Source organism: Pipistrellus kuhlii, unplaced genomic scaffold, assembly GCF_014108245.1.
Source record: "Pipistrellus kuhlii isolate mPipKuh1 unplaced genomic scaffold, mPipKuh1.p scaffold_m20_p_3, whole genome shotgun sequence".
Classification (NCBI taxonomy): domain Eukaryota; kingdom Metazoa; phylum Chordata; class Mammalia; order Chiroptera; family Vespertilionidae; genus Pipistrellus; species Pipistrellus kuhlii.
The window spans coordinates 40,356,349-40,428,437 of record NW_023425529.1 but is presented as its reverse complement, the minus strand read 5'-3'; the positions used below and the strand labels follow the sequence as shown (position 1 = coordinate 40,428,437).

General features: G+C 41.9%; 1 protein-coding gene and 1 long non-coding RNA gene across 2 annotated transcripts; both read left to right on the top strand.

Annotated features, from left to right (window-relative positions):
• Positions 1–30,680: 30,680 nt before the first annotated feature.
• LOC123653066 lies at positions 30,681–45,938 on the top strand. Its single transcript, XR_006742700.1, has 3 exons — positions 30,681–30,695; positions 35,964–35,969; positions 45,819–45,938. It is a non-coding gene; the product is annotated as an uncharacterized LOC123653066 (long non-coding RNA).
• A 16,606-nt stretch (positions 45,939–62,544) lies between these two features.
• AMIGO2 (adhesion molecule with Ig like domain 2) lies at positions 62,545–65,080 on the top strand. Its single transcript, XM_036457818.2, has one exon. The coding sequence runs from the start codon at positions 62,631–62,633 to the stop codon at positions 64,191–64,193; it is 1,563 nt and encodes a 520-aa protein (XP_036313711.1). The 5' UTR covers positions 62,545–62,630; the 3' UTR covers positions 64,194–65,080.
• Positions 65,081–72,089: the final 7,009 nt, after the last annotated feature.

Here is a 72,089-nt window from a genome sequence, read left to right as displayed (position 1 = left end):
CCTTTGCCAGTGATTGGCTTAGGAAGAAGCCGTTTTGGCCCATCAGGACGTGAAGGGCGGCTGGCAGGGAAAGGTTCATAGCTCTGTGAAAAGGCACACAAGGAAAAGTCCCACTTTTGTGTCTATATAATGGAGTGTGAGGATGTGATTGATGCCTGGACCTGCTGCGGCTGTTTTTTAACCTTGAGGAAAGCTCTCCAATTCATTCAGGATGAAAGAGCAGAAGAAAGAACATGAGTTCTTGATGTTGTCAAGGTGCTTAAGTGAACAACCCTGGGACCATACAACCTCGGGGCTTCTTGTCATGCATAATAATAAGCCCATTAGCTGTGTAAGTGGAGTTTTCTGTTCCCCGAGTCCTACCTATTTCATGTTCTTACTCTTGAAATGAAATTTTGAATGTGCTAACTGTTAGGTTGAGGCAGGGGGGAAGCCCAGAGTGGATGCAAGCATCTGCAAGGTGGATGGTGACAAAGATAGCTGGCTAGCTGGTGCCTTCCTAGGGCCTTCCTAGACCCCTGGCCCTAGGCAGGAATTCCACACCTCTCATGCCCTCCGCCCTCCCCTCCCTAAACAGCTGTATAAAAGAAGTACCTATGCCGCCTATGCCGCCTTTTGGCTCGAACTTCCCTGGCCCACCCTCGGACCAGGGAGCCTCACTGGGGAGCGCAGATTAAAACCTTCCCTCTTTTTAATGGCCTGAATTCCGGGTCTTGCTTCTGCGTCGCAAACCTCTCCGCTGGAACCTTATACTAACAATAAAATCCTTACTTCAGAGTGGATGATTGAGTGATAGTAAAGCCTCTCTCCCTTTCACTCAGTGGAAAGTCTCCCAAAGTGGAGTGTGTGACACTCCCAGAATGCTAAAGGACCCAGAGTAGGGACATGGGGCTCCCAGCATAGCTAGAATCAAAGGCAAACTTCCTGCGTTCTAGTAACCCACTGCAATGGCTGAACATGCCCATTGGCTCAGAGGACTGACAGGTGGGTCAAGTTTAGAAATTGGTTCTTAGGCTCACATTTGGGCTGGGTCTGCCTCTGTGTGATCTCTTGCTGAGCTCTGATAGTCTCAGGCTGATCAGACTTCACCTCTGCTGCACGGGAAAGGACTAGCTCAGCTGGCTGGCTGGAGGCCCTCGAGCCTTACACACTGCAAAGGAAGTCCTGCCTTTAAGGCTCCTGGGCTTATTCTAAGTCAAATTAGAAGTCCTTCCACGGCTAAACCCTAATGGCCTCACCTAGTTATGCCTTGGGACATCCTTACTAATGATTGTCTTTGTGTAACTGAGACCTTGGGCTATGGCACCAGGGCAGATAATTCATGCTAGCCATGTGATTTATGGTGAATGCATGTTTTGTTTGCCTGGGGCCCTAGGCGACACACTGTATCAGTTTGACCCCTGGAGTCCTGGAGACTGAGTCCTTAAGGTCAGTTACTGGGTGCTCCACGCCTACATGACAAAACAACCCTGGCCACCAAGGCTCAGGGGAGCGCCTCGCTTGGCAATAACTCTTTGTAGGAGTTATCACACATCACTCACTGTTGCTGGAAGAATTAAGCACTGGCTGTATAAGACTGGGAGGGGATAACTGGGAGCCTGTGCCCTACGACTCTTTGCCTTTACTGATTTTAACCTACATCCTTTCACTGGAATAAGCCATCACCACGTGTATAACAGCTTTTCTGAGTTCTGTAAATCCTTCTGTTAGGGGCAAAAATAAAATATTGGGAGCCGAAACCGGTTTTGCTCAGTGGATAGAGGATTGGTGTGCGGACTGAAAGGTCCCAGGTTCTATTCCGGTCAAGGGCATGTACATTGGTTGCAGGCTCGTCCCCGGTGGGGGATGTGCAGGAGGTAGCTTGTCGATGTTTCTCTCTCATCGATGTTTCTAGTTCTCTATCCCTCTTCCTTCCTCTCGGTGAAAAATCAATAAAATATGTTTTAAAAAATCAATAAAATATTTAAAAAATATTGGGGACTAGCTGTGGTTATGGGAAATATTAATCATGCTCTATTAACCATGATTGCCTGTGTTGGTTAAAGAAAGGACATTCTAAAGTGGCTGGAAGTTGTTTGCCCTCAGGACCTGTGAGTCAACCTTGAAATGTGGTCATTTCAAGACAGGCCTATTATCATGGAAAGATTAACAACCTTGTTGCTCAAACATTGGAGTCCTACTCCAGCCGGCATAGACTACTTCTCCATGCCAGTAATTCCTACTTCCTCATGTAACCCTTGTCCTACCCTATATAAGCAACTGGTTGCAGAGCAGATTTTTGTGGATGTCCTGCTGCTGGCAGTATTGGAATAAACACTCATATAGTATTCAACCCTGTCTTTGCTTAATTGCTTAATTGGCTCAAGTAGTACAGGCAACGCCCATTGATACTTCCAGTTGTGGAATTCTTAAGGTAGCATGAGATAAGAATATCCAGAAGCCCCCACAGGAGGATGGGATTTTGTGGATGTAAAATTAAGGGGGTCCTCATCTCTGTTTGTCTCACCATGGAAGGGATCTAATCTTGTCTTCAGGAGGGCAAGAATGAAGGACCCTGCCCAGAATTTCTGTTCCATATTAAAGTTCAGTTCCAGTCGAAACCGGTTTGGCTCAGAGGATAGAGCATCAGTCTACAGACTGAAAGGTCCCAGGTTCGATTCCAGTCAAGGGCATGTACATTGGTTACAGGCACATCCCCGGTAGGGGGTATGCAGGAGGCAGCTGATCGATGTCTCTCTCATCGATGTTTCTAACTCTCTGTCCCTCTCCCTTCCTCTCTGTAAAAGATCAACAAAATATATTTAAAAAAATAAAATAAAATAAAGTTCAGTTCCAACCAGCATCTGGCTAGCCTATCTTTAAAATATATATATATATATATATATATATATATATATATATATATATATATATATATATTTTATTGATTTTTCACAAAGAGGAAGAGAGAGGGATAGAGAGTTAGAAACATTGATGAGAGAGAAACACCGATCAGCTGCCTCCTGCACACACCTTACTGGGGATGTGCCCACAACCAAGGTACATGCCCTTGACCGGAATGAACCTGGGACCTTTTAGTCCGCAGGCGGACGCCCTATCCACTGAGCCAAACCAGTTAGTCTATCTTGTGTTACCAGCTGCAATCCATTGCGTGTGAAGTCTGCTCGGCCAGGAGCCATGTGGCTGCTTAAGGTCATGTGGCTATAGAGAGAACAGGAGCGTGCGGGCCATGGAGCGAGAGAAGCAGGAGAAAACAAGCCTGAACAAGAGCAAGGACAAGGAATTCTTTGTCTGGTGATTTTAACCAGGAGCCAACCAGTCAACCTTCCAAGATTTTGGGTGCTTCTGAGGGGGCCCATCCCCTAGTTAACCCATTTTCCCCAGGCTACTGACAGACAAGCACCTTCTCTATGTAACCCATTACCCAGACTTCACTGTCTCCCTCTCCTCCCTGCAATAATCCCGTCCTGGGTAGGGGGAGGGAGAGGTGCTAGTTCCGGTGGAGGAACAGTGCCCTGTGAAGCTGTAGCTTTCTGGTGAAGCTTCCCAGATGACCACGCTTACAAAGTCTGACTTTCCTTTGCTTTCTTTCCTTTATTACTATTAAGTAGTTAATTACGACAGTGCATCATTGAACCCGAGGGTGACCCGAGAGACCCCCAGCACTCCCATTACACAGAAACATGAAACTTCGTTGGAATCTCTTTCATTCCTTCTATAGTCACATACTAGTTCAATCTTATACTGGGTCCCGTCTGCCCAATGGGAAGAGGGCTGGGACTCAGAAAATTTGGATTCGCATCGTGGTTCTATGACATGAGAGTGGTGGGGGCTGCGGGAAATCATAGATGTCTGATCTGTCTTCTTCTGTCAAGTGGGACAATATCTGCTCTAGGACAACGGGTTATGTGAAGCACATCAGAAAATGTATGTGAAAACACTTTGAAAATTGTATGGACTTTTAAAGATTAGGCGTTCTGTACTTTTAAAACTTGACACAAAAGGTAAGTTAGGTAAGAGCTAACACCGGGTGCTGAGTTTATAGCAGTTATTTACAGGTACTGGCTCATCTAATTTCCACTCTCTCATCAGCCTCATGCTGTATCTTATGTGGCGTTTTTGTGAGGAAGGAATGAAACAACCTTCCCAAGGCTCTATACCTGGTAGAGAGCAGTATCCGGACTCAGGCCACAGGCTTCTCACTGCAGCATCAGGCAATCAGCCAGCGCAGGATGCAATTCAATCTGTTTAGGCAGATCAGGCAATTTAGTCTCTTAAGTATGAAACACCTTCAAGACCTGTAGTCCGTCATCTTAAAGGGCCAAGAAGGTCTTAGAAACTATCCCTAGATCAAGGCCATGCTAGGAAATGTGCTAGTTTTATCCGAGAAGGCTTTGGTTTGGGTCAGGATGTTCAGCGAGTAAAGAGATCTTGGCATGCTTAGGGACACACCATCATTAAGATACAAGAGGAGGGGGATTCGCTGCCCTTGCCCCTTCTCCTTGCTTATTCTGTGTATTGGGGGCAGATTTTCTTCTTGCATTCAACCCTCACAATCATGACTAGGGGAATAGGGGGAATCTTTTATGTTATCAGTCAAATATGTGAAGCATTTTTCACAATCTTCTGAGACAAGTGATCTCTGGGTTGTGTTTTCTATTTTCTATGTGGGTCATCATGGAGACAGTATATCATTTCATTTCACTGATTAGATGAAGAGAGAGGTTTTGGGTACAGATATTAATGCCTGAAACAGAGTTGAAAGTGACAACATATTTCATTGCCCTTGACACTTTGATACACATTTCTTGTCAGCCTAAGATGCCAGGGGCATCAGACACTCAAAAATATAGATCAAGAAAACTTGGGCTTCCAAACCCACATTTTTGGGGGGTTTTGTTTTCAATTTTATCATTTATTTATTTTTAAAACTTTATTTATTGAATTTATTGGGCTGTATTGTTTATTCACCAACACAGTTACTTCACAGGCACTGGCTCATTTAATTTCCACTCACTCATCAGCCTCAAGTCTCCTTCCATCACCATTTATCCCTTGACCTTCTTCTTCCTCCCTCCTCCCCCTTTCCCTCTGGTATTTTTTTTTTTTTTTTTTTACCAGAATTATAAACAAATGAATCTTAAAACTCTGTACTTTATTTAAAGTGTAGTATGGATTTGTTTTGAAATCAATGCTTTGTTGCATTGTGTACCTACAGTGTTGTAAGGTATTATATTTCAAAGGTCATGATGGTTAGGTCTGACCAAATAATGGAATCAATACCCCCTTCCCTGGCACAATGAACATTAGGCCCTTTCACAATGAATGTTCTCTTTTGCTTAGACCACATTCCACTTGCTAAGACCATTCTCTCTCCCCTCCAGATTTTCCCAGATCTGGACCTGCCCAGAGAATTTTCCTTCCAGAAAAAGCCTGCCTAGAGCCCTTTAAAACCTCTGACACCCCACCTCTGGGTGCTGGCACCATTTTGGGACTCAGCCCATCTGGTCCCCAGATGACCTAATACATTTATAATCCCTTATTACGTTGGCCTTCAGTGAGCCTAGCAATGATGGGATAGCAGAAGCAAAACAGTGTTCTTTCTTAGAAAACATAAATGCATTATCTTAATTTTGGATCATTTTGATTAGCAAAATTCCTTACTAGTGTGCACTGACATATGCAAGGTGGTCTTTTAATCCTGTGAGCTTGTTCAGAAGGAAACAATCAGAAGTGGAATGTGTTTTTTTCTTTTCAAGCTGAGGTTTCCAAACATCTTAGCAGGATGAATTTGGACAGCTTTTTTTGTAAGAAGAGTTGTAATTTTAATACACATGTACAAACACAAACACATATGCACGCATGCATATCATCTGAGGGCATATGCCACCACAAAATATACTCTTTTTTTGGGGGGAGGGGGGCGGATAGTGATAATTTAGGCTGATTATTTTTAAGAAACTGCAAAGGTTCAAAATGAGGCTCCCCAAAGTGTGCCATCATGGCACACAGATTATTTTGAACTAAAGACAGTTAAAGCCCAACAAACTCAAGAAGTGCCTTTTACTGCCTCCTTACCTGCCTAAAAAGATTCAGATAGAAAAACCCATTCCAGACAGGAGCTACCTTATCCCCTGAGCATGATGTGAAATAATGATAGCCTGGCCGGCAGGGAGGAGCCTAGTGAAGTCTGTTAGACTCCTGAGTCCCATTGCTTCCGGTGGCCCAGCAAGAATGTGCTCACCAAGCATTTGCTTTCTCATCTACCTGCGAATTGCCTTCCTCCCCTTTGAAATCCAAGCTCTACCTTCCTTTCTCCGTTATATGTTCAAGGTGGCACACAAACCTCAACTGTCTTCCTATGGGACCCATATTCTTATGGAACTGACACATGTACATATGTAATTAAATTGTGTTATTTTCTCCTGTTAACCTGCCTCATGTCAATTTAATGATTAGAACAACCAGAAAAACTAGGAGAGAAAAGGAGAAATTTCTGTCCCCTACTCCACATTTACGCCTCACCCACACCAAACACATGTGCACCAAACACACCATACACATATACACATACCACAAAGCATATCACATACTCACGACACACACTATACCACACAGATACACTCCCTTATCCACCAAGCACAGATAAATATACTACATACATACACCATACCATTGTACACACACATATAGCTCTCTCCCACATCAAACACACACATCACACCACACGCACACCAGACATACCATACCACATGTATATTCACTCTCACACCAAGCACACTCTCTCTTCCTCACTCCCCACAAACATAAGCTGGACACTGGCTACCTTCCAACCTCATTTCCAACATTTTCTCCCTTGTTTACTATTTCCTTCTATTTTTGAACATGCCAAGCACATGCCTTCCTGTCTTTGCATCTGTAGTTCCCTATGCAAAAGCTCTCTCCCTGGGTATGTGCATGGCCTACCCAGCTCTCCCTCCAGGGTAGCATGCAGATCACTCACTCTCTGTGTGATCTGTCTGCCCCCTTTGCTCTCCAGACTAGACTGAGTTACCTGTACTCTAAATCCCAAGCACAAGATGTGAATGGTGCTTAGAAATCATCTACCGTAGTCAAAGTCTGATGCTCTTATTTTGCAGACAACACAATGGGAACCATTCAGCCAATATTTAGTCAGCTCCTTTCTGCCAGACACATTCTAGATACTAGGTAATAGAAGGGTAAAGACTGGGTAAGGAAAGGGTACATTCTATTTAGGAGACAGGTAATAAACAAATAAATACATAGTGTAATGCTTGGTAGTGATTAATGCTTAAAAAACAAACAAACAAACAAAAAAACAGGAAGAAAAAAGGAGCCAGGAGTAAGAAAAGGCCAGGAATAGTTGGGACAGATGATCCTAAGGGCAGGCACATGAAGGTATAGTCTATTGGAAATTATCCAGATGTTAAAACATCTGTTCATTCAAGGTGTCAGGCTAACTTGTGAATGCAGAAGGTTTAGCAAGGGGTTTCTTTGGATTTGAAAAGGAGGCACAGCTTCTGGACATTGGCCAAGGCAAGAAGAGTATAAAAGACCTGAGGTGGTATACTTTACTGCAGTTAATGTACATGGTGAAATCTGGACTGAATCCATTCAAAACATCTTAGAGTTCTGATAGTATCAGTCACTGGTAGTGGCCAGAGATAACTTGGAATCCAGGAACACATAGATTCTTCTGAGCAAATAACAGTCTAAAAGTGGAAGTCAGGCTACTGGAATTTGGGAAGTCAAACAAGGCAAGACCAAACTCATGCAGAAAGGTCCCATCTACCCTTACTCTAAGACAAAAGTCCGCTGGTACCATGAGGAGATGAGACCAAGTCACTTAAAAGCTAAGAAAGGCAGACCAGATCTGCAAAAAGAGACGAAGAAGCAACAACTCCTGAGAAAATAACCTACCAGGAGTTCAGGGACTCCTCTTATCTCCTCGTGCTTGAGGTGGAAACATCAGAATGTGCAGGTACATGCCTGTGTGTGTGTGTGTGTGTGTGTAAAAGAGATGAAAGAATAGACATATTTTGGGGTAGCATCTACATGTTTAATTATATGTCCTGTCTGTAACATCTGGTGCATCTAACTCAACTCTTCATCTTTTTATTTTATTTTTTATTTTATTTTATTGATGTTTTTTACGGAGAGGAAGGGAGAGGGATGATGAGTTAGAAACATCGATGAGAGAGAAACACCGATCAGCTGCCTCTGGCACACTTCCTACTGGGGATGTGCCCACAACCAAGGTACATGCCCTTGACTGAAATCGAACCTGAGACCCTTGAGTCCGCAGGTCGACGCTCTATCCACTGACCAAAACCAGTCAAGGCATCAACTCTTCATCTTTTAAAGAATATTCTCTTAGGAATGATAGCCTGGGTTTTTCTGCTACGTGAGTCTCCAGAATAAGATTATTTCTCTGGCTGTACACTGGCCATCTCAACAAAATAGACCATTTGCAGTTAAATAAAACTTTCTTCAGTGACAAGGTTAAGTGTTTCTGAATAGTTTTAAATCTTTAGGGACTATACAATCCTTATCATTTTAAGCATTTAAAAAATTCCCTTTTTTTCGCTGAAACCGGTTTGGCTCAGTGAATAGAGCATCAGCCTGTGGACTGAAGGGTCCCAGGTTCGATTCTGGTCAAGGGCATGTACCTTGGTTGTGGGCACATCCCTAGTGGGGGGTGTGCAAGAGGCAGCTGATCGATGTTTCTAACTCTCTATCCCTCTTCCTTCCTCTCTGTAAAAAAATCAATAAAATAGATTTAAAAAAAATTCCCTTTTTGAAAGGCCAAAAAAGTTTTCCCTAAACGTTTGCAGATTAGAATAGGAATATTTTAGAAATACTTCTTATATAGAAATCTATGTATTATCATTCTTGTTGGTCTTACTTTTTATAACTTGAATACTTTATTTCCTATAACATATAAATTATTTTTGCAAAAGACTGCTTCAGACTTGTTGATGATTTCAATTCTAATCATTCCTATATTTAAGTCATGTACTGATCAATATAAAAGAAGCTAAAATGTACACATGTAATAAAAATATGCTATTGTTCAAATATGAATGAAATTAAGGCTATGTTTATACTCACTTCATGGGAAAATTTTATATTAGGTCTGGTAAGTAGTATTACAATCTCTCCCAATTTAGAGATCAACCAGGAAGCCAATGAGACTTTGCTAAGCATATTAGATAGATGTTACTTTCCAAGGATCAATGTAATTGAGAGTGCTATATGCTTTACCTTGAGTCCTTTTAATTCACAAATAACCTATTTGATAGGAAATGTCATCATTTTCATTTTATAAATGAGAACATGGAGACACAGAGGACCTGAGGAAGTTACCCAAAGATTCCATGGCAGGAAAATGATAGAGATAAGTCTAGAATCCAAGTCTATCCACCCCAATCATGATGACCTTTCTACAGTATGCTTCTCTTGCTGTACTATGCTTTGTCTTCTAGGATAAGTTGATATTTTAACTTAGAATGAAACAAAAAATTTGTCAGCAGAATCACTTATAATTTAGAAGATTCAGGATTCTGAAAGATATTGAAAAGATACACGATAAAGTACAGCTTAGGAAATAAAGTACAATCCTATATAATAAAGAGGTAATGTGCAAATTGACCATCACACCCTCACAAGATGGCTGCCTATGACCATGTTGGCAGGGGGATTAGTGAAGGACAACTAAATGACTGAACAGCAGGCTGTGTGGGGCGACCAGGCCAGCAGAGGGGCCATGTGGGGTGACCAGGCCGGCAGGGGGGGCAGTTGGGAGAGACCAGGCTGTCAGAGGGAACAGTTAGGGGCGACAAGGCCGACAGATGGGGACAATTGGGGGAAACCAGCCTGGCAGGGGTGGGAGGACAGTAAGAGGTGACTAGGCCGAGGGGGGGGGTTGTTGGGGGTGACCAGGGACAACCAAATGTTGTTGTTCCCTTCCATAATTAACCCTAAGCCTTTATTATTAAAATGAAAATTACATAACTGCTTTTGGTCCAATCATCTACCCATTTTGTTTCTGATGTTTCAGGGCATCCAGCAAAGTATCTTTTTAGGACAGGGACAGCCTCTTTCACCTCTTAGTGCTAAGAAATCCTGCACCTGAGGGACTTGAGAATGTGTTTGCTAATGTCATGTTGCCTTATCTAGGTTAGCTTATCAAGGACTGAATTCCACAACTATTGCAAATATATAAACTGTGAAAATGGCAAGTAATATTTGTGTCTCAATGATTTAAATTAACATTATTATTTAACTGAATGTCATGTATAAAAAATATTCTCTAGATCCTCCTTTATAAGAAAGGGGGTGGGAGGAGGCGCCCAGCAGGCATGGCTCAGTGGTTGAGCGTGGACCTATGAACCAGGAGGTCACAGTACTGGTCAGGGCACATGCCAGGTTGTGGGTTGCAGACTCAGTGAGCTGGTACAGGAGGCAGCTGATCAATGATTCTCTCCCATCATTGATATTTTTATCTCTCTCCCTCTCCCTTCCTCTCTGAAATCAATAAAAATATATTTTAAAAAGAACGAGGGGGAAATTACTTTTTAAACTGTGTTTTTAAGCTTTAAATATGAAAACTCTTTCTTACACATATATAAAAGTAGAATAGTATATTGAACTGTTATCTACCCACAATTACCATATTTCTTTCATCTTCTCTCCATGAATGTACTATATCTCCCCTCCCCGCCCCCGAATACTACTATATTTTTAATGATTGTTAAAAAGAACTTGTAATTTAAATTGTTCAGATGCTGACTGGGCACCAGCTGGGTGTTAGTTCTCCTTTGGTAGTGATGCTGTTATTCGACTTTAAGAGGCTATTTCTCGCCAGCCTCAGAAGGTCATGATTTGGATATTACTCCACTAACAGTGATTCATTGGGGCTGTGTCATGTGCAGTGTCCTATCCAGACTCCCTTCTGACTTGCAGCGCAGTTTCTGAGATAGTTGGGTAGGGCTGAGTGTAGGTAAGGCCATTGACTTACAACATTGTTCAATGGCTAAAATGAGTCTACTGTCAGATTTCACTGTCACCTTCCCTTAGCTTAATGACCTCATGCAAACCATTTACTCTAACAAGTTTCTAGGAAATAAGACTAGCTGAATCATTTTCTGCTTACTCCAGAGACACACTAAGATTCTGAGAAGAGAAAAAGGAAGGCTATTGCCTAGCATTGGTTAGAAAGGGCATTTAGGGTGGCATTCTAAGAAGAAGGATCTGGGGATATATTTGCTCAGCCCATGGAGTGGAAGGCTTAGGAGAGAGTTTCAGATAGTTTTATTCATCAATAGTTTTAGTCAACAAGTAGCAGTAGCTTGATGTTTTTATTGGATGAGTCATCTTTTAAGGAAGTGAGGGGTATTGGGATGTCCCAAATCATTGAATAAGGACATGGCTCTTCAATTAAAAAAGTATTTCGTCTTTATAAATACCATCAAGATGCCTTCAGTAAAAAAAAAAAAAAAAAAAAGTCCTTGGCAGCCCTAACCGATTTGGTTCAGTGGATAGAGCATCGGCCTGCAGACTGAAAGGTCCCAGGTTAGATTCGGGTCAAGGGCATGTATCGGGTCTAGTAATAATTAATGTCGTTTTTAAACATTCGTTTAAAATCTTGCTTGGCGTTGACTTGTATTGACATAACCTTCAAACACGTGGTATCTACAGAACGTGTGAAGAGCAATTAACAAGTTTTGCTTGAAAAAGTTTGTGTTTGGTTTGGTTTTTGTTGCAAAACTAGGGCTAAGAAGATGGCGGATGAAGAGCATATTCGGCACTGCATGCTTTACAAGTTCCAATTAGGAAGAAAAGCAAGTGAGGCTGCAAAAAACATCTGTAGTGCTCTTGGTCAAGATGCAGCTAGTGCCAGAAAATGCCAGCGTTGGTTTGAGAAATTTCGCGAGGGAAATTTTTCGTTAGATGACAAGAGTGGTCGAGGCCGTGTGTCCAATTTTGATCAAGAAGCTCTTCAAGCTCTTTTGGTGCAAAATCCTCAAATTACCCAACAAGAGCTTGCGACAACTTTAAATTGTTCACAAAAAACAATTTCCAGTCAATTGCGTGCACTTGGCAAAGTCCAAAAGTTTGGAAAATGGGTTCCTCATGAGTTGACCGACAACAACCGTAATCAAAGAGTCACAATTTGCAGTTCGCTCCTCTCTCGTCAAAACCGTTTGCCGTTTTTAGAGCAAATTGTTACCGGAGATGAAGAATGGGTGCTGTATGTTAATTTGAAAAGGCAGCCTCAATGGTTGGACAAAAATGAGGCTCCGCAGCCCACGCCAAAACCTGACTTGCATGCGAAAAAAGTGATGTTGTGTGTTTGGTGGAATTTTAAAGGAATTCTTCATTATGAACTTTTACCATCTAACCAAACCATTACAAGTGCAGTGTATAGTGCCCAATTGGAAAGGTTAGCCCAAGCTTTAAGAGAAAAAGAACCCACGCTGATTAATCGGAAGGGCGTAATTCTTCACCACGATAACGTACGACCACATACTGCAAGAATCACTGCTGAAAAACTGCGCCAGTTGGAATGGGAAGTTCTCCCTCAACCTGCATATTCTCCTGATATTGCCCCTTCCGATTACCATTTGTTTCGTTCTTTGCAAAACTTTCTTCTTGGAAAAAAATTTAATAATGAAGAATGCCTCAAAAATGCATTGACCGAATTTTTTGCATCAAAATCAAAAGAATTTTACAACAGAGGGATTAAAATGCTTCCTGAGCGTTGGCACAAGTAGTAGAAAACAACGGCAACTATATTGTTGATTAAATTTTGTTGTTTAAATAAATTCGATTTAAAAAAGTATTAGAAAACGACATTAATTATTACTAGACCTAATAAATTGGTTATGGGCACATTCCCAGTGCGGGGTGTGCAGGAGGCAGCTGATCGATGTTTCTCTCTCATGGATGTTTGTAACTCTCTATCCCTCTACCTTCCTCTTTGTAAAAAATCAATAATATATATTAAAATATTTTTTAAAAAGTTCTTGGCAGATGACCATTTAATGCGAAAGACAGAGCATAACAGACAGGATTGTTATAATAAAATATAATTCATGCATTGATCTAAAATACAATTTATGTGTGTGATTGTTGTGATGTATCCTAATTCACCATGAATGGTTAACTTACAATGTAACTAGCAATTAATATAAACTTTTACCCTGATGTGGCAGTTCTGTATCTGTAAACAAATAAAACAAGACAGCTGTAATATGTTATTTTAACATTTTGAATTACAAATCTGTTCACTGGTATCAAAATTTTTATCCTACTTATCAATTATACTGACAGCCATAATTAAACAATTTCTCATAACATCCAAGACATAAAAGCAATTAAGATAAAGAATATGATGCTTTGAAATAATCTTATTCTATTTTCCTGTTTACCCTTCCCAGAAGCTTTTGAAAGAAAACCTGGGTAAAAATTAGCAAGTTTTCTGTTAAAAAGTGACATCTTTCATTTATATCTTATCAACTCTTACTCTTTAAAAATGAAAGTCTCGCCGAAACCGGTTTGGCTCAGTGGTAGAGCGTCAGTCTGTGGACTGAAAGGTCCCAGTTTCAATTCCGGTCAAGGGCATGTACATTGGTTGCGGGCACATCCCTGATAGGGGGTGTGCAAGAGGCAGCTGGTCGATGTTTCTCTCTCATCGACGTTTCTAGCTCTCTATCTCTCTCCCGTCCTCCTCTCTGTAAAATATCAATAAAAATATATTAAAAAAAAAAAAGAAAGTCTCACTACTCAGAAACTATTATCCAAACAAAAGTGTTGGTCCTGCTAAAGCTCACGGCTCTCCGTTCACTGTTTGTGAAGAGCGGAATCCTATCTTCAAGTGAAATTGTAGTTGAAAATCCAACATGTAAAAATGAACAATATGAAATTGCTCAGGTTATGAAAGGGCATAGGGAACTTAGAGCCCTGCCTACCAAGTTTCTCCTCAGGAGGGAAATGTAAGACTTTCTGCCAACCATAGTCTGAAAACCACTGCTTTAGTCCACCATGAGAAAATGTGTTCTTCATTCGACACCAAGCAAGTCCAATCAGTGCCTGCTCTCCTGTTGAAGATGGCTGTAATGGGCAGGCCATGTTCCATCCCTGGGAGGTGCACTGCTGGGTTCTTCAGAGACCCAGCCAGACACATGGTCCCTTCTTTATCCTTTGTGCCTTGTGATCCTCCCACTTAGACACAGGGGACTAGACGAGGGATCAGCACCTGCCCTAAAGACAGCTAAGTGACATTTAAGTAACCTGGCATGAGAACACTGTCCAAGGTGGCACTCCATTCCGGAAGGCACTCTTTTACCTAGCACCCCCTGTGGGGATTTTGAACTTGAGATGCACTGAGAGAAGTGTAGCAAGGAGATATACGAAACGAAAGCAGAAAGCAAATGCTTTGAGGCAAAGAGAATTAGAGTTATCTTGTTATGGCAGGAGCAGTGCAAGAAAAGAAGAGGGCAGCTAAGTTATAATGATGGCAGAACCCCGGAGAAGGGAATGGTGAATGCCTGTCTCAGAGTTCCCCTGCCAACCCTGGGACCACTCACAGGCCCCAAAGGAAATGCTGAGATGGCTCCTGCACTTCATCACTCTCCCATTTGTCCTTATAAAAATCTCCATTCTACAAGGTCACTTAAGCATTCTCTAACTGGCTAGTTTGCAAAGCCTAACTAACCCCAGTGCAAAATTTTCCCGCTTTATCAAACATATAATTCAACGCAGGAGGTAATCATGTGAAACCAGGTTTAGACACTGGATTTGTCAATATCTCAAGACCAAAAATATCAAGCGCATGGCATGTGCTCTTGTCGTTCCCATACCTGCACCCAGCAGACACCAGCAATTGAACATGAACCTTTATGTTACTGCAGAGACAGGCATCAACTGTAGCAATGTGTCAAATAGCTCACTGGACAGCGTATTGATTTATATTGTTGATGCAAACACTGAAATCTATTTACCACTCCAATTTAGTATTTTGAATGGTATGTGTTCTTGGTGAGCACAGTATTTGGGTAGGTCCATGGTTTTCAATATTTCCCATCAGGGACTGCCTCTGCAGGCAGGAGAGTGAAGCTGAATTACTGCAGTCCAGATAAACGTGAAATACCTCCACCTTTATCTGCTACCTGTATTGAAGTTCCTAGTAACATTTTAATTGAGAAAAGATCTCTACAACTAAGAAAGAAAAAGAAATCACTAAGTCATTATATTGTCAGCACTTGGGTCAGAGTGTTCACAGCAAAGAAATATTTCATAGATGAATCTGACCAAAACTGTCAACCACCATAATCAGCCAGCTATTTAGACTTCTAGTTTCAAGATCTAAATCTGCAGAACATTTATAAGTCATATTATAAAAAGGCAGTAATCAAAACATCATAGAATTGTTATCAAGATAGACAAATAGAAAAATGGAACAGAATAGCAAGTCCAGAAAATCCATACTGTCACATATATGGTTAATTGATTTTTCACGAAGGTACAAAAGCAATTTACTACAGAAAAAATAGTCTTTCAACAAATAGTACTGGAATAGTTTGTAATCCACTTGCAAAGAAAAAGAATAGCAATAAAAAACTTCATTCCATACCTTATGCAGTGTTAAAAAACTAACAACAACAAAAAAAATGGATCATTGACCTGTCAAACTTAAAATATAAAACTTCTAAAAGACAACATAGTGACCCTGATTTAGGCAAACTTGAGTTTTTCAAGAACAACACCAACAATGTGACCCATACAATAAAACTTGATGATTTGAACTTCATCAAAATCAAGAATATTTGCTAGTGAAAATTATGTTTTGAGAACATAATAAACAGCACCAACAAAGAAAAAAAAAGATACTGTCATATTTGACTGAAAAGACAAACCAAAGACTGAGGGTAAATATTTGTAAATTATCTATCTAAGGAAAAAAATCTGTATCTAGAATATATACTAGTAAAGAACTTCAAAAATTCAACAATAAGAAAACAAACATCGCAATAAAAGAAAGGGGATGGGGGAGACTTAGACAAGCATATCACCAAAAATGATAGGTAGATGGGCAAATAAGAACATAAAACATCGTTTAACATCTTTAGCAAAATAGAAATTAAAATTTCACTGCAATATTATTATACCTTATAAGAATATCCTGATGGACTTATTACAGAGCTTTAGTGCATTGTTTTGTTGATTTTTAATAAAAATGCCTGTAGTTTAATCATAGTTCAAATAGGACCTTTAAGGGCAGTGTTTTTGCAATCTCTGTTCTCTATAGGTAATTGGTGTCATAAAAAGTAAGAACATAGATAAATCCAACTCTGCCTGGGCAGACTTGGATATATAGGAAGCTGTGTTTACACACCATTTAGGAGAGACATTCTAAAGCTCAAATAATACTGTTACATCTTTACTATTCAGAAACATGAAAACTTTTTTTTTTCCTAAAAAAAGTAGGAAAGTCGAAACTGGTTTGGCTCAGTGGACAGAGTGTCGATCTGCAGACTGAAAGGTCTCAGATTCAATTCCAGTCAAGGGCATGTACATTGGTTATGGGCACATCCCTGGTCAGGGGTGTGCAGGAGGCAGCTGGTCGATGTATCTCTCATTGATGTTTCTAGCTCTCTATCCCTCTCCCTTCCTCTCTGTGAAAAATCAGTAAAATATATTAGAAAAAAAAAGTTGTGGAAAAGTTTGTTGACCATTAATTATAATCCTATCTAATAAAAGAGTAATATGAAAATTAAGCATCACTCTGCTACACCCACAAACCATGCCCACCAGCCAATCAGGAGCAAATATGCAAATAAACCAAACCAAGATGGCTACAGCCTCAGAGAGCAGGAGGGAGGCTTGGGTTTCCCCGGCAATGGAGGAAGCCAAGCTTTCCACCTGCCCTTGCCGGCCTAGGCCTCCACTCAAGGCTACAAAGTTTCAATGACAGAAAATACATGAATCCAAACAGAAATGGCAGAAGTCACAGAACTGGAAAAGTGGGAGGCTAGGGTTTCCCCTGGCAATGAAGGAAGCCAAGCTTTCTGCATACCCTGGCCTGCCCAGGCCTCAGCTTAAGGCTACAAAGTTTCAATTATAGAAGATACATAAATTCCAACAGAAATGGCTGCCACCATGGAGCAAGCAGAAGGCTTGGCTCCTCTCCAGGCTACAAAGTTTCAATTGTAGAAGGTAAATAAATTCCAGATACCAGGGACTCTGCTTGGGTCGCCAGGGGGCATGGCTGGTCTGCAAACCACCACATGCCCCTCGCCCAGGCCGCCACATGCTCCAAGGGAACCCCCACTCTTCAGGGCAAATCAGCTGGCCCCCACCCATGCACCAGGCCTCTATCCTATCTAATAAAAGAGTTATATGCAAATTGACCATCACCCCAACACACAATATGGCTGCCCCCATGTGGTCAAAGATCCTGCCCCGATGTGGACACAATATGTCCACCACAAGATGGCCAGCAGGGAAGGGCAGGTGGGAGGGACCAGGTCTGCAAGGGAGGGCAGTTAGGGGAGATCAAGCCTACAGGGGAGGTCAGTTAGGAGTGATCAAGCTGGCAGAGGAGGGATGTTGGGGGTGACCAGGCCTGCAGGAAAGGGCATTTGGGAGGGACCCAGGCCTGCAGGGGAGAGCAGTTGGGGGGGAATAGGCCTGCAGGGGAGGAAAGTTAGGGGTGACCAGGCCTGAAGGTGAGGGCAGTTAGGGGCAAACAGGCTGGCAGGGGAGCAGTTAGGCATTGATCAGGCTGGCAGGGGAATGGTTAGGGGGGTGATCAGGCTGGCAGGCAGAAGCGGTTAGGGGCAATCAGGAAGCCAGGCAGGCGAGCAGTTGGGAGCCAGGAGTCCTGGATTGTGAGAGGGATGTCCGACTGCCTGTTTAGGCCCAATCCCAGTGGGTCCCAATCACATCCCTCGAAGGGTCCCAAATTGGAGAGGGTGCAGGCTGGGCGGAGGGACACCCTCCCCCCATGCACCAATATAGTGCACCGGGCCTCTAGTTGAATGTAAAGCTATCTGATGTGTGTATATATCAAAGGTAGTAGCATCTGGTTTTGCAGAAAACTGATGAGTTCCATATTTGGTAAAATAATCTAGGCATGATGTAACTGTGTAATTATCCTGAAAGCAGGATTTTCTAATCAACAAATGTTAAATTCTTCATTCTATTCTAATAACTTTATTTTCTGCTTCCCATACTATGTTATGCTTCGCTTGAAACTCAGCTGTTCCTCATTCTGAGGAAAATAATGAAAGAAAATGGGCATATGGTACTTGTTTTTTATTTAGGAAGTTATAATATCCAGGAAGGCAGTAACTAATTCTTTTATGATTTCTCAAAAATGGACAGGACATTGCAGAGCTCTTAATAAATATTAAATTGGTGAACATATTTTTGATAAGAATTGCATTGTATCACCAAGTTCTCTAAGTGGGAGTAAGATAAATTTGTAAATCACTCATCATCCAAATACCCAGGATCATTCCTGCCTCCAGCTTCTCATTTTCCAGATCTGAGGGACTTAACTGCAGCCTCCAGAGAAGCTGCTTCAATGCCTTGGAGAAATGTTGCTTTTCTGAATAAGAATGGTAGTTGTCGAGAGGAGATTGTAGGAAGAGAGAGGCTCCATCAATCTATCTTCCATACTATATCTCTTAAAAAAAAAATATATATATATAAAATTGATTTCAGAGAGGAAGGAAGAGACAGAAACCTCCGTGATGAGAGAAAATCATCGATAGGCTGCCTTCTACACACCCCACACTGAGGATGGAGCCCACAACCCAGGTATGTGTCCTGACTGGGAATCGAACCAAGAACTCCTGGTTCATAAGTTGATGCTCAGCCATTGAGCCATAAAAGACAGGCATATACTATAAAACTTGACTAAAAGATTAAGCAAAATATTTAGTGACTTTCTATTAATATGAATATAAGGAAAGCACTTGTTTATTTGCTTAACCCTCATCCCAGGATGTTTTTATTGATTTTTTAGAGAGAGAGAAGTAGAGAGAGAGAGAAACATCAATGTGAGAGACAAACATCGATCAATTGCCTTCTGTATGTTCCCTGACCAGGGATCAAACCCACAACCTAGGTATGTGCTCTGACTGGGAATCGAACTCACAGCCTTCTGATGTATGGCATGTCAATCGAACCAACTGAGCAACCCAGCCAGGGAGGAAGCATTTTTTTACACTTAACAAAATACAGTTTGAGAACTTACGTATGTCACCCCTTGACAAAGTGAAATACCAAGTTCTAGACCCAACTGTGCTTGCCTAGTTTTCTGCCCAACTTCAGGGAAACATTAGCTCTCATTACGAGGGAAGCAAATTGTAAACACTGAAGCCAGTGGCAAAGCTGCCATGGAGCTTAAAAATAAAAATAAGGAAGGCCAGAGTGAATCACTAGATTGTATATTTTTCTCCAACAGCATGTATCAGGCCAAGTGATGAATGCCTAATTAAAAATAATAATGATGAAAAGCATTTAAAGGGTTTACTATATACAAAATGTGTCTATTTTATTATTCTGAATCATGTTTTTATAACTTCAGGAGAATGGAATTATAATTATACCCATTTAACAGATGAGGAAAGGAAAGTTGAGAACATCATATTACAACTTATTTTGACAGAGTCAGGACAGACACCTAAATCCATGGATCTCTTAATCATTTCTCTACTGCCCCCTATCAGCAGGATAGTCTACTTAACATCTAAAAATTTTCTTTGGATGTTTAATTAGGTTAAATTTTTGATTCATTAGAAAATGTATTAGAACAAGTTAAACGTGCATTCTTATTCTTGAACATTGAGAAAAATGACCAAAAAAAGGTTGGTCATTTAAAAAAAACTTCATTATTTTAAATTAATTTAAAAACTCATTTTACTTTGGGTTTCATTTGATTTATAACTTTTATAAGATCCGGAAATAGTTTGAAAAGAGTCAGTGATTTTTACAGCAGGTCCCATCTTACAGGACAATACACAACCACTAATATATAACTTTGCAGCCAGGAAAAGGACCTTGGGAAACCATGGTAGAGTCCTGCCTTTTGCCAAAGCTTCATCTGTAAACCTCCCCCATCGTGTACCACGATGGTTTCCTTCCCAGTGTTTAAAGAATAAGATTTTTCATTTTTTCATTAAGGTATTATATATGTAAGAATAAGATTTTTTTAAACTAATTTTTCAAAGATCTACTGAGATATAATTCACATAGCATACAATTTATCTATTTAAACTATACAATACAGTGGATTTTAATACAGTCACAATATAGGGTGAAACTATCACCACAATTTTAGAATATTTTCATTGGTTAAAGAGGAAACCTGTACCCTTTAACAATCTCCACTCCTTTTTTTCTGCCCCAAGTCTCTACTAATCTACTTCCTGTCTTTATAGAGTTGCCTATTCTGGATATTTCATATACATGGAATCATATAATATGTGGTCTTTGTGACTGGCTTTCTGACTCAGCATAATTTTTCAGAGTACATCTGTGTTGTAGTACAGATGACTACTTCATTCCTTTTTATGGCCACATGATAGTTCACTGAATAGATATACTGCATCTAGTTTAACCATTCATCAGTTGGTGGACATTTGGGTTGTTTGCACCTTTTATTATGAAAAATGCTGCCATAAACATTCACGTGTAAGCTGTTGTGTGGGCACACATTTTAGTTTTCCGTGGGCATATACCTGGGACTAGAACTACCGGGTCATATAGCAACTTTATGCTTAAACATTTGAGGAACTGCCAGATTGTTTTCCCAAGTGGCTGCACAATTTTACATCTCGTCAGAAGTATAAAGAGTTCTAATTTCTCCACATTCAATTTCTCTACATTGTCAACTTGTTTTTATGTGACAATTTTATTCTAGCCCTCCTAGTGAGTGTGAAGTAGTACTTTATCAGAGTTTTTTTTTTTAAAAAAAAACATGTTTTTATTGATTTCAGAGAAAAGAAGGGAGAAAGAGAGAAATAGAAACATCAATAAGAGAGAAACATCAATTGGCTGCCTCTTGTACACCCCCTGCTGGGGATCAAGCCCCCAACCTGGGCATGTGCCCTGACTGAGAATTGAACTGGAGACCTTCTGGTGCATGGTACCAACTGAGCCACATGGGCTAGGCCTTCATTATAGTTTTGACTTGAATTTCTCTTATGACTGACTATTAATGTTAAACATCTTTTTGTGTGCTTATTGGCCACTGTATATCTCCCTTAGAGAAATGTCTATTTAAATTATTTGTTTATTCTGTAACTGGGTTATTGTTTGTTTGTTTGTTTGTTTGTTTTTGTTTTTGTTTTAAATATATTTTATTGATTTTGTACAGAGAAGAAGGGAGAGAGATAGAGAGCTAGAAACATCGATGAGAGAGAGTCATCGATCAGCTGCCTCTTGCACACCCCCTACTGGGGATATGCCCGCAACCAAGGTACATGTCCTTGACCGGAATCGAACCCAGGACCCTTCAGTCCCCAAGCTGATGCTCTATCCATTGAGCCAACCCGGTCTCGGCTGGGTTATTGTGTTTTTTTTTTAATTATTGAGTCATTAGTTTTTATGTATTATGGACACAAGTCCTTTATCAGATATACTAGAGGCCTAGTGCATGGATTTGTGCACATTGAAAGGAAATTAATTAGAAGATGGCTAGCAGGGCAGGACTTGGGGAGATAGGCCAGATATGCCTTGGAGCCAACCTCCCACAGTCCCTCCCAGGCTGGCCGCACCAGGGGTGGCACTTGGGCTCGAAGGGCATCTATGGAGCGAGTGGGATCCTTCTGGCCTGTGGGAGTCCCTCGGCCTGGGCTATGGGGATCAGGCTGAAACCAGCAACCTGACATCCTTTGAGAGGTCTCCGAGTACGAGAGGGCACGGGTGCAAGAGGGCACTCTGCAAAGTTGCTGTCGTTCAGCAGCTCCTGCATTAAGCACCTGCCCCCTGGTGGTCATTGCACAACATGGCTACCGGCTGGTGGCTTAGGCTTTTAGATATATAGATGATATGAAAATATTTCTCCCATTCTGTGAATTGTCTTTTTGCTTTCTTTCTTTTTTTTTTTTTTTAATATATTTTATTGATTTTTATACAGAGAGGAAGGGAGAGAGATAGAGAGTTAGAAACATCGATGAGAGAGAGTCATTGATCAGCTGCCTCTTGCACACCCCCTACTGGGGATATGCCTGCAACCAAGGTACATGCCCTTGACCGGAATCGAACCCGGGACCCTTCAATCCCCAAGCCGACGCTCTATCCATTGAGCCAAACCGGTCCCGGCTCTTTTGCTTTCGTGATCGTGTCCTTTGATGGAAGAAAGTTTTTAGTTTTGATGAAGTCCAATTTATTTATTTTTTCTTTTATTCTTTGAGTACTATATCTAAGAATCCATTGTCAAATAGGAGAACATAAAATTTAACCCTATGTTTTCTTCTAAGAGTTTTATAGTTTTAGCTTTTTAGTTTAGCTCTTTGATCTTTTCTGAATTAATTTTTATATATGGTATGAGGTGAGGACCAATTTCATTCTTTTTCACGTGGCTCTCCAGTTGTCCCAAAACATTTGTTAAAAAGATTATTCTTTCTTCTTGAGTGATCTTGGTACCCCTTATCAACAATAAATTGATCATAGACACATTGATTTATATCTAAACTCTAAGTTCTTTCCCATTGATCTTTATGACTATCCTTATACCAGTGCTACAAACATTCATGATTGACATAGTCCAGGACCTCACAACTCCAACATTTTCAACAAATGATTAACTAGCATTTAGATTGGCAAATAATTTGGCTCAAGGTATCCAACTACCTATTAAAATCTTATACTGTGTCAGTATTAGTTATAAAGTTGCCTGCTATCTCCTATATTTAGGATAACGTTTATATGACAGAAATCAAATTTTCTTATCTAATTGTGCTTTTTGAAAATAAAATCCTCCAAGTAAATTTATAGTTTTGAAACTTATACATTATCTAGGCCAATTTGTTTTCAGTCTTGTTTTTACAGATTAAAAAACAGACCTCCACACTTCTCATAATAAAAATACCATATTTTCCCAAACTGTGACCTTCAAAGTATTTCTTCCATTAAATTTATTTGCACGCTAGAACTAATCCAGGCTTTTTGACAAACTGTGTACCCTTCTAAAGGGAACAAACAATTATTGGTGTGTAGAGAAGCTTATCAACATCTTTTTTTTTTTTTTTTTTTTTTTTTGTAGTTAAGATCCATCACATTGGGATGTGATGGCAAATATTTAGACAATAAAATTCTGTATTTGTCTTCCAGATATTTGATACCATGTAGACCCACAAAAAAAAAAAATCTTATTAGTAGAGGTAATTTTAAAATAGAAACATATTGAGAATATGTTATATTCTGAAATAAAACACTAAAGAAATAAACTAATAGAAATCATGAAGTGATGGACTCAGGAATATGTTCTTCTTCTGTATACTTTGTATATTAAAATTTTTCATTAGTCTTTTTAATATAGATTTCTAGTATGTTAACTTAAGGGTACATAGTTTTACTGATGTTGAACAAAAGCTTAAGTGTTCTGCTATGGACTGAATTGTGCATCCCCCAAATTCTTAGGTTGAAGCATTAACCCCCATTATGACTGTATTTGGAGATGGGATCTACGAAGAGGTGATGAAAGTTAAATGAGGTCATTAAGGTGAAGTTCTCATCTGATAGGGCTGGTACCCTTGTAAGAATAAACACCAAAGCTCTCATTTTGTCAACTGGGGACACAGCAAGAAGGCAGCCATTAGCAAGCCGGGAAGAGATTCCTCACCAGCAACAAGATGTGCACTTTCCATCCTCCAGAACTACAAAAAACAGATTTCTGTTGTTTAAGCCAGCCACTCTCCGGTATTTTGTTACGGCAGCCTAAGCTGACTAATACATGCTCTCAGATGCAACCCCTCCTCCCCAACAATGTATACAGTTTCTCCAGGTCAAAACACAGCACAGCAGTTCAATTGTCTTTCATTGTAGTTGCACATAAAAGGGATTATCTAAATATGTAAGCGGTATAAATCAGAAAGGGTGTCTTCAGTCTGCCATTGATAACCATCACATCACTTAGAGAATAAATGGTACCGCAATGGGATAAATATACAACTTGATCTCTAAGATGGGTAAGGAGATTCAATCCGTACCACATTTTTTTTTTAACATCAATAAAACAGATTATTTTCTTACTGAAATATTTCTAGAAGAAGGAGGGGAAGAGGAAGAAGAATAGGAGAAGAAGGTGAAGATCAAGAAGAAAAAGGGAGAAAATAAATAACTTCCTTTCTTATTTGTTTGTAGGCATCAGATGGCTCTGCCTCTGAAAATTTTAAAAAATATGTTATAGTATTTAAATATCAGCATGGAAAACCTGACTCAGTAATATCAGTGCTATGTATAAACTCATGCTAAGAACTTAAATTTTCCACATGAGCTCATGGGTGGTTGAAACAAAAGAGCTCCAAAATTATTGAACATTTTAAAGGAAATTTAATCAACACTAAGAAAAAGAATTTTAATCTTAAAAAAACAAAGGAAGCTATTTTTGGAACTACAACAATACTTGACTTAATAAAATTCAAGGAAGAATCTTAATAATCAAAACTCTGGGAGCTAAAAAGCCATTGAAAAAAATCTTTAAAATGTTAAAGCTTTTAAAATTCCTCGTCATGATGTGTCAAAGGAAGCGGAAGACTGCAGGCCAGTTGAATAAAACCTTCCTAAATACCTTACTTAACTGCTTAATTCATTCATCTGTTAATCCATTCATTTATCTATTTTTCTGGGAGACTCTTGGTCAAATTGCCTTTTAACAGGCTGGACTCCCCTAACACATATGATCCAACGAGTGATTATCTTTCCCCTTGTGAAAAACAAGTGGTATTAACCAGCAGGACCACTGTAACTGCCTTAAAGACTCACTAACACATCTCCAGAGGACATTAACAGTTATTACAACACACAGAACTTGTGAGGCCTTTTAAATTCCTGTGAAAACTTCCTTGGTGTCCAAGAGAGGGACCTGCTCACTAAACATACCTCCAATGAGGTAAAAGAATTCTGCCCAAGAGGAGGTAATCCAATATTCACAACACCATCTTTTAATTAATTAATATATATTTATTTATATATATATTTTATTATTGATTTTTTACAGAGAGGAAGGGAGAGAGATAGAAAGCTAGAAACATCGATGAGAGAGAAACATCGATCAGCTGCCTCCTGCACACCCCCTACTGGGGATGTGCCCACAGCCAAGGTACATGCCCTTGACCGGAATCAAACCTAGGACCTTTCTGTCCACAGACTGACGTTCTATCCACTGAGCCAAACCAGTTTTGGCTACACCATCTTTTTAAAAAGCAGTTTGCAGCTGTACCTCGTGAGCATGGCTATGGCTTTAAGACAAAAGCTTTTGTGTTTGCCCCCTGAAAAGTACAAAATGGAAGGTGCAGATAGTGGCAGGCATTGCAGGAGGAGCAGGGAGTGAGGGGGGAAGAAACTACACCAGCAAAGGCCAGAATGGATTGCAGATACCATGGGAAGATGATTTAATATTTGTGTTGGCAGAGAATAAAGAGGTTTTAACTGCACTCTGATTCTTGTGCTTGAAATTTCCTCCAGCATTACTATAGAGATTCCAAATTAGGCCTAATCCAGAAAGCACTGTCACCCTTAGTTTTGGCAAAGTCCTATTTTAGTATATGTGCTTCCAAAGAGAGCACAGCAAAGTCCTGAAAGTACTATCCATTTATTCATTTGTACAAACACTAGAGGCCCAGTGCACAAAATTCATGCACAGGTAGAGTCCCAAGGCCTGAATGTGCATATGATCTATGACCCCAAGCACAGATCTGTTCTCAGGGACAATGTTCTCTGTCTCTTGCTAAGGCAAAAAATCAGAGAGTAGAGAAAGCTGTATTATCAGCTTTGAAGGGCCAGATTGTATTAAGCTGAAAAGCCTCTGAACTAGATCTCAAACATGCCTGCTTTTCAGGCATAAACAACACTGAGTTTGAATCCAAGTTCCATCACTTACTATCTATTAGGGCCTCGGTTTCCTCAGTTGTCAATGTGTGTGGGGGAGTGGGGGTGTATGAGGGGGGGTTGGCATCTAGCTGCCAGATTTGCGATGAAAAAAAAATAGTAAAAGATAAGCCTCAATACAGTGGTGCTGAATCAGAAATTTGATCACTGCTTTCTCTGCATAAGTGTGCTTCTTCGTTTATTATGGCTTTTTATCTCTTCCTATTCCCAGGAAATCTTTAGTAAATTATCCAGAGTCCCAAACTTAGTTTTTCCCCCTTCTAAACAGGAATAACAGGAAGAAGAAATAGTTGTATACACACAAAGGGTTTCATCAATGTGCTTCTCTAAACAAAATATGCGACTCGCAAAACCACATTCTTTATAAAAAGTCACATTTTGGCTACCTGCTTTTTTGCACATATATTTCTCTGCAGACATGTCCCAAAAATTTCTGATGCAAACTAGAAGGCAGTTTAGAGTTGATTGCCTGAAACCTTTCAATCTTTCTCCATTTATTTATTTATTTATTTATTTATTTATTTTTCTTTTTTTTTCTTTTGGTAAAGGCTGGTATTGGAGTCAATGACAGACCATGAAGCAGGAAGTGCTACCGGCATGGAATAGTACAGTAAAAGGCAGAAAAACTGAGCACTCACACCTGGACAAGCCTCGGTGTCTTTATTTCTAAATTGGGGGTAAAAATGTTTAATGGTTGTGAGAATCAAACTAGATAATATATGTAAGCTGTCTCACACAGTTCCTGACTCATAGTAAATGTTCAAGAAAAGTTGGTTATTTTCACTCCTCATCTGTGAATCTTGAATTCAGAGATCTGCTCATCTTTTGAATCCCCATAGCCTACTCTTATAATACATATTATACCCTGACTTGTGTTATAGTAAGGAAATATAAACCCTTTCCCTACTCCTTTAGGACGAGGACTCCATCTGACCCACTTTAGTATATTCTAGAGACCTAACTCAGTACTCAGCATTCACTTGTGGGATGAACAAGACATCCTGTTTAATTGGAAGGAGACTGTGTGTGATAGTAAGGAAAGCTAGTTCTATTAGCCAGTTTTTGGTAATAGACTATAAAGACAAACTTACCAAGAGTGGGGAAATATTAGTTAACAGAAAGGGAAAGTCTTGAGATGCAAAGTCAAGATGGCAGAGCAAGTAGACCTTGAACTCACCTCCTTCCACAAACCCATCAAAAGTACAACTAAATATAAAACAACCACCCCTGACCACCTGAAAACTAGCTGAACAGAACTCCTATAACTAAAGATATAAAAGAAGAAGCCACACTGAGGGTGGGAGGGGCAGAGACATAGCCTGGTCAGATGTAGCAATTCATAGATGGAAAGGATAACGTAACTGTGGAGGTTCCCCTAAGGAATGAGTGGGTCCCACCCTTACACCAGGATCCCCAGCCTAGGGCATCTGTGCTGGGAAGAGGAGTCTCCATAACATCTAGCTTTGAAAACCAAACAGGGATCATATCAGAGAGAGACAAAGGGCGGGGGAGACCGAGGCACTGCTCTTAAAGGATTGGTGCACACACTCACCCGCTCCAAGCTCCAGCGTGGAAGCAGCAGTTCCAGGAGTGCCTGGGACCTGTGGGGAGGAATTAGATTGACTAACATTAGGGGGAGGGCTGGAGGGACAGGGATTGGTGGAAACTCTCCCTGAGGTGGAAAAGCTGGCAGGTGCCATTGTTCCTTTGTTTCTTTTGCTGTGGTCTCCTTCCACCTGGCTGACCTGGAGCAGGCAGGTGCCAAACCTGTCACTCTCCATTAACCTGGCTACCACTGTTCACCCCATCCCAGCATTCCAGAGATCCTGCCCCACCTAACCTGCTAGCCCTGGCCAAAGCCTTTCCCAAGTGTGCTCCTGACCTTCCACACAAGCAGCACTGGCCTCAGGTCAAATCATAGCAACTACCAAGTGGTCACAAGTCCAGCACAAGCAGTGGCCAGCCTAGGCCAGCACCAAGCCCCACCCAGTGGCTGCACAACAGACACACCCAACAGGCAGCTGGGGCCAGCACTGGAGCCCCTCCAAAGCAATTTCCACTCTGTGGGGTCAGCCTTGGCACACCAGATCATCCATTAGTCTTGGCTGGCCCTTGCAGCCAGTCACCTGAGTCAGCCCCACCCACAAGCAAGCCTGCAGCAACTGGAGCCCAACTCCAACAGAAGGGCACACACAGTATTCTAATAACTATGTATGCTGACAAACAGGTATGAGATTTTTAAAGGTGGTCACTTAGTAAGTTTTAAAACGTCTGATCACTATGATGTACACCTGAAACTAATATAACATTGTACATCCACTGTAAATGAAAAATAAAAAATGATTTTAAAAATTAAAGCAGCAAGAGAAAAGCATGTAGTAGTACAAGGGATCCCGTAAGACTACCAGCTGCAGGGGTCCTCAAACTTTTTAAAGTGGGGGCCAGATCACGGTCCCTCAGAGAGCTGGAGGGCCGGACTATATGAACTACTAATTCCTACTGTAACACCTCGGCTGCGCTCACTGCCCAAAAAACCTGGCGGGCCGGATCAGACTCCTCTGCGGGACGCATGTGGCCCACGGGCCGTAGTTTGAAGACGCCTGCTAAGACTACCAGCTGATTTTGCAGCAGGAATTTGCAGGCCAGAAGAAACAGCACAATACATTCACAGTGATGAAAGGGAAACCTATTACCAAGATTACTCTATTCAGCACTTATCACTAGATTGGAAAACAGATAAAGAATTCCTTAGACAAGCAAAAGCTAAAGGAATTTCTTACCACTAAACAACACTACAAGAAATGTTAAAGGGTCTTCTTTAAGCGGAAAAGAAAAGGCTAAAATTAAAAATAAAGAAATATAAGGGAAAAAATCTCACTGATAAAGGCAAACATTTAGTAAAAGTAGTGGATCAACCAATTATAAAGCTAATATGAAGGTTAAAAAGCAAAATTAATAAGATCATGTGTAACTACAATAAATAATTAAGAGATATGCACATATACAATACTCATACACATACTTCTGAGTATTTATCCAAAGAACTTGAAAAGATATATGTGCCCCTATGTTCACTGCAGCATTACTTATATTAGTCAATATATGGAAGCGACCTAAGTGTCCATTGATAAATGAATGGATACAGAATATATAGTACACACACACACACACACACACAATCCATTGATAAATGAACGGATAAAGAATATGTAGTGTACACACACACACACACACACACACACACACACACAATGGAATATTACCCATAAAAAGGAAAGAAATCTTGCCATTTGTGACAACATAGATAGATCTAGAGGGTTTTATGCTAAGGGAAGTAAAACAGGAAAAGACAAATACCATATAACTTCACTGACATGTGACGTTATGTGGTATTTACTAAAAAACAAAACGAACAAAATAAAACAGAAGTAAACTCATACAAAGAACTGATGGTTGCCAGCCAGCGGGGTGGGAGGTGGAGGAATGGGCAAAAAAGGTGAAAGGAATTAAGAAGTACAAACTACCAGTTATAAAATAAGTCATGGGGCATAAAGTACAGTAAAGAGGATCTAGTCAGTAATATCATAATAACTGTGTATGATGACAGATGGGTTCTAGACTTATCATGACAATCACTGCATAAAGTATAGAAATGTGTAATCGCTATGTTGTATACCTGAACTAATATAATTTTGGATGTCAACCATAATTGTAAAATAACTTAAAAGTAAAAAGAGAAAGAAAAAGAAATTTTTATTTGGTTTTGCACCCAGAAGGGCAGTTAGGATGTGCCAGGGGCAGATCAAAGACTATCTGTTATGTAACCACGAAGTTTGCTGCACACTGAGACCCTTTACTGTAGAAATGGAACTTCCGTCTCTCACTGAAGGGAGAAGCCCTTGAAAATCTCAATACTCCCTGGAGCCCAGGGGAGAACGGGGGACTCTGAAAGAGCATAAGAGAAAGGCAAGTAATAGGTCTGTTATGAATGTTTGCAAATAATGTGACTTTACAAACTTTTGTTAAAGGATTACAACATTGGAAGGCATTATGGTAAAACTAGAGGCCCCAGCCATGAAATTCATGCAACGTTAGGCCTTCCTTCTCCTGGCTGCTGGCTTTGCAGCCTCACCCCCTACCCACACTCACCTTGGCCTGATGCTGCCCGAGTCCACCGCCACACATCCTGCCAGTTCTCCTGTTCTGCAGAGCCCCCTGATCGATCACCCCACAGAGGGTACCCTGGGCATCCCTCTGCTGGGTGATCATGGGGTGATGGCATGGCCCCCAGGACCAATGGCATCACATCCACCTTGGTTGGTGTGGTGCCAGTGAGTGTCATAGTGTGGTCATCGTTCTGCTGTTGGGTCGTTGGGTCAATTTGTATATTACACTTTTATTATTTTAGACTAGAGGCCCGGAGCACGAAATTCATTCATGGGGAAGGGGCTTGTCCCAGAGTCCATCCTGCAACAATGCTAGCATCCTGCACCCTGGCCAGCCTTTGGCCAGAGGCCTGCCCTCCCTCCCTCTGCAGACTGGAGGGTGTGGGACACTGGGGCTCATTGCCTGAGCAGCGTCCAGCAACCCGGCTGCTATAGGCGCTGCCATTTTTGTGACGAAGTGATGGTTAATTTGCATATTACACTTTTATTAGATAAGATAATGTACCTTGAACGTGGCTTTCCTATGAAGAAAAAGCAATGTTCTGTTTACTAAAGTCCAATACATAGATTGAGATGAAAATCACAACTCTTTAGCTGAAACCACTGATTTGCTCAATAGAAACAGCAAATGATATATTGAGTAGAAATGGTACCTTCATTTCCTGCACTAACACCAATGGAATATGGAGGGATATATTTTCCTCCAGGACAGAAATCTAATGAAGTATAGTGAAATTTGCCTGGAGACTCTTTACTAAAATAGCACTTATTAAAAAAAATTTTTTTTTAATATTACTATTGTTAGAGTTTCAACAATCAAGACTCTGTATTTGAAAGGCATTAGGAAATGGGCTCCAGTCCCCTGAAGCACATTTGGCCCAAGTGTCTCTTGTACCAGAGACAGAGACTGCATTGAAGAATTCCAGGTTTATGCTGTGCTTGGGGCGGTGTTGGCCACCACATAACAAGTGTTAAATAAAATATAGCAACATGTGACATGGAGAGCCTGAGCCTCCCATTCTTACTGCTAAGCCCACAGACCAGATGGTTGTACACACCCGTAATCAAGTGCAGAGCCGTGAGGAGCTGTGTGGGCCGGGGGCTGGTGAGGCAGCTCTGAGTCAGGCCGCTGCCTTCTCTCCCTCCTGTGAAACTGCTTCATGGCCTCCGAAGCCAGAGGAGCGGTGCTGGTGTTTTTGAGAGCTCACAGAGCTTTGGATGTGTCTAGACTAGGGGTGTCGAACTCAATCAGAGAAGGGGCCAAAATCTAAAATCCAGCCTAAATCGCAGGCCGAATGGTTTACTGAACAGTCATAAACTGTCATTGTGATGGAAACGCAGCAGAGTGCAGTGATGACAGCGCGGTGCGGGCCACATTGCAAGGCCTGGCGGGACAGATTTGGCCCGAGGGCTTTGTGTTTGACACGTGTGGTCTAGACGATTCATGAAAAAATCCGCTAATTTCCCTCGAGTATGTGCAAAATGACATCTTATCAACTCCTTTACCACCGAGAGCTGTGACTTGCTAATAAGACGGGTAAAGAAACCAGGACATCTCAGATAGAACAACGCAGTTGATTGTTCATGAGACACTTGAAAGTATTAGCTCTTTTGAAAAACAAATAAATGAAACTCTACCTTGAGGACATCATGCCGAGTGAAAAAAGTCAGTCACAAAAGAATGGTGAATGATTTCACTTATCGAGGTCCTCAGAGCAGTCAAATTCACAGAGGCAGAAAGGAGAAAGGTGGTTGCCAGAGGCTAGGGAGGGGGGAATGGGGAGTTATTGTTTAGAGGCCACAGTCTCAGTTTCATAAGATGAAGAGTTCTGTGGGTGGATGGCAGTACCACAATAATGTGAGAGTACTTAATGCCACCAAACTATACACTTAAAAAAATGGTTAAGATGGTAAGTTTTATGTCATGCATATTTGACCACAATTTAAAAAATATACAACCCTATAAAATAAGAGAGGAATATGCTAATTGTCCATTATGCTACACCCTGAGGTGTAACAACTAACCACATTGAGACAGGATCTCAGATCTGCAGGAGGGTGGGGCATCAAACTACAAGCGGGAGGCGGAGATCTATAAGAGGGGGCAGGGCAGCAAGCTAGGGGAGGGGGGGGGGGGCAGGGGGAGTTACAGGAGGGTGGCGGCGGCCTCCTGGCCCATGGATTCGTGCGCAGGGCTACTAGTAAACATATACACAGAAATCTAATAGGTATTTATTTCCTCTGAGGGTCAGTGAAAACCATGAAGATCTCCCTCCTCTCATAAAATGAGAGCAGATGCATTGGGAAGCATTTTAAAAATTGTCTTCCCCTTTCCTGTAGATGCCGGTGGCCCCTGGAGCGTGAGCTTATCTAGGACAAGGTTTTTCATCTCTGTGTTCTGGAGACTCAAACTATGAGGTTCATAGTGTCCCCAGGCCTGTATTATTAATGTAAACTGAATGTTAAATATACTCTCCAGGTCTAACAAAAATTAATTTAAAAGAAATCAGAGTGCTTCTAAAGCAACTGAATTCAGTGGGAGGAGGAAAGTACTTCTCTTTGAAATGTGAAGCTATGTAAGCCAAGCGTCAAAGAACTGCAGCCCTTTTCCCCCTGCCGCACATGGCTTTTGAACGGGAGAGCTGGGGCCTCTGTGCTCCCACCTCACGTTCCCCAGCATCTGTGGCCTGGGGGAAGCAAGCTTCACCTTGACCCACTTCTGGTCAGTGCTGGCTGGCTACGGACTCAACAGAGAAGAGCCTGGTCAATAATTACCCAAAAGAAAACAGTAGTTTGTTCTAAAAAGGAAGCTCATGTTTTTGTGATCAAAGCAGCTTCTCTGGGAACCTCAGACCCTTTCATTGATTGTGCTCCCAAAGGGCTCCCAGGACACTTCCTGTGTGAGGTTCAAGGCAGGACCGCTTCTTCCGCCCTCGTGGTCTCTGTCAGGAAATGAAGCAGCATGTCACGGAGTATCTCTGTGTGCCTTAGAGGTGTCCTCCTCCCAGGAAGACAGTCCTGGTGCAGCAGAGAGGTCATATTTTGTTAGTGAATCTGGGCTGGACCCTGTGCTGGACACACACTCTTTGCCAACCACAAGCTATGACTGAACACTTCCTGGGTGAAATATGCGCGTAAGTGAGAAGGAACTGGTTGTTTGAAAGGCTATGGATTACATTAAATTTTTTTTATTTTTATTGAAGTGGGTTTTATTTTAAGCTCCGTATTTTCCTCTTCATTGGCAACCATGTCTGCAAAACTCACGTTATACACGCTGAACCCAATGTTTTTTTTATTTTAATCTCCAAGTGGGGACAAGAAGAAGTGAATTTGGCTGTCCCCTGGGTTAGTGATTTATATGATACATTGAGCATTTATTTATCCCCCTTGGTTTATCTACTTAAAAAGAAAATTTCTTTTTACTGTGGTAAAATACACAAAATATAAATTTTTTCATCTCCACCCTATTTATTTTTTGACATGGAGAGATATGTATCTGTGGTCTTTCCATCTTAACTATTTTTAGTGTTCAGTTGAGAGGCATTCAACACATATTATTGTGCAACCACCCACCCACAGAACTCTTTTCTTATAAAACTGAAACTCTTTACCCATCAAACAATAACTCCTTATCCCGGGCCACCTGCCACGAATCCCTGGCAACCGCAATTCTACTTTTGGTCTCTATGATTTTGACTCTTCTAAGTATCTCATCTATGGGATTAATACAGTGTTGTTTTTGTGTTGTGACTGACTTACTTCACATATAATATCCTCAAGGTTAGTTCATGTTGTAGTATATGTCAGAATTTCCTTCCTTTTTTAAAAAAATATATATTTTATTGATTTTTTTACAGAGAGGAAGGGAGAGGGATAGTTAGAAATATCAATGAGAGAGACACATCGATCAGCTGCCTCCTGCACACCCTCCACTGGGGATGTGCCCACAACCAAGGTACATGCCCTTGACCGGAATTGAACCCAGGACACTTCAGTCTGCAAGCCATTGCTCTATCCACTGAGCCAAACTCATTTCAGCAGAATTTCCTTCCTTTTTAAGGCTGAATAATATTCCTTTATATCCATTCACAACATTAAGAGTCACATTGCCTCACATTTTGCTCATCCATTCTTCTGTTCATGGACACTCAGGTGGCTTCCATGTTTTAGCTATTGTGAATAATACTGCTGTGAGCAAGAGTGTATGTTCATTTACTTTTTATTTCCAAAAAGTCCATACCAATGTTTCATTTAGAGATGAAAGGAGACCAGAGGAGGAGTGGGAAAAGCAAGAGGACTCATGAAACACCTCAGCCACCAGCAAGCATCTTACAAGCCACCTATTATTGGCCAGTTCTAAACACCATTGATTATGTGGAAAAATAAAGAGGAACCTTCAGTTTAAAAATTACTGAAAAGTTTAATACACTGCCCAAGTCTCAGTAGGCCTTAGGGTCAAACCGATGTTTACTACAAGGGTTATTAGAGGTCATGTTTGTGACTGCCAGTATCACCCAGGGCTCTTAACAAAAATACTGATACATAGATCTCATTTCTGGAGCACTGATTTAACTGGCCTGGGGTGGGCACCAGTATATATATATTTTTTAAGTTTTTCAGATAGTTCTAATGTGCAGCCAGGGTTGAGAATCACTGACATAGCTTAACCCTCCCTCTCTATTCCCATTTAGAGGGAGAAAAGAAAAATGATGTGTTAAAAGTGACACAGGTGATGATAAAAAAAAAAAAAAAAAGCAAACAGAGACTGAAATATCAAGTATAGTGCTCTAAACTTCCTGAAATTTTTTACAGTGTCTTTGCCTCTAATTCTATTCTTCAGGAAGTGCAAAACTAAAGTACCATCAAATAGGTCATTTTTATTCAATCTAGACTGATTTAAATCAAGATTAAAGGCACGCTGAAAGTTTATTGTAGTTTTCATTTTAACACCTGAACCGTGATGGAATCAAATTTGAACAAATTCTATCTACAGTCAGAAATCTGCCAGAGGAAGACAAAGTCAGTGTGAGGCCTGAGATGTTATACACTTCTAAAATTAAACAATCAGAAGCATAAAGTTTAGAGACAAGAAGAAAACGGACATAACATAACAGGGCTGATTCTAAAGATGACTCCCCTCTATTGTGAAAGACAAGTGATGGAATCAGAGGAGGAAGCGCAAAGGGCCAAGAAACATGTGAGAAGAACTTCCATGGAGGCAGCAGGGAGACTCCTTGGACCTGACACCTGGCACAGGCATTCACCAATCAGAATTTTGAGACTCTTTCATGAACAAGAAACAATAATGAAGAATATCCAGACCGAGGCCGTCCGCCTCACCCACTGACTCAGAACAAAAAATTAGAGTGTAAGGAAAGCTGCTTTGAGGAGATTAAGCAAGAAAACCAGAACTTCTAGGGATCTGTACGAAGATATGCCCAGGCAGCCCGGCTGCATGGAAGAATCCGTCCTAAGAAACAGTCACAACATGGAACACTTGCTCTCTGTATTAATGTGGACTCATTGACAGCAAGGGACAAAAATGGACTCAAATTCACTTGAGCTGGAAATAGTTTCAAATCTCCTGTAAGGAACCAGATGCATAAGTGGGGAGTTTAGGGGAGAGGCGATGAGTATAGATAATAGCAGCCCAGAGTACATTCCCTCCACTCCACAATCAACAAGGGGAAAACCTCCCAGGAGTTCCACTTAGAAAAACTCAGCGGAAGGTTTCAAATAGTCTTCTTTTGAAACATGCGACCATCTCTGATAACCGGAAGGAACTTTGCTTCAGAAAAAGTTGGCCTTTATAATAGTGAAGGAAAGATCTAAGCTTAAGAAACCACCTATCACTTTATTTTTTTTAAAAAAACAACAACACATTTTATTGACTTTTTACAGAGAGGAAGGGAGAGGGATAGAGAGTTAGAAACATTGACGAGAGAGAAACATCCATCAGCTGCCTCCTGCACACACTCTACTGGGGATGTGCCCACAACCAAGGTACATGCCCTTGACTGGAATCGAACCTGGGACCCTTCAGTCCACAAGCTGACGCTCTATCCACTGAGCCAAACCAGTTAGGGCTAGCACTATATCTTTTTATCCCAATTTTGAAATGCAAGTATCATAAAGCACATTCATTGGCCCGAGTTTAATGGAACAACATCCTAATGAAAACATACTGACTAGTGCAGCCGGCCCTCCTGGAACCTCACTGACAGATTCTTGGAACTGCAGCACAAATACCCACAATGAGAGCAACTTCACCATAAGCTCGATGGTAAAAGAGGACCCGCTGTACTGGAGTGCTTCACTGGGTTGTGCTCACAATTACAGCCTTTCAAAAACCTCAGCTGCACATGTTCTTGCTGAATGTACACTTTATTTATTCATTTTTAAAACATATTTTACTGATTTTTTACAGAGAAAAAGAGAGAGGGATAGAGAGTTAGAAACATCAATCAGCTGCCTCCTGCACAGCCCCCAATGGGGGATGTGCCCGCAACCAAGGCACATGTCCCTGACCAGAATCAAATCTGGGACCCCTGAGTCCGCAAGCCGACGCTCTATCCACTGAGCCAAACCGGTTCTAGCAGAGAAGCATGTGTTTTAATGAGCGACTCTGGGTAGGCTCCTGGACGGGGGCTGGGTACCCGAAAGACCAAGTCATGGTGAGAAACTTTGGAATCTTTAGCCCCGCCCTCCATCCTCCAGGGAGGGGAGAGGGGCTGGGAATGGAGCTAATAATGGAATAAGGGATCACGCTTATGTGAGAAAGCTTCCATAAAACCCTAACAGTGTGGGGTGGGGCGGGGTTGAAGAGCTTCCAGGTGGGTGAACACCAGGAGATCTGGGAAGGGTGGCACTCCTGGGGAGAGCATGGGAGCTCTGCGCCCTTTCCCCACACCTTGCCCTAGGGATCTTTACCATCTGGCTGTTCCTGAGTGGTATCCTTTGACAATAAACCAATAATCTAACAAGTCGTGTTTCCCTGATCTTTGTGAGCTGCATTAGCCAGTTAAGCAAACTCAAGGAGGGGGATAGTTGCAACCCCCAATCCGTAGTTGGTGAGTCAGAAGCCCAGGTGACAACTGGGCTTGTGATTGACAACTGAAACGGAGGCGAGGGGCAGTCTTATAGGACGGAGCCCTTAACCAGTGGAGTCTGGTGCCATCTCAAGAGTTGAGCTGTAGGAAACTCAGCAGGTATTGAACTGGCTGGGGGTGTGGAGAACCCTGCCCCCATGTTGCACTTGGTACTGGGATCATCCTAGAACCCCCTCCAAGCATGGAAGAGAGACTGGCACAGAGGGAAGGGCGCAGGGAGTGGCCCAGTGACTCCCTGGCAGGGGCCCCCATGCCTCTCCTCAGCGGGGTGGGCACACAGAATTCCAGAGCCAGAGGTTTCCTGGTGCTTTGTGAATTCGCCTTACCTTTTTAAAAAATATATATATTTTATTGATTTTTCACAGAGAAGAAGAGAAAGAGAGATAGAGAGTTAGAAACGTCAATGAAAGAGAATCATCGATCAGGTGCCTCTTGCACACCCCCTACTGGGGATGTGCCCGCAACCAAGGTACATGCCCTTGACTGGAATTGAACCTGGGATCTTTCAGTCCACAGGCCGATGCTCTATCCACTGAGCCAAACCGGTTTCGGCGAATTCGCCTTACCTGAACCCCAGTTGAGTGGGCCAGCCAGAGTACTTTCCTATATGCACCCACTTTCCTTCCCTGGATGCACCACCGCCCCCCTCCCCACCCCCCCCAGGATTAAGGTATCTTTAACACAAGGATTTCCTCGCCGTGAATTATTTAATTCCATAAACAGGAAAGAGAAATGTGAGAATGGTAAGGAGAAATGTGAGAATTGTATCTGATAAAACAGTTCTTGATTTTAGAAAGAGGACATGGAAAAGACCAGCTCTTCCATGTCAGCAATAACCTGGCCTGGGGGGTTCTTGTGGCAGAGCAGAAGCGCACGAGAGCAGGGGTCAAAGCAGTTACCTCCTAGCAATGGGCCCGCACACCCCGCTGGGCGGCTTGTCCCCGCTCCTGTCCTCTTTCGTAAGAGGATTTAAGTTCTCTTCCAGATTTCATTTTCTAACTCTCACATACATTCTTCAATTAAAAATGGTAAAACTTGCTAACTGCATCATTAGTAGTATATTTTTCTACACTTTCTGGAAGACACAGAAAGTATTTTCCAATATTGATGAGGGAATAAAATCGCTACAAGACAAGAACCTTCCCCATTAAGCATCAGCTCCTGGTGTGCTCTTTGGAGAGACACCAGCACTTTGTCACTCTCTCAATCACTCACGTTCCCCTGTGACTTGTTTTTTTAAGAAGCAGTTTTCAAGCTGTTTCTCACCAAAACCTTTTCTAAAGGGGGAACATATTTTCCCCGCAAAAATCCAGTCAGGATTTACTGAATGACAGTTCGGGGTAAAGCACTGACAAAATAAATTTTAAAATTCCGTTTTGAGCAATGGTTTCCACCCCCTTTGCATATAATCAACGTGTGTAGTCATAAAACCACCCCACATGAGTCTTACTTTCCTTTTTCTTATTCACAGCTCTCCATTACTTCAAGCTACAGGCCCTTCTTACCAAGTCTATCCCCACCAATTCCACATGCACAGCACCACACACTATCCTCCCTAAAATACTGCCTCCACCCTCCAATGTCAGCACTGAAGGCAGGATAAAACCTAAGGCCTTACCCCAACCTACCTCCGCAGCCCAGCTGCCATCTCTCCTTCCCAGTCTGCGGTCCAGCCCCTGGGAAGTTTCCCTGTTCGAGACTCATCCCAGACCCTTCCCCCTTTGCTCATTCTCCTCTCTGACTTGGAATGCCTTCCCTCCTCTGAATGCTGCTGGTCGTTCAAAACCTAGACAAGACTTCCTCCACAGAGCTTTCCCGAACTCTGCATCTTGCAGGGCAGCCTCTCTCCTCTGTCCAGCCCACTGCCTGGCACAGCAAAGAAAAGGACCCGGTTAGACTTGGAGATAGTCCCTCAGGGGTCGGGACTTCCTTAGCAGGTCTGAGTCCACTTTGGCTCAGCTCGACCTCCAGGTCCCCATACAACAGGGGAGAGAGGAGTCACGGTCCACAGGAGGCCCCTGGCCGGTCTCACTCACTCACACACACACACACACACACACACACACACACACACACAGAAAACCTCTCCCATCCAAAGGTTAGCTGCCTTGCCCCCCTAAGTCACAGAGCCAGTGCACGGCCAAGAGGAGCCGCATAACCTTTTTCTGCTTTCATGTTGCTTTGCATTAATTTCACGGGAGAGTCTCAGCCGACCCTCCTCACCCTGAGACCAGAAGAGAGAGTCGGGATGCGACAACAACGGATTAAAACCTCATGTCAGTTTCAAGGGACAGAGGGAAGGGCTTTGCTTGGTCTTGACGCAAACAAGCTCTCCAGGATCCCCTCGCTGAAGTCCACAGGCGGAGCGGTGACCCTAAGAAAATAAACAGGCGCCCCAAAATAGCCCTGCTTGCTTCATGACGTCCGCAGGTGTTTCCAGCGCTCCCTGGACTTACCGGGTCCCCGGCGCAGGCGGGGGCTGCAGGGAGGACCGGGAGGGAGGCTGTGCAGGGGCGGCCAGCCGGGTCTCCCCCCCGCAGAGCAGCTCAGGAAAAGGAAAGGCTAACTGGGAGCCTGTAAATCACAGCCGCGGCCCGCGGGCTGGTTTCTCATTAATTGGCTGGTCGGTGTGACCAAAGGTTACCGTGGGAATGATTCATGGAGCCGCTCTGCCGCGCGGCATGTAAACACGGCCTTCTAATCGAGATCTTCGCTATGAAAACGGTCATAAATAGCTGCGAATTACTACTGCGGGGCAGCTCATGACTCCACCAGAGCAGATGGGAGCATCGCCTGAGCCTTTGGGGGTGCAGGGGGGCCCGGTGCCACCCAAATGGCCAAATGGCACCCTGGCTGCCCTGCTCTGTTCCAGGGGAAGCACGTTTCAGAAAGCCATCGAGCCTTGCAAGCCTCTCTCTCTCTCTCTCTCTCTGTCTCTCTGTCTCTCTCTCTCTCTCTGTCTGTCTGTCTCTCTCTCTCTCTCTCTCTCACACACACACACACACACACACACACACTCTCTCTCTCTCTCTCTCTGTAGGGCAGATAAATATGTAACTGCCCCAAAATATGGCAAAATGAGCCCCTATTAATAACTCCAAGTCTGGGGATTCAGGCTGTCCAATCCGCCTGCCAAAAAAGTTCAGAATGTTTGCTGGGCGCTTTGGTTTTTATTTTTTATTATTATTTTTTTAAACTCTGTTCTTGATTTGCTTCAGTACATTTCCTACTTAGACATTCTAACCCAGTATGTGTCAAATTTTATCTGTGACCTTACTAGGACATGCCAGAGCATACAAGGACAGGAATAGAAGGCCTTTAAAGCTACTGGGCTTTCAAAAGGATGCTGGCCGAACATTTCCCATATGTCTCCATTGCAGCCACCGTCATCTTGGCCAAATATGCAGAAATGGCTAAAGAGAAAATAAAGAGACTCCCTAAATTACACGGATAAAAGGCTGTATTACTATAATAATTCTTTGTGGAACATTTACGATGGCCAGACACGGTGCTTATAAGACGTCATGGCTAAGCCTACATCAACACTACAAAGTGGGTGTTGTTCCCATTTCACAGGCCAAGGCCTGCCAGTGACTCTCAGGGCTGGAATTCACACTCACCCACTCTTCAGCTCGAGCCCCATGCAACGGCCAGTAGGCAATCCTTTCTGACCGATTATGGCAATTTCATGGTCCAACCCACCACTACCATGCCCTGGCCCTGAGAGGAAACCTAAATCCTCTCCTGACATCACAGAGACCATCTGGCAGCAAGCTGACTGGGAAACTGTGCCGTACAGTCCTGGGGAGGCAGTGGGGAGAAAAGGTATAACAACCTATTATCTTTGCACCATTCATTATTATTATAAGACAATGAAAACTGCATACAAAAAATGGTAAAACGTCACAGACGCTTCAACCCACTTATATTCCCTGATATCGATACATTGCGTCTGAAAATCTCCAATGTAATCATGCTCACTAGACTTTTCCAAACATTGAGATTGTTTCTAATATTTAAAAGCTAATGATGTTAAAATGTGATTTTGGTAGACCATGCGTTTTAATGATACACAGTCTATGAGTATATAATACGAATATATTAGGAAGATACTTTCGTCAGAACAATTAATTCTTTTTGAGAATTACCTGGGAGTCAATAGCATAGTGGTTTTAGATAGAAGCTATCGTCTATGACAAATTATTTCTCTGAGTACTGAATGCATAATAAACCCAAACCTTTTTAATCCACAGTTTTTCCCCACTGATATGATTAGAATGGGAAGCATTAAAGTAGCTAATAATTATTGCATTTAATATCTGATGGCTACTGAACAGTTAATTGTTAAATGCATAATAATTAGGAAGATTTTGTGTCACAAATGTGGGTCAAAAAATAAATTTAAAACAAAAGGGGTCAATGAGTCTTAGAATGAGATTTCAGTCATGGGAAACTGAGGTACAAGAAAGCCAAATACATGACAAGAGGTATTCAACTCACTGGTGATTCCACAGTGACTAGCATTCAGTTCTCTCGACTCCCAGGCCAGCGTTCTCCCTGCTAAAATCACAGTTTGGTTACACGTAATATTTTGTTCCTTTCTATCTACCTATATTTTGCTTTTCTTTGGAGCCATCTGGAACATATAATAAAATATATGTCCCCTAGGTGGCATATATCCTAGGTGGTTATATTTAAGATAGGACAACTACATTCTTCATATTTATTGAAAGGAGATGATCAAATTACAATCAAATAACTGTTATTGGATTTATCACTAGAATCTCCAGTGTTACTGGCCTTTCGAGGATCAGAAAAAAAATTCTCCTTTCTATCCCACCCGTTCTAGACTCTCTGTTTATCTCCTATGTGGAAGGCCTCACATTTGAGATACTGGAGGACTGCAGATGACTTGTTTTTGCCTCAATATTATGAATAGGAATCTGAACAAACACAGAATTAATGATAACTTAACAACCAAAGGGGAAAAGTACTTCAAACGAAAAAAATTCCTAATATCTTTTTTTAGTAAAATGATGAACACATACAAGAAAAACAACTATTGACTGAAGGACAGATGATTCAGCTGGTTTCTACATTAACAATGACTCATTTGGTAAGAACTGAAATGTTTAGAAAATAAATGCTACTATTGTACCAGAAAAAATAAAATACATAATATGTTAGAAACCAAACATTCTCGAAACATAATTTTTTTATGTCGATATATGACTTCTGAGGGTTCTGAATATTACTCTTGTCTTTAATCACATAGATAAGGGAAATAAAATGTTAATGGTAGTCTTTCAAGAAAAAAAGCAGTCCTTTATGCACGAAGATAATTATTCTAAAACAGTATTTATGATTAGTCCTGTATCTGAGAGTTTATATTAATATTCCCTCATTGGCCTTAAATCAGATCTGTGAGAATGGTCTCTTTTTCAAGGAAACAGTTAAACATTGCACAGAGGAGCCCTTTGGGGCCACTGGATGTATACGTATACTGATGCCTGCATTGATGCAAATGTTCTGTGTGTCCACTGTGTCTTCATCGGAGAGTCATTTTTATGACTGGCATGAGATGGGTGTGAGCTTGTGAATGTGCTGGCCAATGTTGGGAGTACCCAGATGGAATGAGAGGTTGTGCAGTTGGCTCAGAAAACCTCTGTTAACTGCCGATACTGGCTCCTTCAAGGATGACTTTATGAATGTTGGCTAGGCAGTCGCTAAGTCTTATTTTCCTGGGCTAAGTAAAGCTGACACTGCTTTCCTCTTTTCCTCATGCTCTTCAAGAGCAATGTTTAGAACTCTAGCAGAGCTCCAAGGATAGATGGAAGTCCAGAAGGAATGGTAAAGGGAAAAGGAGAGTTCCTGAAAAGGTGATAACTGATTATCAGGTCATGGCATTCTCAAAATATTCATGAGAGGAGGAGAGGGAATATTTGTTGTAATTGTTAGACACTGTACTAAGATGCTGAGAATGCAAAGGTGGTAGAAACATACATCCTCTTTTTCAAGGCACTTACAATTTGATAGAAGAGTTGATTTGGTATTGGGTGGCGTGTGGGGGACAGGGAAAGGTTTATCTGTAATGGTAAGTAGCCCTTTTAGGCAAAAGAAGTGGTCAGCTACGAGATCACAGAAGATACTCTGGGAAGACTCCTCCTAAAATGTATTCCAACCAATGCTAAAAATAGTATCGTGAATCATTATTCCTTAGGATCTAATGTTGTCTTCTAACAGCAGTGTTTTCTGAAATGTTACTGGAAAAGCCAGCGAACCAAGTATTTGCTGGTGTGAAAGATTTTCAGATCATTCTCCTTCCTCACGGGAGAGGGGAGGGCTGCACCAAAGCACTGGGTGCCTAAGGGAAAGGGTGAGATCTATTCGTCAAGAAATTGTGGCCTTAGCTGGGTAGCTCCGTTGGTTAGACCATGTCCCAATATGCCAAGGTTTCAGGTTTGATTCCCGGTTAGGGCACATGTAAGAATCAACCAATGAATGCATAAATAAGTGGAACAACAAATAGATGTGTTCCTCTCTCTTTCGCTCCCTTCTTCTCTCTCTAAAATCAATAATTTTTTAAAAAAATAAAGAGATTAAACCAATTGTTGGTTGCTAGGAATCTTGCTGGAATTAACTCAAATTAAAAAGAGGAGTTAAGTGAAAATAAAGCCAGCAATCTTATAGATGTCCAGGAGCAGGAAACAAAGTCCAGATGGACTTCATAACTACGGGAGCTGGGAAGTAGAAAGTCAGCTGGACTCTGATTCTTTATTTTTTTTTTTTTACTCTTCTCCTTGCCTTTTAAAACATGTCTAATTTCTTTTCTCTAGAGACTTGGCTTCCTCTGATTATTTATAATTTTGTCCTCAAGTAACTCTGGTTGTACTTGACTTGTGTGCCCTGGCGCCAACCTCAGCTCCCACTGGATGTGAGCTCTCAGCGGTAGTCCATAACCACTGATTGTGATTTCTGTAATTTGGCTCAAATTCTTGGGAGAGTCTAATTGCTGTCCGAGTTTGATCCTGGTCTGTTTACAATGGGGTGAGGTGGACATGGGTAAGGTCAGGGCCACTTTAGCTTGTCCTTTACTGCAGAGACTGTGAACAGCAGGAATTTCCAGAGACAAGAAGTGAGGAGGTGGCACAATTGTCCCAAAGCATGTCAACTATGACCCCAAACCAAATGCTCTCTCCCCATTACCTGGAGAGGGGCAGGATCCTGCCTGTTATAACATCATTGGAGCAGCAGTTTACTTTCTATTAAATCTGTAGTAGGGGGAGAAGATGGAGAATCAGAAACCAAATTTTTATCCAAACTCTATCCTATTTTGCTTTGTGTCAGTACTCTGGGTAAACTGAGGAGACAGAGGTAGACACTGAAGAACTTTTAATTTATTTAATCAACCCTTAGTGAGCACCTACTCTGCCTTCTTTTAGATGAGAAGAGTTTTATGTATATCAAAAGTTTATATTATTAACTAAGAGGCCTGGTGCATGAAAATTCATGCACTGGAGGCAGGGGGGTTCCTCAGCCTGGCCTGCCCCCTCTCACAGTCCAGGAGTCCTCAGGGGCAGGAGGCGACCCGGTGATCAGGGGAAGGCGATGCTCCATCACACCTCTGCTGCTGCCACTGCTGGCAGTGCAAGCCTCAGCCGGCCCCCTGTGCCTCAGGCCAGCCCTGGGCGGCTGGGGGGCTGAGGGGCCTGGGAGGCTCTGGAGGCAGGCTCATGAAGCAGCCAAGCCCGCCTGGGGGCAGGTCCTGTCTTGCTGTGCACCTGCCACTCCGGGGGGGTGGGGGGGGCTGAGAGGACTGGGTGCCACCATCTTGTGGCTGTGGGCACCACCATCTTTGAGGGGTTAGCAGTTAATTAGCATATTCCCTCCTTATTGGCTGTGGGCAATGCCATCATTGCGATGGTGTGTCAATTAGCATATTTCCTCCTATTGGCTATGGACACTGCCATCTTTGAGGGTGGGGCAGTCAATTAGCATATTCTCTCTTTACAGAATATGTTTCTTGGCTTTCCCCTGAATATAGTTTAGATTTAACCAGTGAGAAATTCCCAAAATAATCTTGGAATCAATTGTACCTAAAAATTTCTATGAGTAAAGTATTAATAAATTTAGATATATAAACAATCATCATTTTTGGCTTTGAAAACTAAGTTCAGTCCAGTGCCTGGAAAGGAAAACTAAGCAGAAAGACTAAAATAAACAGTGTATTATCAGCCTTGACTTTAATGGGTTTCCTCATGACTGAAAACTCACTGTATTTGCTGTAGGCAGATGTTTATATATGCTTTGACTTTTAAAAATCTGATAGCTCAGCCAGTGTGGCTAAGTGGTTGAGCATCAACCTATGAACCAGGAAGTCAGGGTTCAGGCACAGTTCAATCCCAGGCAGAGCATATGTCCAGGTTGTGGGCTGGAACTCCAGTTTGGGGCGTGCAAGAGATGGCCAATCAATTATTTTCTCTCATCATTGATGTTTCTATCTCTCTCTCTCTCTGAAATATCTATATATATAAAACCCTAATATACAAATAGACCAAATGGCGAAACAACCAATCAGTTGATATGACGTGCACTTATCACCAGGGGGCATGTGCGGAACATGGCAGGCGTTGGCAGCAGGTGGCAGAGCATGGAACATAGTGGGGTCAGCTATGGTGGGATGTTGGAGCAGCTGAACAGGGGTGCCAAACCAAGGCAGGGCACTGTGCTGGTCACTGTCATCAGGGCAAACCTCTGGCGGGGCAAGCCTACTGAAAATTCTTTTCTTCCATGCACCATGGTCCTGCCCAGTGCTCACACCTGCTGCCAGCACCAGAGCTACCACTCGCACCCACTGCTAGTCCTGATCACTCAGTACCGTCAGCGAATATAAGCAGCAGCTGTCAGCCCTGATTGCCCCTTGCCACCATGAGTGGCCAGCAGGGGCACAGAGTATGGGCCGAGACCTGTCCCTGGGCTCACTGCAGCCTCACGGCCCACAGTTCCTTTCAAGGTGCACGAATTTGTGCACTGGGCCCCTAGGCATAATATATAAAGAGGTAATATGCAAATTAGGCTGGGATGCCGTAATGGGATGACCCAACAGGAGGAGGTTGCACGTGCAAGTGAGGCCAGGAGCGAAGACGGAGAAGACAGAAACAGGGGAGCCTGCCTAAGCTGGCATAGCAGCTCCAGCGACCTGGAGCAAACACAGGCAGGGGGTCGGGTGGGGGCCTGGGGTTGGCCAAGTTGCTGTGCTGGCTCGGACAGCTCCAGAGTGGACACAAGCAGAGGGGCAGGAGGAGCCTGGGAAGGAAGTCAGGCAGGGGTCCCAGCTGCCTGCAGCAGCGGTCCAGCCTGACTCTTGTGGCGGCCCGCGGGGTGCCTCCTTGCTTGATTTCAATCGTGCGCTGGGCCTCTAGTATAAAACTAAAAAAGAAAATATATACAAAATAAAATTTAAAAAATCTAGTGATGAGGACTGATAAGAAGCAGGAAGAGGGTGGTCATTTAAGGAGTTGGAATTAAACTGTATGTTTTGAGGATGCATTTTTTTATGGGCATCTTTATCTTTATAAACATGAGTTATTTTAGGTATTTCTAGTTGATTCATATAGTCAGAGGTCTAGGTAGGCATGAGGGACTTGATTCAATATAAGGTGTATAAATGTCGACAAATCTCTTTCCTCCCATTATCCCTAATTCTTTGTCTTTCTGGCTTATCCACCAAGTTATTATTGGGATCAACTGAAAGTTGAATGTTAATTCTCTTTGAAAACTATAAATACCATATGGGAAGTGTTTGAACTTGACTGAATAAATTCAGTGCTTTATGGAAAAATCAGTATTATTGCCTGACCTCGATAATGACGTTGTCTTACTCAAACTTACAACCTATTTTTGGTGATTATTTAATTAAAATTTCATCTCAAATATATTTTAACTGGTGCACTTAACTTACATATTGGCTGTGTTGCAAGTTTATTTCCTAAGAAAATACAGGAAAAAAGACATTGGAAAGAATAAACATATGGGCATTTATAAATCATAACTGATTGTAAAAAACAATAATAGTAATGTAAGTTGTAGTTTAAAAGCTATGTAGGACTAAAATGCAAAGCAAGAGAACACAAAAATCATGGAGAGTTAGACAGCATAAAAGGTTTTTGGGTCTAAGAATATAAGAGGAATGGTAAAAATAATAGTTTGTACAATTCTGTAATAAATCAAGGATATGTGTTGTAATCTCTAGGATAACTACTATCAGAATAAGAAACTAATATATAATTTTCAAGTTATTAAATAAAAACATTACATAATTAAAATTTTAATAGTCTAAAAGAGGCAGAAAGGAGGAAAAGGAACATGGGAAAAAGGAATATAAAAGAGAAGAGCCTAATAGAAAATGAAAAATAAGATGGTAGCTAGAACTCAATTAAGTAATTACATAGTGAACTAAATTTCAAGTAAAAGACTATGATTGTCAGACTAGATTAAAACAAACCCAACTATATACTTTTAACTATAGAGCAATGTTTAATGTAAATAAAAAGGAAGATAAATATGCCAGGTAAAAAGTTTGTGCAACTCTACTAATATCAGGCAAGGTGAACTTTAAGGCAAACATTTTATTATTGATAAAAAGACAGAGTTCATAATTATAAATGGGATAATCCAATAAGAAGATATTATAATCCCAATATGTACCCTATAGCATTGCTTCAAAATATACTAGACAAAAAATGGACAGAGCAAAAAGAAGAATTGTACAAATTAGCAATCACAGTGGAAGTCATTAGCATATCTTTCTCAATAGCTGGTAGGACAAGTCAAAAATTAAAAATTAATCAGTAAGGATACAGAAGATATTAAAAGTACAATGAATAGATCTAATCTAATTGCCATGCATATAAAATAGCACTGGCTAATGACCAACTCTCATTCTTTTCGTGAACATTTATTAAAATTAATATATTGTAATACAGAAAGTCTCAACAATTTCAAAATACTGAAATATTTCAGAATATCTTCTCTGACCACCTTGGAATTAAGCTAGAGATCAATAACAAATCTAGGGCCGAAACCGGTTTGGCTCAGAAGTAGAGTGTCGGTCTGTGGACTGAAAGGTCCCAGGTTCGATACTAGCCAGCGGCATGTACATTGGTTGCGGGCACATCCCCGATAGGGGGTGTACAAGAGGCAGCTGGTCGATGTTTCTCTCTCATCCTGTTTCTAGCTATCTTTCTCCCTTCCTCTCTGTAAGAAAATCAATAAAATATATTTAAAAAAAAAAAATCTAGGGGGAAAAAAACCCAAAAACCCCAATGCTTAAAAATTAAACAATACAATTCAAATATTCCATGGGATAAAAAAAAGAAAAGTAGAACATATTTTAAAATGAATAATTAAAAAAATACATTTTAAAGCTTATGAGAAAAAATTAAAATAATGCTTGGAAGGAAATACAGTCCCTTTTTTGAAATATATAGTCTCAAATGCATTTATTAGAAAATAAAAAAGTTTAAAAAATCAGTAATTAAGTATTGATCTCAAGAAGGTAGAAAAAGAGCAGCAATAAAATCTACATAAATAAATAAGTTCAAAAGTTGTATCTTTGAAAAGATTAACATAATTGATAAAACCCTAGAGACTGATAAAAACACAAATTAGCAATAAAAGCAATGGAAGAGAGAGTATCACCATAGATTGTACAATTAAAGTATTCTAAAAATAATGTTATATAGATAAATTTGCAATTTGAATGAAATAAAACAACTTACCAAAGCTGATAGAAGAAAAATAAAATATTAATAAGTCTGTATGTATTAAAAAATTGAACATATTATTTTAAAATCTGTCCCCAAAGAAAAGCCCAAACCCACTGAACTTAACAGTGAATTTTTTCAAACACTGAAGGAAAAATTACCACCTGTCATGTATAATTCTCCAAGAAGCAAAGCTTTCCAGACATTTCAAAAAATGAAAGCAGCATAAACTTGGCCTTAAAAATCTGACAAGCATTCTGAGAAAGAAAATAGAAAACCCACCTTTCTCATAAATCTTATTAAAACATTATTAACAAAATACATGGGCAATCAAATCTAGTGATACAGTAAACTGAGTTCAGTTTAATATAGGTGTGCAATGTGGTTTAACATTAAAAAATCATCAACTCTGTTTATCCATTCACAGGAGTTAAACCACATGATCATCTTAAATGCAGAAAAGTATTTCATTAATTCAACATTCATTTGAGATGAAAACTTTTAACCAAGACTAGAACTTCCTTAATGTGACAAAGAATATCTACAGAATACCCACAGCAAACATCATCTTTAACGGTAGAATACTGAAAACGTCCACATCATATTGGGACTGAGTCAAGAAAAGACCCTGCAACCACTTCTATTCAACGTTGTAACTGGAGTTCTAGGCAGTGCAAAAGGCAAGAGAAAGAAATAACGGTTATAGATATTAAAAAGAAAGAAAGAAAGAAAAACCCTATCATTTCTAGACAATAAGACTGTGAACATCAAAAATTTCCAAAGAATCTATAAGCAAATTTGTAGAATAAGAGAATGTAGGAAGAACACTGGATATAAAGTTAATGTACTAAAATTATTTGCATAGATTGAAGTATGCCATCCAAAATTCTTATTTTGAAATCCAACCCCCCAGTGTGATATTAGGAAAGGCAGTCTTTGGGTGATGATTAGTTCTTGAGGGTGGAGCTTTCATGAGTGGGATTACTGCTCTTACAAAAAAAGCCTCTGTGAATGAAGAAGGGGTACTCATCAGATACCAAATCTGCCAAACCCTGATCTTGGACTTCCCAGATTCCAGAGCTGTGAGACATACATTTCTGTTGTTTATAAGCCACCCAGTTTATGGTATTTTGCTATAGCAACCTGAGTTGACTATGTTTGGCTATACTGGCAATAAACAAATGGAAAATAAAACATGTTTAATAGCACCCACAAACTCACACACCTAGAAATAAATCTAATTAAAATTTTGCAAGATCTACCGAAAACTACAAAATATCATTGAGGAAAATAAATGAAAAAGAACCAAATAAATGAAAGTACACAATATTATTATGGGTCAGATGACTCAGTATTGGAAGGATGTAAGTTCTGTTCACATTAATACACACTTCTGTCACAGTACCCTCGGCAGTCCTCATTCTGTTTCTTGCTTCAACAGTGTTTAGACAAAACATACCCAGAGACAATGGATGCCCCTTTATCTAGCTTCTGACCACTCTCCAGTGTCAGAATTATTTTACTGAGGTGGAGGCTGCTGTCAACCACCTGGCCAACCTGCATCTGAGGGCCACCCACTCCTACCTCTGTCTGGCCTTCTATTTTGACCGTGACCATGTGGCTCTGGAGGGCATGAATCTCAAGGAGATGGTGACACCTGATTCACCTCCACAGGCTAGCCAGCCCCCAGGCAGGGCTGGGCAGGGTAAGTATCTCTTTGAAATGACTAGCCTTTGGAGCCCAGGGGCCTTTAAGGGGCCCCTCTGCTTCCCCTTTGTCCGGCTTTTGCCTGAGCCTCTCCCTGAAACCACTAACATCCTTTTAACTACCCTCTCCCAGGTCTTGGACCAAATGGAAACAATAAAGCCTTTTGCAGAAAAACAAAACAAAAAAATTAACACATACTTCTATCACTCTCAATCAAAATCCAAGCTGTTGGTTTTTATTATTATTATTTTTTAACCAAAAATTGACAGTCAATTCTAAAAGTCATGAAAATGCAAAAGGCTGAGAATAGCAAAAGTATTCTTGAAGAGGAACAGATATGGAAGACCTAACACATGAGATATCAGGAGCTATTACTATAAAGCTGATAATAAAAACTGTGACACTGCTGCAAGAACAGATAACCGTGCCATGAAGAGACCCACACACATATAAGCACATATAAAAGTGACCACACAGTGCAGGAAGGAAAGGGTTGTCTTTTCAATAAACTATATTGGTTCAACTGGATAGCCATCCATGTGGAACAAGCTGGATACCCATACGACTTCTACCGCTCTTTACACACAAGAATCAATTACAAATGTGGCTTAGTCCATTCAGGCTGCTATGACAAAAATGCCATAAACGTTGGTGTCTGCTGAGGGACTGCTTCCTGCTGAGTCCTCACATAGTAGAAGGGGACAAGGAATCTTTTAAATGTTCCATCTCCTAAAACTATCACCTTAGGGGTAAGTATTTCAATATGTGCACGGGGGTGGGGAAAGACCCAAACATTCAGACCAGAGCAAAATGGGTTGGAGATACAAATTAACAAGTAAAACAATAAAGCATTTACAGGAAAACATCAGCATGATCTTGGAGTAGGCGATGCTTTTTAAGAAGAGGAAACAACAGGGGACCCTTGCCCCCTCTCCACGCGGGAGTCTGTGCTGTGAGATTTTTGACCCTTTCCCATGTGGGAATCTGCACTTTTTCTTCAGTAAATTTCCACCTTTGCTATATCATAAAAAAGAAAAAACCAACACAAAAGAAAAAAAGTGATAAACTTGACTGTATTAAAACCAAAAACTTTTGTTCACCAAAAGTGAGTAAAAAGGCAAATCACAGGGTGGAATAAAATAGTATATTTACTTTAAGATATTGTTTATTTTTCAATTACAGTTGACATACAATATCATATTAGTTTAAGGTGTACAGCTCAGTGATTAGACATTATATAACTTACTAAGTGACATATATTTATGCACACATAATATATATGATGAAAAAACAAATTCAGAATAAAGAAGTCTTATAAATCAATAAGAAAAAAAAAGACAGCTCAATAGCAAAATGAGCAAAAGATTCATAAAAGAGGGTCTATAAATGGCCAATAAACAGAAAAACTGTCCCAGCTTAGTACAGCAGTCCCCTCCTCTGTGGGCCCTGTGAAGTGCAGGTAAATGTCCTGGTCCCTGTTTGGGTAACATTGCCCAAATGATGAGTGGGAAATACTCAGTGTAGGAGCTATGCTAATCCTCTTCTGTGCATGTTACATCATTTTTTGTCTCATGACTGTCTTTGGTGGAATTTTCTTAAATTAGAATGGTTGCACAGAACTCAATTTTTGCTTATGAAATTATCCAGTTTACTTTTAATATACATAGTTATCATTATGCTTTATTGAGGTTCTACAAAATGCCTGCTTCCCAGAACTGGCTTTTCTCTCTAGGTGGCTTTGCAGCTTTCTGATATCTCTTTCTAATAAGAGTTCCATGTCCTCTTTGCATCGGCCTCTCTTCTGCACGATCACCATTCTACTTTACTTATGATGCTGTTTTTCCTTTGCATTTTCTGCTATGGTACTGATGAAGGAAGAGGGAGAGACTATCTTGATAGGAAGAGTAATTTTCTGATTGGGGCAGAATCCTAATGCCTCTGTATTTCTTATAAACTTAAGATTTCATTGAATAATTGCTTGGCATATTCTGCCCAGGAATGACTGTCCCATATTCAACCAACCTGAATATGTGGTCTTATTGGCAGACAAACCTGGTTTGTGGCAATGGATCTGTCATGCTAGAATAGCTTGATGCCATTAAACATTAAACAAAACAAACTAACTGTACTTTCCCCAGTATTTTCAACTCACCAAACAGTTATTATTTTAAACTTGACTTCCCAAAGCTTTCTGATAAGCTGAGAATTTGATTAGGTTGATATCAGGTTCTAATCTATTTTATTTTTGCCTTAAATTGATAAGTAGGTATTCTTTTGGTTTATATTATAAATCTTTCCACATGCATCAGGATGACTCTGGGGAATCCAAACTATCAAGTTTTGGGGCCTGCCGAGCTGGGCTATATTGATGATATCAAGGTGACTTTGTCTGGAGAGCCCGCCACTCAGTTTTACCCCAGACATACCCTACAAACAAGCACATCTGATACTCACTGGGCCAACGCATATTCTGCCTGTGAAAATATAACTAAGATTCTCAGTGCCTCCCAGCAAAGGGAATTTAGAAAAGAGGAACTTAGATGTCCAATAGTTTTTGTTTGTTTGTTTAAAAAAAACCACACCATTATTTTATTGATTTTTTTTTTTACAGAGAGGAAATGAGAGGGTCAGAGAGTCAGAAACATCAACCAGCTGCCTCCTGTACACCTCCCACTGGAGATGTGCCCACAACCAAGGTACATGCCCTTGATTGGAATCGAACCTGGGACCCTTGAGTCTGCAGGCTGACACTCTATCCACTGAGCCAAACCGGGTAGGGCTACATAGTTTTAATACATGTAATTGAGTCAATAAAAAATTCTACTTTGAGGTAAAGGTGGACAGCTGCCACAACAGCATATTTTCTTTCCACCGCTCCGCTTTTTCTGCAAAGAAGGAAATGTCAAAGAGCAGACTCATCCCCCAGCGACTTGTTTAGATTTGCACCTGACCTCTTCTGTACAGCAGCTTCCCAGGAAACCGTCCTTGGTTTCCTACCAGGCGTTTCTATCACAATGCAGGAGGCAAGCAGCAGCACGTCAAAAAACAGTTCTCTGGAGAGAGCAATTATTATTTTATTTATTTTGCCTTTCCCTGCAGCTCAAAGCCCCTTTGGGTACTCTGCAGTGTGTACTGAGATTGCCAATCATCACTCCTAACGAAAGGTCTCCACTCAGGATGTTCCCCACAACATGCCAGCTTGAAGGAGAGGCTCTGAGAAGCCCAGGCGCACAGACCAGTGTCTCACTCCAGCCTGCAGCAGCTGAGAGAGCACCTTGGAGAGCAAGGCGGGGCCAAGCCAACAGGAGGTCCTGCTGTACTCGGCACAGCTGGGCTCGGAAGAGCCACATAATTAGTACAAACATTGCTGTGGAGACACTTCTCCGGCTCTGTTGATTTGGTATATAAGCCGAGCTTCAGCTCCATGAAATTCAACAAACACCTGTGCTGGCAGATCCTGTCCAAGGCACAGGGCAATAAAGACGAATAACACATGACGGGGACTCACTGTAAAACTCTTGCAGCTTTATCATTCCCAAAGCACTTGTCATATGCGTGGCCTGTTGTCATTGTGAAATCAAACAGTGCATTTATTGGTCCTGCATGTCCACTTGATGAATGGGGAAGTCGATAATCTCAAAGACCAGGTCACTAACCCCAAGTCATACATACAGTTAATAAATCAAAGTGCTGGCACCAGAACCCAAAGATTTGATTCTTTATTTCAATGCTCTGTTAGTGTGTGTGTGTGTGTATGTGTGTGTGTGTGTATGTGCATTGCTATTTGCCATATAATTAGAGGATGTTTTAGACCCTTTGTATGTGCCGAGGGGAAAAATACTTTCTTTCCTTAGAGTTCTTCATTGAGAATGCCACAGATAAAATGAACCACAGGGCTCATATTACCATTACTTAATTCTGAGGTTTATGTTCATTCCTAACCATTCAAATGGTTTCTCCCAGGTTATGTTTTCATTTGCATACAATTCACTTTGTTGAGTCAATAAGAAATGAGTAAGATCTAAAATTCTGCTTGTACTGGAATTTTTGAATACCCAGAGTACATATTTTCTGTTGCAAATATACGTTTGTTGTTTTCTGTTGCAAATATTTTGGTTCTTGGTTAAATCCAACTTAGAATTGAATTATACATTTCCTTATATCCTATTATTATTTCAAATAAGACTACAAATTCCTAGAGGAGAGCAGCTCTATCATGGCTCTGGGCATGTGGCCAGGACTAATGATATTTGCTGGGTGAAATTGAAATTATGGCCGACCCTTCTACTCCCTAATGGTAAGCATTAGAGCTATCGGTCAGCAGGAGATCAGAGTGAAGCAGACTTGGTTGAGAGATCTGGTTCTACCACCAATCTTGGGCAAGTTCTAGAAACCAACCAAACCCCATTGTCCTCAGTAGGAAATGCAGATGTTAAAGGCCAGCTCTTTGAGCCCTTGTAAGAATTACATGAGAAGCCTGGTACACAGTGAGAATGCAGGAAATGTTGGGTCTTATTACTACCAGGTCCACTTTCTCAGATCTTCCCAGAGGCCCTTCTGCCTTCCCGTATATGAATGCGATGTTTCTCTGCACTGCCAGAAACTGAAGGAAAGGTCAGAGTTGCAGCGCCAATTACTCATGGAATATCTACAATACTACAGAGGGCCTTGTATTTGCTGAGAATAATTGAATAAATATTTGCAATAGTGCTGGCATATAAGAGAGTTTATTATTTTCTTTCTCAATTTTATTTTACTTTATTTCATGTTAATGTTGGCTAGTAATTAGTGATGGTTTCAAATCAGGTATTTCTTTGAATAATCAGATGTCACTTTTACAAAGGTCTGATAAATTAATTACTGCTTCAGGAAAGTATTTTGTTATTGACTTTTTTTCTTTCTTTCTTTTTTCACGGAGGGAGAGAGAGCAAGCGAGAGAAACATTCATGTGAGAAGGATACATTGACTGGTTGCCTCCTGTACGCACCCCAACTGGGATCGAACTCGAAACCTAGGTATGTGCCCTGACCGGGAATCGAATCCTCAACTTTGGTGCATAGGATGATGCTCCAATATACATACCAGCCAGGTATGTATATTTTTTTAGGGACACAGAATAGGAGTCAACTGCTGTAAACAGTTCTCTAAGCTGGGTGTGTTAAATATTATCTGTATTTATCAGAGAGATAAAATTAGCCTTAGTTTTGAGAAATATAATAGCACTTAGAAATTCAGTTAGATGATCCCTTTGGGTCAATAATGAGCAAACTGAAAATCAGAGAACCTACTACTTAAAACCAAAAATCACAAGAAATAACTATAATGCTAGATGCATAACTTTGACACAGTGAATTTTATAAAGCAAAATTTCCTCCGCTGAGAATTTCAGAGTATTAAAAAATAAAAAAAGGTCAGCTTATTTCTCTCATTACATAATTATGACAAAGAGAAAATCACCCTCTTGTAAACTTCTCAGGTTCCTCACTGCAATGGATTTATTCTTTGAGCAGAAATATAATTTACCAGTAAGATGAATGGCATTCTCTGGTTCTTTACATTATTTTCTGTATCTTCCAATTTTTCTACAGTGAGCACATAGGATTTTTATTGTAGGATGAGGAAAACAAAGGAGCCAGGCCAGCATGTTCAGTGGTTGAACGTTGACCTGTGAACCAGGAGGTCATGGTTTGATTCCTGGTAAGGGCCGCAGGAGGCAGCCAATCAAGATTCCCTCTCATCATTGATGTTCCTTTCTTTCTCTCACTCTCCCTTTCTCTCTGAAATCAATATAAATATATTTTAAAAATAAAAATAAATAAATTAAAACTCAAAATGATGGTGTGGGGCAGGGGACCATGCCATCATCACAAGCTAGTCTAAGAATGTGTTGTGGGAGAGAATTCAGTTGCTGAGAAGTGATCCCAACGAAGGATGCTGAGTCCCAAGCCTGGGGATGTGGACAGCTGGCCAACAAAAATGTGTAAGTGACTATACCTGTCTCTTGTGTGGCTAGTGTAGCATTTCAGAGCATTATGTGTTGCTATGATTCTCAGACTAAAGATTACTGCCTAGCACATAGTAAATGCTCAGTAAATAGTTGTCAAATAAATGACTGTATTGCTAAGAGGGAAGAGCAATCACTGTACCTCAAATCAGGGGAAATCGTGGTCACTTCCTGCCTGAGAAGTCAGAAGGGGGTTTTGCTCTCTGAAACTACAATTGCTGAATATTAAGTAGGAATCACCATAAAGCAGAAGCATTGGTGCACAAGATAGTCACAGGTAACTTTAAAGAGTCATAAGTTCTCATTATGCTTTTTCTTATCACAGAAGTATTGTAGAAAATAGAAATACAGATAAGGAAAGAAGAAAAAATGTAAAACCACTGTTATGACATAGATATGTACTCTTTCAGATGATATTCTATGCATATGCATATACATATATTTACAAAAAGTGAAATAGTACTTTTTTGTAACTTTCACTTGTACCACCAGATATTTCTCTGACATACATTATTTTTAATGACAATATAGTATGACACCAGATGGATGTACACTAATTTATTCACCTACATTCCTGTTGCACTTAAGGGTGTATCATATTCTTTATTCTTTTCTTTCTTATTTTCCTTCTTTCTTTCTTTCTTTCTTTCTTGCTTGCTTGCTTGCTTGCTTTCTTATATTTTTTTATTGGTTTCAGAAAGGAAGGGAGTGGGAGAGAGGAAGAGAAACACACTAGATTCATAATCATGTCAATTGTCAATCCACTTTCTACTATCTGTTGAGTCATTATTGAGTGGTCAAAATACCAACAGAGGAATACGTATCTGTCCTATTTTAAACTCTTGAGAAGGCAACTCAACCATCAGTCTCTGCAACCCATTCCAGGCTGGGACCATCCTATCAAAAATGTCTTTCTTCTGTATAATTGAAATCCATCACATGGACCCTCAAGCTAAATTAGTTTCATTCCATCCTATATAATAAAAGAGTGATATGTAAATTAACCATCACTCCACTACACACACAAGCCATGCCCACAAACCAATCAGGAGTGAGTAAGAAAATTAACCCAACCAAGATGGCTTCAGCCACAGAGAGAGCAGGAGAGAGGCCTGGGTTTCCCCAGTGATGGAGGAAGCCAAGCTTCTGCAGCCCTGGCCTGCCCAGGCCTTCACTCTAGGCTACAAAGTTTTAATTATAGAAGATACATAAATCCCAATAGAAATGGCTGCCACCACAGACTGAGCAGAAGGCTTGGTTCTGCTCCAGGCTACAAAGTTTCAATTGTAGAAGATAAATAAATTCCAGATACCAGGGCCTCCACTTTGGTCGCTGGGGAGTGTGGCCAGCCTGCAAACCACCACAGGCCCCTCGCCCAGGCCGCCCCACACCCCAAGGAAACCCTGATCCAGGACGCCCTTCAGGGCAAACCAGCTGGCACCCACTCAGGCTTCCTGCCCTGCCTCCTGTCCTCAGGCCTCTATCCTATTTAATAAAAGAGTTATATGCAAATTGACCATCACTCAAACACACAAGATGGCTGCCCCCATGTGGTCAAAAATCCTGCCCCCATGTGGACACAAGATGGTCACCACAAGATGGCCAGCAGGGGGAGGGCAGTTGGAAGCGACCAGGCCTGCAAGGGAGGGCAGTTTTGGGCAATCAGGCCAGCAGGGGAGGGCAGTTGGGATGGACCAAGCCTGCAAGGGAGGGCAGTTGGGGGCGATCAAGCCTGCAGGGTAGGGCAGTTAGGGGTGACTAGGCCGGGAGAGGAGGGAAGTTGGGGGTGGCCGGGCCTGCAGGGAAGGGCAATTGGGGGGAACCCAGGCCTGCAGGGGAGGGCAGTTAGGGTGACCAGGCCCACAGGGGAGGGCAGTTAGGAGTGACAAGGCCTGCATGAGAGGGCATTTAGGGACAAACAGGCTGACAGGGGTTAGGGGGTGATCAGGCTGGCAGGCAGAAGCAGTTAGGGGAAATCAGGAAGGCAGGCAAGCAAGCAGTTGGGAGCCAGCAGTCCTGGATTGTGAGAGGGATGTCCCTCGAGGGGTCCCAGATTGGAGAGGATGCAAGCTGGTGCTGAGGGACACCCCCCCCCCCCCTCGCGAGCATGAATTTTGTGCACTGGGCCTCTAGTTTTCAAATAATTTGAAACACAGTTACCATCTGGGCTATAGGGTTATATAATGTTACAGGTTGTGGTGAGCCATAAATGAAATAATGCGTGTAAAACAGAGCTCAGTCTCTGGCACATTATTATGGCCCAATACGTATTTACTATTCCCATCATTATATACTAGAACTCTTTCAGCACAAGTGACACAAACACACTCAAATTAATTTAAGCCAAAAAAGGGGGGAATGAATAGAGAATGTAATTTATAAGGAAGTATAACCTGCAGAGGCCTCTAGACACTAGTGGATCCAGGCCTCAAATAAACTTTGCAGGGCTCCTCTTTCCTTCTCTCGCCCATCCCTCTTTCACACACGCTTTTGACGTCCAGAGAGCAGGATGGCCACCAGCAGACTCAGATGGGGGAAAGCTTTAAACAAGTTCCCCATTTATGAGTTCATTCATTAAAAAATTTGAATGCCAAGCAGGAGTCAAGCAGGATTCTAGGAGCTAAGAAAAGAGCAGTGACGAAGACAAAATTTTCGCTTTTGTGGAATTTACCTTGTAGTTGAAAGAGTGGACCCAGTAGAAGACAGAGGGATGCTAGAAAGAGAGAAAGGCATCCTCCACTAAGTAAGGCCAAAGCTTATGCCATTATTAAGGACAACGCTTAGCTTTCTTTGTTCCACTAAGTGAACCCACCCCTTCCAGAACTCATTTCCCCTTTGACAAATGTGCAGAACCCCCCAAATCAGGTATTCAAATAGAGAAATAAACTTGTCTGTAGATTTTCAATGCATTTAGTTTATTTATAGTGTGTATCTTTGTGTACTGTTTCTGTGATGTGCCTGCAGCTATAACAACATAACCTTCTGTTTCCATTTTGAAAGTTAATTCTTTTTAGATGACTTTTGTGTTAAATGCAGGTCTTTCTTCCACCTTCATGGTTTCCTTTGAATAGATGATAGTTACTTAGTAAAACACTGTAAAAAACCTGGTTTATTTGTTAGTCATTTAAAGGATTCCTCTGAGTACTTTTAATTCTACTTCTCTGTCCTAACCATTCTCGCTGTAAAAATGAAGGCTTAGAGATCAAATTTTCTGAGAATCCCAGGAAGTGTTGCCTGACTTCACAAAAAAATCTCAACCTCTGCCTTTCCCCTGGGAGCTTCCAGTGAGGAATGCTTTCTTGAAACACTTCAGGCTGTGATCTTTTTAAGGCAAATTTAACTTTTCAAGAAACTGAAACCCATCGGAATCAAGCTGCTCTCACTTGAAACATCTTGATTTACTAGTGCTACTTCAGATTCATTACACAAACAGGCTCAGTCCACAATGCACACAATTCTCTTTAAGATATGGCACTGGAGCTCTGTGCTACCGGGTGACTCTATTCATGGACAACATAGGGACTAACTCTCAATAAACCAAGGCTGCTCAAATGTGTGGGGAGGAGAGGGAGCGCTGGTTGTCCTTGTCATCATTCTTATTTTTTTTTAAGAACTATTACAATAGTTTTAAGAACAATTACCCTCAATTGTTTTCTCCATTGCTCCTCTTTTCAGTCTTCCTCTTTGGTATCTCTTGTCTGGGAGGTAATTTATTTATTTTTACTCGGAATAAAACAGACAAACGGGGCCATTTGGCTTAGTCCAATCCCAACATTAAAACTGATCTTGGAATTAAAAATGGATTTTTCATCTAAAAGCTTATCAGCCCCACGCCCTCCATCTCCTATTTGTCCACATCACCCCGGTTTGTCTGTCTGTCTGTCTACCCCGGCGTGCACCTTTCCTCGGCGTGCACCTTTCCTCGCCTGCTGGACCAAAGCAAGCCTGAGCGGGCACCCCTATCCTAGTGTCCCCGCGTCTCCGGAAGGGATGGAGAATCTCCGCGCCGCCTCTCCCGGTTGGGTCCCGGGCCGAGGAGCCGGATATCTTTTAAAGCTTAATACCCTTATCGGTGCATTCCAGCCGGAAGGTCGGCTCCCAGCCTTTCCCCCTGCGCACCTCCTCCTCCGCGAACCGGGCGCCACCCCTGATGCCACTTCCCGAGTTGGGAGAGGGACCGAACTTTCCCAGGGAAGCTCGTAGCGTCCCCGCCGAGCCTGCCCAGCTCCAAAGGGAACCGGCCCGGCTTCCCTCCCCGCCAGCTCCCCAAAACGTGGGCGGAGAGGAAGGCTGCTTCAAGTGTTTATTTTGCAAACCCTTTACAGCCAGCCGCATCCAGCGCCCGGGGAGCCCGCTCGGCCCTTCCCCAAGGAATGACCCAGGAGGTCTGGGAGCTCAGGGGACCAGAGCGGCTGCGGCTACGTGGGGTCTTCCAGGGAGCGACCTTTCCCTCTCGGACTGGGGACGTCCCCTGAACCCCCAACACCCTCCGGTCCTGGAGTGGACAAACGGACGCAATTGGCGGGAGCCGGTGAGCGCATCCTCACCCGGGGGACCCCAGCCCCGGGCCAGGTGCGGACCCCCGCCCCGCCCCCCCCCTCCCGCACGCCCTCGGGCTCCCGGCGCCGGGCAGAGCCGGAGGGGGAAGGCGGGCGGCGGAGGGGCCGCTCTCATTGGCTGCGCGGCCGCCCCTTCCCGCGCCGCGTGCCCCGCGCCCCGCGCCCCGCCGGCTCCCGCCCTCCGCCCGCCCGCCGCTCCCGCAGGAGGAGAGGGGGGCGCGCAGGGGCGGGACGCGTCTCCCGGCCGCGCACCCGGCCCCCAGCGCGCGGGCACACAGCCCGGGCGGCGGCGCGCGGGAGCCGGGGTCCGGCCGCCTGCGGAGCGCGGAGAGGCGGGGCCGGGCCCTCCGGCTGCCCGCGCCCCCGGGGCCGGGCTCAGAGCTCCGGGCGCCGGGCTGCGGGCGCGCGGGCACCAGACGGCGGGAGCGCCGAGCCGGCTCCTCCGGCCGCGCCATGGGGAGAGCCCGGGAGAACTCACCGCGGCCGGCGGGGACGGTGCCTGCGCCCGGGGTGGCTGCTGCCGCCGCCGCGGCGCCTTGAAACTCCCCAAGTTGAGAGCCAGCGAGAGGCTGCCGCCCGCCGGGAGCCGGAGGGAAAGGAATTCGGAAGATGAGAGAGTGACGGATAGACGGACGGAGGAACGGACGCACAGACCTTCAGGAGACACCGCGGCGCGCAGCCCGTCCCGAGCGCGCGAGGCTCCCCGGCGCTGTGAGTAGTGTGTGTCCTGGCCCGGCGGCTCGCTGAGTATTTCCGTTTAATTGTTTATCGCTTGCGTCTGTGTATGTTTGAGTCCATCGGGGGGAGTTTCGAAACAAAAATACAGGATGCACCTTAAAACAACATTGAATGTCTGATGCGGAGACGGTTGTGTGTCGGTAGATGGTGGCTGTAGATGTCTGTAAACAAGAGCAACTGGGGGAAGAAAAAAATTGCGTTTGACAGTAAAAAAAAAAAGGGGTCCCCAGGGTGAAACCAAACCTCCGTTTCCAAAGTTTCTAGAAAGCAAGCGAGGTGCGACTGTTACGGGTTAATTGGTGGGAGTTAACTTTGCTTTTTTTTTTTTTTTTTTTTTTTTTTTAAACCCATCTTTAAATGTTGCTTACCAGATCCACCGGTGGGAGGCTGAGCTGGCCGCCAAGACGCCTGGAGGAGACGCAGAGGCGACCAGCATGTCTTTGCGTTTCCACCCGCTGCCCGGCCTGCCCCGCGCCCTCCGCCCCCGCTGCAGGGAGCTGCTGTGCCTGCTGGTGGTCGCGGTGACCGTGAGCCCGGGCGCCGGGCTGTGCCCCGCCGCCTGCATCTGTGCCACCGACATCGTGAGCTGCACCAACAAGAACCTGTCCAGGGTGCCCGGGAGCCTGTTCCGATGGATTAAGCGGCTGGATATGAGTTACAACAGGATCGGGCTTCTGGATCCGGAGTGGATACCAGCGCCCTTTGGGAAGCTCAACACCCTCATCATTCGCCACAACAACATCACCAACATCTCGGCCGGCAGCTTTTCCACAACGCCGAATCTGAAGTGTCTTGACCTTTCCTCCAACAAGCTGAAGGCCGTGGAAAGCCCGGTGTTCCAGGAGCTGAAGGTCCTGGAAGTGCTCCTGCTTTACAACAATCACATTTCCTCTCTCGACCCGTCGGCGTTTGGAGGGCTCTTCCAGCTGCAGAAACTCTACTTAAGCGGAAACTTCCTCACGCGGTTTCCCATGGATTTGTACGTGGGCAGGTTCAAGCTGGCAGAACTGACGTTTCTGGATGTGTCTTACAACCGGATCCCCTTCCTGCCCACAAACCGTATAAGTTTAGTGCCAGAGAAGCAGCTGAGAGGCATCCACCTTCACGGAAACCCGTTCTTCTGCGACTGCTCCCTGCACTCGCTGCTGATGTTTTGGTACCGCAGGCACTTCAGCTCGGTGATGGATTTTAAGAATGGCTACACCTGTCGCCTGTGGTCCGACTCCAGGCACTCTCACCAGGTACTGCTGCTGCAGGATGGCCTTCTGAATTGCTCCGACAGCATCGTCAATGGCTCTTTCCGTGCCCTTGGCTTTATTTACGAAGCTCAGGTCGGGGAGAGGCTGGTGGTTCACTGTGACAGCAAGACTGCTGGTTCCAATACGGATTTCAAGTGGGTGAGCCCGGACAACACGCTGCTGGAGCCGGACAAAGAGCTGAAAAACTTCCGCGTGTTTCCCAATGGAACCCTGGTGATCGAAAGCCCTCGTTTTGAGGACGCTGGGGTGTATTCTTGTATCGCAATGAACAGGCAACGCCTGTTGAACGAAACTGTGGATGTCACCATCAACGTGAGCAACCTCACCATCAACAGGTCCCACGCCCACGAGGCGTTCAACACAGCTTTCACCACGCTTGCAGCCTGCGTGGCCAGCATCATTCTGGTCCTTTTGTACCTCTACCTGACGCCGTGTCCCTGCAGGTGCAGAGCCAAGAGACAGAAAAATGCACTAAACCAAAGCAATGCCCACTCCTCTGTTCTCGGTCCTGGCCTGGCGGGCGATGTCCCGGCGGAGGGACGGAAGGCAGGTGCCGGGAAAAGAGTGGTGTTTTTGGAACCCCTGAAGGATACTGCGGCAGGGCAGAATGGGAAGGTCAGGTTCTTCCCCAGTGACACTGTTATAGCTGAGGGCATCTTAAAGTCCTCCAGGGTGAAATCCGACTCAGATTCCGTCAATTCAGTGTTTTCAGACACACCCTTTGTGGCGTCCACTTAATTTTGTGTCTGTATTTTATGATGTAGTGATTTAATCTGTCCATCTTTAACTTGGTGTGTGGCCTGCAAAGCAGGGTTGAAATTATTTTTGGTTTTTGAAATACAACCAAATGGCCTTTTGAAGTGGTTGGTAGGAAACGTGGTAAAGCACTTTGGTTCCTCAGTGAGCCAGAGAAGACTGGGGTTGTTGCCAAGGTTTAGTTCTAAGATAACGATACCTTAGTCTGAGCACCACGGATCCTGTCGAAGCTGACCGGGAGGTGATTTGACTGACATTGTCCTTTTAATCAGGATTCTTGAAAGAAAAGAAAATAAACTATTAGTGCACTTTAAAAAGAGCCTTTACTAATTTAGAACCCAAGTTGAGTAATTTCAAATAAAAGTGTTAGGGTCCCATTTCATTTGGAAGAACCAAACCAGCCATTATTTATACAGCACAAAAAGTTAGATTTGGGGATAATTCAGCTAACTTCATCATTTCAGACTAAAGTAAAAAGACTTCACTGATAAAGTTTACTGGATACTATCACATCCCATATAATGTTAGATAAATAGTGCAATAAAGGTACATTTGTCTTCTTTCCATTCTGCAAATTTCCTATCCTTATACAAAAGATCTTACTGAAAGTTTAAAGTCATTACTTGTTGCCATAAATATGTAGGTATCAATACCAAAATGTCTGGATAAGTTCTTAAACTTTGTTCTAGTCAACCAATACTTGTTTATGTGCTTGTGTGTATGTAAATCTTAAATTATATGAACCTCTCTATAGATCCTACTGTACTGTGCGTTGGACATTTGAATTAATGTAAGTATATGTATTGAGTGACTTGATGTTCTGTTTTATTTAGCTATTTAAAAACATAAACCTAAGATGTTTTATGTGATCAAATTGTTCTACTTTGTGTAAAGCACGCACTATTGAAAACGTCTCTCCAGAGGTCTTGGAATTACACTATTGAATTTTTTTTTTTTTTTAAGGGGGAAAAAGGCTCGATTTTTACATTCTATTGATATATCACATTACTTTGATACTAGTATGCACCTCGACCAGGTTTGGAAGACATGTGAGCTCTGATTTTGCAACATGTGAGAGCCCAGCAGACTTCCTTCTCTCCGTCATCTGCTGTGAGGTATAGAGTGCCCACTCTGCACCTATGTTTCCTCAGCTGTAAGATGAGCGTTTCATGTGGGGTGATGTTTAGGTTCCTTCCACACTGGAAGTGATGATTTCCTGCCGGTCTTGGCTCCATCCCAGACTTGCACTGGCTCTCTGAAACTGTGCCACATACTGATAGAGAACAAAAATGAGATTAGGATAGACTAGCATTTTACTGCGGAGCTCAAAGGACAGTTTGAATCACTGCCTACCTCCTTCCCTTTCTCAGGGACAGATGAGGCCCAGAGAGGGTTGTGGGTTGCCTTAAGGCCACACAGTGAATTAGGAGAACTTGGGTGTAAGCTTCTTCCTGGTGAAGGTGAGAGAGTCAAAGGATGGCCATTGTTAACAGTGGGCATGGAGTAGGAGCCAAAGAATAAGACAGTTTTTCAAAGATGGAGTTGGGCAGCAGTGACAAACACTGCAGAGAAGTGATGAGGAGGGAAGACTGACTTTGGCAATGGTGGTTTGGAGAGAATGGTGGGCACTTGGTGACAGCCCAGAAAAATGCCATGCCAGGCTCCCAGGGGCAGGGATTGGTCAGCGGGGGGTGAAGGAGTAAATGGCTAGGGTATGTACCTTAGGGAACAGGGTGCAGAGCCCATTCCCTATTGCATGGTGTTAAAATAGTATTGCCTCTGCCTTTTCAACACAGATCTCACCTAGTAGGTAAGATCCTTCAGACCCAAAGGTGTTAAAGGCCAACATGTTATTCCAGATACTGCCATGGCAGTAATTAGGAAGAATTCTGTGGGTTTTTTTAAGGATCTTTAAAATAATCACTCCTTTCAAAAAGAAGTTTTTGAGCTGAACCAGTTTGGCTCAGTGGATAGAGCGTCAGCCTGCGCACTCAAGGGTCCCAGGTTCGATTCCGGTCAAGGGCATGTACCTTGGTTGCGAGCACATCCCTGGTGGGAGGTGTGCAGGAGGCAGCTGATCGATGTTTCTCTCTCATCGATGTTTCTAACTCTCTATCTCTCTCCCTTTCTCACTGTAAAAAATCAACAACAACAACAACAAAATATATATATAAAGAAGTTTTTGAACTTCCCCCAAAAAGTTTCCTAGAAAAACTCAGGCTCAGAGATGCTGTGATTTGTTCAGCTTCACACAGCTGGTCAGAACTCAAGTGAAAATTCTTGAATCACTGACACTCTCTATAGGGGAGGGCTGTGTCCAGGGGCCATGGGGACGCTGACTTGGGGAGTGCAAAGATCAGGGGCCCCTGCTTGCAGGGAGGTTGCAGGGAGGGGCTCTGAATTGACCCTTTGCAGGATGGGATTTCTCAAGTCCTTCAGCCCTCCAGCCTTCTCTTAGGAAACACCTGTTGTGTTTTGCAGGGGAACATGGGCACTGGTGAGTGGGGGTTGGGGGGTGGGGAGGGAGTTGCAGGGCCTGGTCTTGGCCGGTCCTGTTTAAGCCTTGGGTAAAAGATAGGCTGAACTCAGATTATAAATAACATGCTTATAAGCAATACAAAAGAAAACCAAAAATCCTGAATACTTAAAAGAAAGCTGCATATTTAATAAAAGTAGGAAGGTATGGTGATAGAAAAGCATAAAACTGAATGTTATGATGCAGAATTTCAAGTTCTTTAGGTGTAACTTTTTTTTGGCAGGAGCTTGATCACATGTATTTTAAATATAGGAACAGAACGAATTTGTGCTTTATACATTTGTCCCACTGAAAACTTTTGTATGATTTTCATTCCAAATAATAATCTGGTTTATGTAACTGGGTTATTCTTTTAAGCTGCTTAGTGTTTTTTTTTTTATAGGATCTTTTTAAAATATGTTTTTATTAATTTTTTTATTGAAAGAGGAAGGGAGAAAGAGAAATAGAAACTTCGATGAGAGAGAAACATCAATTGGCTGCCTCCTATATGTCCCCCTGCTGGGGATTGAGCCTGCAACCTCGGCCCTGACCGGTAATTGAACCTGTGACCTCTTGGTTAATAGCTTGATGCTCATCCACTGAGCAACACCAGCTGGGTGTAAACTGCTTAGTATTTTTTATTTTGCAGCTGTGAGAGGTGGATACCTTTTGGAGAAACTAAGCAAAGATCATAGACAAGAATTTTTCCTAGGTTTAGAGTACTTTTTCACATAACTAGAAGATACTAGTTGATGATAATATACTCTTTAATCATGAGTTAAATTTCTTAAATACACTTTTAAGATGTATAATCTGAAAGAATGGCTTAAAACATTTTCTTATTTATAGTTAACTGCTGCATTAATCACTATTTAGCCTGGAGACATTTAAATGTGTTTATTTTTAACTTTAATTGCTTGAATTATTTGCCTGGGAGGGGGGAATGGCTTTTTATTTTTCTAAAATATTAATCAGAAGAGAAGTAGAAAGACATCTGACTTGGGTCATCCTGCTAAGCCCTGTTAAAACAGCATGAGCCCTGCCCTGGCCGGGGTAGCTCAGTTGGCTGGGTGTTGTCCCATGCATCAAGAGGTCACAGGTTCCATTCCATGCCAGGGTTTCTGCCTAGATCCCCAGTAGGGGCATGCAGGAGGCAGAAGAGAAGATTGATATTTCTATCTCTCCCTCCCCCTTTCTCTCTAAGGTCAATAAAAACACATTTAAAAAAAAATCAGGATACAGTCTAAACATTCTCCATCCTCGTGGCTTTTCCACTTCCATGACTGCTGCTTAGTGACTGCCATCTTTTGGTGTCATCTGTTCACTAAATGACCTAAAACCAGGCTTCTTGATAGAATCACGGGGGAAAGTTAGGCCAGCCAGGGTTTCTATTAGTTATCCTCTACGCATCCCCTCGTCAGAGATTTGGTTCAGGCAGTCTGGGGTGAGGCCAGCCCATCACGTTTAAAAAAAAAAAAAAATTCCATGCAATTTTGAGTCTACCTATTTTGATGAAATACATCCTAAAATGAGACCATAAGAAATTTGAGCTGTGTCAAAATACATCATTATTACTGGCTAGTGAATTTATTAGTAAAAAGTAGAATCCCAGTGCTCTCTAAAAAAAAAATTCTAATAAGTTGAGAAAACAAGTTTGATTGTCAGACACTAAATGAACTTGAGTAAATTGTTGGCTATAAGTTATGATTTATATTTTTCTAAATTATGAAACATGGAATAATTACTTTGAGATGATTAGATCTCGGGTTCTTTCATTCTTTAGATTATTTCTGGTTTGAAAGCAGCTCCAACAGCTTTGGAGCTTTCAAACTTGATTAGATCAAAGTGAGGGCATTTTCCAAGGATGTCTGAATATAGATCTCATTTACCAAAAAAAAGCTCCTTTATTTTTTAAGAAATATATTAAAAGAGCATTGTTTTAAAGAGAGTACTAAGATTCTTTTCATAGTTCTCTCTTTTCTGCCTAAGGGCCAGCATCCATTAAAAAAATTTTTTTTTTAAATAATGTGAAAGCTAATATGGAAAGGTGATGACTAGTTTGTCTTTGCAAGTATTATTGGGTGTAATATATAAAAAGTAGAACTAAGAATTCTTATAATAACCTGAATAATTGAGAGGACTGCTCACAGCACCACTGTTGCATGTGTGCAGATATACAGTAAGAACAGAATCAGTTGAGTGTAGAAAAACAGACTCTTTGCAAATTATAAAATGTCCTATATGACATTTATACTGGGATTTTAATTTATTAAGTACCAACTAAGGGGCAAACACACTGTGAGGTGGTATTTATTTATTATTATTTCAGCAGCTCTGAAAAATAGGAAATATTATCCCCAGTTACTAATAGGAAAAAAGGGTCAACATGGATTAGTCATTTTCCCAGGTGACTCAGCTAATAAGTTGTTTTTATCCTGGTGATCATTAAAAAACAATAACTCTTGCTGAAACCGGTTTGGCTCAGTGGTAGAGTGTTGGTCTGCGGACTGAAGGGTCCCGGGTTCAGTTCCAGTCAGGGGCATGTACGTTGGTTGTGGGCACGTCCCCGGTAGGGGGTGTGCAAGAGGCAGCTGGTCGGTGTTTCTCTCTCATCGACATTTCTAGCTCTCTATCTCTCTCCCTTCCTCTCTGTAAAAAATCAATAAAAATATATTTTATAAAACCAAACCAAAACAAAACAAAACAATAACTCTCACCTGGCCAGTGTGGCCCAGTGGTTGAAGGTAATTCTATGAAGCAGGCAGGAGGTCACAGTTCGATTCCTGATCAGGACACATGCCCAGGTTTTGGGTTCGATCCTTAGGAGGGGGCATGCAGGAGACAGCCAATCACTGATTCTCTCTCATCATTGATGTTTCTATCTCTCCCTCTCCCTTCCTTTCTAGGAAGTCAATACAAATATATTAAAATATATAATTCTCACAATACTCTTACATGCTATTTTACCAATAGCATGACTTTGTAAAGCATGGGTTGGTCATAAATAATGTCAGAATATTGTCACAAACAAATCTGGGAGAAGAGGAAGGGAAGATCAGGGAATCATAAGTCACTCAAGCATAATAGAGGTGGGGATGATTTTTGTTTTCCTGTGTAAAACACAGTGCATCATCACAAGTAGCGAAACTGGAATTCCTGAGGTTTCCATTGGTCAGTTGTACTGGCTCTTCTTAGTCTGGTTGCCCTTTAAACATGAAATTGCTTAAAACACAAAACAAATGTCTGCTTTATCTGTATAAGCTATAAATTCAAGATATTTAAATGAATAAATGATTAAATTCAATATTTTTATATTAAAAATGACCAATGTACAGGGTAAATAGTTATTTTGGAGAGGGTATCTAAGAACTTGTTCTAAATTTCTAGAAGAGTGGTAGGGATAGTTCAGACCATGTGGGAGGGGGGTTCCCAATTAGTTTTAAAATTAGATTTCCAAAAAATAATTTTAAAATTATTTCACAAGGTAGCCTCCCTAGCTTGCTTGATTAAGTTTCTCTCTTAGATCATTTCAACAGAATAGCAAATATCATAGTCTCGGGGAATTGTGTAAGATCTTAGTGTCATAGAGACAAGAGTCATGGGATCAAGGGTCAAATCCTTGGCAATGAGTAGCCAGTAGTAACCAAGAGAAGATTATTGAGCTTTGCTAAGATACTGTGGAGGCCATAAATGATGTATAATAACTATGCTGTTCCCTTAAAGATCATCACAGTACAACTGGGAGAGGAAACAGATAAACCTAAACCAATTCAAGAGTAAGAATTGCTTTTGCCACCAGTGACTATACTGGCAAATAGGAAGTGAGACGAGGAAGATAATTGGAAGAGACCTTGCTTTAACCAACTGGGCTAATGGCACAGGCTTGAACACTAGATAGCCATCCCATAGACACCCTGAATGTTACATTAACTGGGATCCTTACTTTCAGAAAGCGGGTAGCAAAGGAAGGTGGTGCAAACTAGTTAATAGTTCTCTGATTCGAATGTCAGGGATGCTCTTTAAAAGTCTACAGCTGATCTATGATCATTTGTAATCACATCTAGGGGAGAAAGACCTTAACCTTTTACAATGATCCTCTATCCACACTCTCTTGGGTAATACCGTGAGCTTAATAACGTAAAGATGAAATCATCCTGCTTAATTTAGTTATCACTCTAGAGGCCAAGAAATGTGTTGGAGCTAATGTTTATCCAAGCCTTACTGTAATTAAATTTATATTGCTAGCCTAGATATTGATTTGGCTAAGCCAATTTTATAAGAGTGAATGATTTCAAATGATTTGGTGGAAAGAAAAGATGTGATTTTCAAGGGGGAAAAAAAAACAATACATCGGAGTGACTTGCAGGATTAAATTACAATAGTTCAGGCTGCTTGGTGAGCATTTGTATATATTTTTGCCCCAACTCTGCTTGGTTAAATACTTCTTCATAGCATTCATGTTTAAGTGAAATTTTCTCAAAGTTTGACTTATAGAGTTATTGTACAGAGTTATCTACTTTTAAAAAAAGTATCCCCCCCCCCCTTTTTTTTTTTAAGAGAAAACCATCTTGCCTGAGGTGGAAACATGATGGGGGGCCTGTGATGTGAAAGCCTAAAAGAAGTTGTTTATTTGTCCTCAGTTGTTTTATTATTCATACTTAGTTACAACCTTAGGGAAGCCTTCAGCTCTCAATCTGACATACTTCAAATCAGTGGAGGACATAGAAAATATCCCTCCAACGCAACCATTTATAACTGCCTTTTCCTTAAAACCTAGAGGAAATGTAGTTCGTGATCCCGGGCCAAGTTTGTCAGGAACTATTTGTGTTAATAAATCTTATTCACAAAACGATTCAATTGAAAAATCATATTGTTAATTATAACACAAAGTGTGTAATGAGAATCTTCATTAGCGATATATCTGTAATGACTTGAACGGCAAATGTTAATTACTTTTTTCTTCTTCTTGTTTAATTGGTCAACATTAACCACCTTAAAAACTGGGCAGGGCTTTTGAAAATGAAATTGTATGGAGCCCCCTACAAGGTCTGAGATTTTCCTTCAGAACTGGATTCAGGCATTGCTCTTTAAGGATTTCTGTACTCATAACAATGATTAACTCCCCTATTTGCCACTCAGGCTATTTTCTTTTCCTTTAAAAAATATTTGTTTATTGATTTTCAGAGGAAAGGAGGAGAGAGAGATAGAAACATCAATGATGAAAGAGAATAATTGACTGGCTGCTTCTTTCATGCCCCCCACTAGGGATCGAGCCCACAACCTGGGCATGTACCCTGTCTGGGAATTGATCCGTGATCTCCTGGTTCATAGGTTGACTTTCAGTGAGATGGCAGAGTCATCAA

Excerpts from the sequence above, each read along its gene's own strand:
- AMIGO2 (XM_036457818.2), top strand. The coding sequence starts at position 62,631 with ATGTCTTTGCGTTTCCACCCGCTGCCCGGCCTGCCCCGCGCCCTCCGC.